The following is a 72,089-nucleotide window of genomic DNA, read 5'->3' as shown; positions in this document are numbered from 1 at the left end:
ACTGCTCAAGCCCACACCCCCAAATTCCTTAAACCTAGCCTGGAAAGTGTTAAAGGGAGACACAATCAGGTTACAGCCATGATTCATAATCAGAAGGGTCAGCTGGTTATACATCGTAGCCTACACCAATGGGTGCCATAAAGATTACAAAGGTGATTGACTACATAGGGGATTATTACATTCTTTTTGGCTATGGGAAATCTTGGTATGGAATCCGGTGTTTATCAGTCCAGGAGGGCGGTTTGGCTGTAGGTATGTTATCCTCAAGGCTACCAGGCACATAGTCCAAAGCTCACTGAAAGTGCAAGATGTTGTTTCCTTCTTTTTCCAGACGGAGTCAGCTCAGCCTGTTCCTTTCCTCCCTCTCTCCTACTCAGTCTTAATCAGTTCACTTGCAAGTAGACACAGCCAACTCCAAGTTCTGGGTCAAGAACTCAGGGAAACATCTTATTACTTAGCCTACGTGGCAGCTGGAGGATGTGCGAGCCTTCAGTAGCGCAGTGAAAACAACCTCTCTTAGTGGGGGCAGGTGAGATGGATTTGACTGACCATTTACCCATGCTTTCAAATCCACTCCATGTAGCAGGACCACATATGGAAGGAAGACAGTAGCAGGATGAGTTTGGACTGTCTACTTTGTTTATGGGACACCCTGGAAAGGTAGGAGCTGGTAATTGAAGGGCTGGATGGAATGTTACCAGATCATGGCAGAATGAGGGTAAAGCCTGGCTTCGCTGTGGGTGAAAGGTGATTTATCCTGGGAATATATGTATTTCACCAGAGATTCATCTAAAAAGAGTACATGAGGTCCTCACAGTGCAGAACAAAAGAAATAGGACAGATCCTCTTCTTCTGTGATATTTGGGATGAGTGTAAGGAAACAAAACTTTCCTCCTGGTATCTGCTTGGAGTTCACCCCTTTTAAGCAGCAGATTAAATGAGTTCGAAAAGCTTATGATTGCATCAACAAAACATGGTAACATTTCCCAAAGCAAATTCTAGTAGTACAGTTTCGTGGTTCAAACCAGCGCAAATCTACCTGAAAAAAATCTTTTCTTACTAATACAACACAGCCTGAATTAATCTCTCCTTCAACCCAACTCTGATATCCATCCTGTATATAGTACATGCCGCCACTTGGCCCTTAATACATTTACTGAAAGTGTGATTTTCCCATTTGTAAATATCTTGCCTTCCTGAATAGAGAAGGGTAGGACTCTTGAAGGTCCTGCCTCTTACTTGGGCACTTTGGTTAACACTCACAGTGCCCTCCCCTACGAGACACTTGCTATATATTGCTTGTTCAATATGAACAGCAAATTTCTCTACTCTCCCTCTTTCTCTCTCTCCTGTGGCACACGGGATCTTATTTCCCAACAGGAGATTGAACCTCTGCCCTCTGCAGTGGAGGCATGGTGTCTTAATCACTGGCCTGCCAGTGTCCCTCATTTTCATAATTGCAACTGTCCCTCATTTTTGTAACTGTCTCTCTTACATAAGAGAGCATGTCCCTATAACCCTTCTAGTTTGTTGGTGGGAATGTAAATTGGTACAACCATTGTGGAAAACAGTATGGAGGTTCCTTAAGAAACTGAAGACAGAATTACCATATGATCCAGCAATCCCTCTCTTTGGCATATATCTGGAGAAAACTCTAATCTGAAAAGATACATGCACTCCTACGTTCATTGCAGCACTATTTAGCCAAGACAGGGAAGCAACGTGAATGTCTGTTGACAGATGAATAAATAAAGACAATGTGGTAGCTATTTTATATATACAATGGAATATTACTGAGCCATAAAAAGGAATGAAATGATGCTATTTGCAGCAACATGGATGGACCTGGAGATTATCACACCGAGAAAGATAAATATTATATATGATATATACCTGGAATGAACTTACAAAACAGAAACAGAATCACAGATACAGAAAACAAAGTTATGGTTACTAGAGGGGAAAAGGATGTGGGATGCATAAATTGGAAGATTGGGGTTGACGTATACACACTACTATATATAAAACAGATAACTAATCCTTGGAAGAAAAGGTATGACCAACCTAGATAGCATATTCAAAAGCAGAGACATTACTTTGCCAACTAAGATCTGCCTAGTCAAGGCTATGGTTTTTCCAGTAGTCATGTATGGATGTGAGAGTTGGACTGTGAAGAAGGCTGAGCGCCAAAGTATTGATGCTTTTGAACTGTGGTGTTGGAGAAGACTCTTCAGAGTCCCTTGGAATGCAAGGAGATCCAACCAGTCCATTCTGAAGGAGATCAGCCCTGGGATTTCTTTGGAAGGAATGATGCTAAAGCTGAAACTCCAGTACTTTGGCCACCTCATGCGAAGAGTTGACTCATTGGAAAAGACTGATGCAGGGAGGGGTTGGGGGCAGGAGGAGAAGGGGACGACCGAGGATGAGATGGCTGGATGGCATCACTGACTCAATGGCTGTGAGTCTGAGTGAACTCCGGGAGTTGGTGATGGACAGGGAGGCCTGGCGTGCTGCGAACCATGGGGTCGCAAAGAGTCGGACCTGACTGGGCGACTGAACTGAAAGACATAGTATAATATACAGCACAGAGAACTCTATTGCATACTCTGTGATGATCTATGTGGGAAAATAATCTAAGAAAGAGTGGATATATGTATATGTGCAAGTATTCAGTTTGCTGTATACCTGAAACTAACACAACAATGTAAATAAAAAAGGAGAAAGTGTGTGTCCCTCTGACATAGACTTGGTCTGTGCAGCCTTGGCACCTGTTTCTGGTTCCTGACATGTTCTTCCCTGAGTTTTCCAGCCAGCTCTGACTCCACTGCATTCTTCACCAGTACCTTTTATATATGTTGGGGGCAGGGTGGCCAGGAAAGGAGGTGACTGTGACTAAGAAGTTTGGTAACTCATCCGAAGCTCCACAATCGTTGTGATGGTATTGAGTTTGATATCTTTTTTTTTAAGTCTGATATTCTTTAAAAATTAACTTGTAGTAAAGTGCACATAACATAAAATTTACCACCTTAACCATCTCAAAGTGTATGTTTCACTGGTATTGAGAACACTTACAGGGTTGTGCAACCATTTTTGCCACCGATCTCCAGAACTCTTTTCATTTTAGAAACTGAAGGAGCCTTTGGGCCTAGAAAAGAAAACAGTCTCAAAGGCCCCTGCTGAATCATCTAACTTCAGAGAAAATACAACCAAACTTTAGGTCCCACTCTAATGCTCCGGGCCAGTTGCCTCTACCTGGGACATATCACCCCTCGCCCCAAACCTCCCATCCCTGTCCAACTACAAATGATATCTCAACTAAAGAATACCCAAAACATCCCGCCTGACTAACGTTTCCCTTATCACTTCCACAAACCTCCCTTTAAATATGAAGCCTCCCTGATCCCTCTCGCATTCAGCCTGGTCGTTAGGCTGACTGTTGCCCCTCCTTGCATGAATAAAGGTAACCTACCTCCGTTGAGGTCGTCTCCTTCTTTTCTGCTTCAGCCTTAACTATACCTTACACAAACTAAACCCCAACTTCCCATTTATCCACTGCCGGGAGCCAGCGTGATGAACTCCGCCCACGGCAAACATCATGAGGAAGGAGGCTTCGGCATACACAAAGGCAGGATCGAGCCTCAGGAAACCCCCTGTTCCCGAGCATCTACCCCCAAAACCAGAGTCTGCCTACTTTACTGTTCTATGCTCTCACCTACACCTCTGACTTTACGGGGGGCTGACCCCCACCACCTCTTTCAGAGAAGGAGTTAACTTACAGCTCCAAGTTAATAAAAATTCCTGGGCGTGACAAGAGTGTTTCAACTTACAAACTCCTCTGAAGTTTCTCTAGCCTGCCTGAGCAGGTTCGTCCGGCCACATGTGATTGTTTACAGCCTCCCAACCATGAGAGGCATGAGATGCTTTAAAAGTTTCTAAATACAGACTCTTTTGAGAAGTTAGAAAATTATTAGTATAGTATAGTGGGTTGATTAGAAATTATATTGGTGAAGGGTTTTTCATTTTTGAGCCAATATTTGCTGCTAAATCTCCATATTCCCTGCCCTTATAATGAATATAACTAGCATATAGGAGAAATAAGCATTAACCTTTAAGATTAATCATGTTAAACCTTAGGCTAAGTAAACTCCTTTCTTGATTGTAACCCACTACACCCTCACCCTATAGGAATGCAACTTTAATTGGAGGGTGGTGCCTGGTTTAAGAAAAAATCACCCCTGGAAAAAATAAGTTTTCTGGTTGACTGACAGTTATCAGAAAGGGCCATAAAATGTCAGCAGGCCTCACGGCCAGAAGATGATGTAAAACCCCTAAGACCTTTGTATAATTTTATATGAAGCACCTGATTCTGACAAGGGTCAGGTCTGCTGACCCTGCGTGACTCTATTTATCCCTGTGTATAACAAAAAGTATATAAGCAAACCTGAAAATAAAGGAAATGGATCAGTTTCTGGAAAGACTGATTCCCCCATGTCGTTCTTTCTTTCCCTTTCTGGCTGAATTCCCCTCTGGAGCGTGGGTACTCACCAAGCCTGCTAATTTTGTCTGGGCTTCTAAGATCGGACCGGGGAGGCCTCAGTGCCTCCTTTCCTTCGGGAGAACGGAAAGATACCTGTGGCCTACGTAAGTGGTGCAAGCTTCTTGTCTCGAAGCTTTATTGGTATCCCACGTAAACCAAGTTATTCAGCCTCTTTTTCTCCACTAATTTTCCTACTACACTATCCTTTTCTAATCTCTCTTTATATCTGTAATTAAATAAGTTTTTTCCTAGGACACTGATTCTATCTCCCCTCTAAATTACCCTGGATCCACTGGGGCTGGACCCTGGCAACCCGCCCCCACCCCCAACCCATGTTGCCAGTAGTCTTCCTTTTATCACTAAGAATTTGACTATTCCAGATTCCTCATACAGGAGGAGGTATACAGTATTTTTCTTTTTGTGACTGGCTTATTTCCAAACTCTCTGCCCTTCTGGGGATTTCTGTTCTAGGTTGCTGCGAAGTCACTTCAGTCGTGTTTGACTCTGTGCGACGCCATAGACAGCAGCCCACCAGGCTCCCCTGTCCCTGGGATTCTCCAGGCAAGAACACTGGAGTGGGTTGCCATTTGCATCTCCAATGCATGAAAGTGAAAAGTGAAAATGAAGTCACTCAGTCGTATCCGACTCTTAACGACCCCATGGACTGCAGCCTACCAGGCTCCTCCATCCATAGGATTTTCCAGGCAAGAGTACTGGAGTGGGGTGCCATTGCCTTCTCCTGTTCTAGGTTAGGGGTCAGTGATCTTTTTTTGGTAAATACTTTTGGCTTCATTGGCTTTACTGTCTATTGCAACAACTCAGGGACGCTGCCAGAGTCAACTATTATGGGAACAGGCATTGGCCATGGCCCCGTAACATTCTATTTACAAACCAGGGTGGTATGCCACATTGCCCTGGCTCCCATTTGCTCACCTGATCCTGATACATGGAGTCAGTAGAGCAACAAGTCCTTTGCACTTCGGTAAGAAGCACTTGGCCCGGTGTGAGCTGTGTGTGGGGTGCCCACACCTCACTGCTTCTTCAGGACAAAGAGGTGCCAAGGAGCCTAGCCCTGCCCAGTGAGAGGATGACTTGCTTCCACATGTGCTGGACGGCTGCTTCTGTTTCTCTCTTTTCTTTTTAATAATGTAATTTTATCTTTTTAAATTGAGAAATAATGGACATATAATATTGTAACAGTCTCAGGTGTACAACATAATGATGATTTATGTATATACTGAGAAATGACTACCCCACAGTAAGTTTAGTTTTCATCCTCATCTTTTTCCTTGATGTGGCCTGTTAAACTCAATTAAATCTGGGACATCCCTGAGAGTCTATATCCCAGAAAGGAGTTGTTTGATGTGTGGTGGAGACGCTGATATAGTCACAGATTCCACTTAGATATAAATATCAGTATCCACCAAAACGTTCTGTCTAATCAAAACTATTTTTTTCCAGTAGTCATGGATGGGTGTGAGAGTTGAACTGTAAAGAAAGCTGAGCGCCAAAGAATTGATGCTTTTGAACTGTGGTGTTGGAGAAGACTCTTGAGAGTCCCTTGGACTGCAAGGAGATCCAGCCAGTCCATCCTAAGGGAAATTAATCCTGAATATTCATTGGAAGGACTGACGCTGAAGCTGAAGCTCCAATTCTTTGGGCACCTGTTGCATAAAGCTGACCCACTGGAAAAGACCCTGATGCTGGGAAAGACGGAAGGCAGGAGGAGAAGGGGACAATTTAGAGGATAAGATGGTTGGATGGCATCACCAACTCGATGGACATGAGTTTGAGCAGTCTCTGGGAATTGGTAATGGACAGGGAAGCCTGGCTTGCTGCAGTTCATGGGTCGCGAAGAGTCAGACACGACTGAGAGACTGAACTGAACTGAACTGAACTGACTCCATCAAAAACCTTGACTACAAATGTCAGACACAGATCCCAACCACGGGTAACAAATGTGTGCCATGTTGGCAGGCTCTTCGGGGCTCTGAGACATATGGGAAGGGCAGGCTGGGCCGGTGGCCAAAGCCATGACTGTGACCCTTCCCACCCCCACCCCTGACCCTGAGGCCCTTGCTCTGGAGCCAAGAGCTGGGGCAAGCTCTGGGGACAGAATGTGAGTAACATGCCACCACCTGGTAGCTGCAGAGGTGGAGACAGAACACTGGCCCTTTGTTACTCATCTGAGACAATTTTTAAAAATTGTGGCAAGGATGGAGTGTGGAGGTATCTTTAGCGAAAAGAAGGAGCTAGGGGCCAAAAGAATATACTAAAAGACTTAATTTCTGTCTCTCTGCATCAATGACTTTGTGTCTTCTCTCCAGAACAAAAGGCCTCAAAGAACACGGACTTTATTAGAGGGTAAAACTATCTAGCTTGTGGTAGATATCAAAGAGATCATACAGTGTAGCAGGCATTCAATGAGTTAGTTCCAATGTTTATTAACTCTCACACATGGGAGATGAAAGATAAACAGGTTTTGCTCCATTTTTTGGCAATCCCCTCTCTGATCAGTAAGTCAGTTGGTTTGAATAAGAGATGAGACTCGAAGGCTCAGGAGTTCTAATTCCTGCTTTCTATCACACCACACTCAGAATATCTGCTGATGGTCTTTACTCATTTGTTGTTGTTTAGTCACTCAGTCATGTCTAAGTCTTTGCCACCCCATGGACTGCAGCATACCAGGCTTCTCTGTCCTTCACTATCTCCCTGAGTTTGCTCAAACTCAAGTCCACTGAGTCAGTGATGCCATCCAACCGTCTCATCCTCTACTGCCACTTCTCCTCCTGCCCTCAATCTTTCCCAGCATGAGGGCCTTTTCTGGTGAGTCAGCTCTTCACATCAGGTGGCCAAATTATTGGAGCTTCAGCTTCAGCATCACTCCTTCCAATCAATATTCAGGGTTGATTTCTGTCAGGATTGACTGGTTTGAACTCCTTGCTGTCCAAGTCACTCTCAAGAGTTTTCTCCAGCACCATAGTTCAAAAGCATCAATTCTTTCAGCCATCTTTATGGTCCAACTCTCACATCCATACATGACTACTGGAGAAACCATAGCTTTGACTATATGGAACTTTGTCAGCAAAGTGATATCTCTGCTTTTTAATATGCTCTCTAGGTTTGTCATAGCTTTTCTTCTAAGGAGCAAGCATCTTTTAATTTCATGGCTGTAGTCACTGTCTGCAGTGACTTTGGAACTCCAGAAAATAAAGTCTGTCACTGTCTCCATTTTCTCCCCATCTATCTGTCATGACGTGATGGGACTGGATGCCATGATCTTAGTTTTTTGAATGTTGACTTTTAAGCCAGCTTTTTCATTCTTCTCTTTCACCTTCATCAAGAGGCTCTTTAGTTCCTCTTCACTTTGTGCCTTTAGCGTGGTGTCATCTGCATATCTTAGGCTATGGATATTTCTCCCGGCAGTACTGGTTCCAGTTTGTGATTCATCCAGCCTGGCATTTCACATGATGTACTTTGCATAGAAGTTAAATAAGCAGGGTGACAAAACATAGCCTTGAGGTACTATTTTTCCAATTATGAACCAGTCCATTGTCCCATGTCTGGTTCTAACTGTTGCTTCTTGACCTGCATACAGGTTTCTCAGGAGGCAAGTAAGGTGGTTTGGTATTCCCATCTCTACATGAATTTTCCACAGTTTGTTGTGATCCACACAGTCAAAGGGTTTAGCATAGTCAATGAAGCAGAAGTAGATGGTTTTCTGGGATTCTCTTGGTTTTGCTATGATCCAACAGATGTTGGCAATTTGATCTCTGGTTCCTCTGGCCTTTTCTAAACTGAGATTGTACGTCTGGGTGTTCTCAGTTCATGTACTGTTGAAGCCTAGCTTGAAGGGTTCTGAACATTACCTTGCTAACATGTGAAATGAGCACAATTGTACAGAAGTTTGAACATTCCTTGAAGCATTGCCTTCTTTGGGATTAGAGTGAAAACTGACCTTTTCTAGTCCTATAGCCACTGCTGAGCTTTCCAAATTTGCTAGTATGTTGAGTGCAGCACTTAAACAGTATCATCTTGCAGGATTTCAAATAACTCAGCTGGAATTTTCTGGTAGAGATCTCTAATTTTCTTGTAGAGATCTCTAGTCTTTCACATTCTATTGTTTTTTGTATTGCTTTGCATTGTTCACTTAAGAAGGCTTTCTTATCTCTCCTTGCTATTCTTTGAAACTCTGCCACAAATGCCAAAGAAGCTGAAGCTGAACAGTTTTATGAAGACCTAAAAGACCTTTTAGACCTGCAAGAACTAACAAACCAAAAAAAAAAAAAAAAAAAGATGTCCTTTTCATCATAGTGGATTGGAATGCAAAACAAGGAAGTCAAGAAACACCTGGAGTAACAGCCAAGTTTGGCCTTGGAGTAGAAAATGAAGCAGGGCAAAGGCTAACAGAGTTTTGTGAAGAGAACGCTCTGGTCATAGCAAACACCCTCTTGCAACAACACAAGAGAAGACTCTACATATGGACGTCACCATATGGTCAATACTGAAATCAGATTGAGAATATTCTTTGGAAAAGCTATGTACATTGTGCAAAAGCAAGATCCGGAGGTGACTGTGGCTCAGATAATGAGCTCTTTATTGCAAAATTCAGACTTAAAATGAAGAAGGCAGGCCAAACCACTAGGCTATTTATGTATGACTTAAATCAAATCCTTTATGACTATCTAGTGGAAGTGATGAATAGATTCAAAGTATTAGATCCCATAGAAAGAGTGCCAGAACTACCATGGACAGAGGTTCGTAACATTGTACAGGATGTGCGCCCAAAACCATCTCCAAAACAATCCCCAAGAGAAAGAAATGCAACAAGGGAAAATGGTTGTCTGAGGAGGCCTTACAAATAGCTGAGACAAGAAGAGAAGCAAAAGGCAAAGGAGAAAGGGAAAGATAAACCCATCTGAATGCAGAGTTTCAAAGAATAGCAAGGAGAGGTAATAAAGTCTTCTTTATTCATAATCACAAAGAAGATCATGGATGTAGTTTATTTTCCTTGGAAGAACTCAGAGAATGTGTGACAGTAAATGTCTATGTGAGCCCTGATTCCTTAAGCCTCAGAGCTGGAGGCAAAACCTCCTGCACTGACTCTGCTATGGAGAGCACCCCCAGGATAGGAGAGTGAGGGAGGAGAGGGAAGCCTGGGAAGGAAAGGGAGCCAGGTGGCTGGTGTGACACTGAATCAGACAGAGCTTCACAATGTATCAGCCTGCTGCTTGGTCACAGGGTTATAGGATGGGGTGCGGGAGCAACTGAGCAATTTAACTGCTGACTCCTTCCCTTATCCCTGGGGTATAAAGATGGCATGGTCGACTGAATTTGGGGAATGTTAAACAAAAGCAGATTTTTCAGCTTTAGGACTTGTTGACTGCATGTTGGCAGTCAATTATTTTGGAGTAATATATAGCAGTAGTAGCTAACACTTCTACTGCTATATATTACTCCAAAACAACAAAAAAAGTGCGCCCATACGTGGGGCCTAGGGTGCTGAGTAGCCAAAGGCTCTAACAAGTCCTACAGCTGAAAAATCTGCTTTTGTTTAACATTCTCCAAATTCAGACGACCATGCCGTCTTTATCTAACCCTTGGAGAAGGCAATGGCAACCCACTCCAGTACTCTTGCCTGGAAATCCCATGGATGGAGGAGCCTGGTAGGCTGCAGTCCATGGGGTCGTGAAGAGTTGGACACAACTGAGCGACTTCACCTTCACTTTTCACTTTCATGCATTGGAGAAGGAAATGGCAACCCACTCCAGTCTTCTTGCCTGGAGAATCCCAAGGACAGAGGAGCCTGGTGGACTGCTGTCTATGGCGTTGCACAGAGTCGGACACGACTGAAGCGACTTAGCAGCAGCAGCAGCAGCAGCAGCTAACACTTGGATTTTGCCTTACTCCATGCCAAGCCCCATTGAAAGTGCATAACTGTTTTGATACTTTCAATTCTAATAATGATTCTCATAGTGTAAATGCAATCACCCCATTTTACAAAAGACACAACTCAGGCAAAGAGAGGGTAAGTAGTTTGACCTAAGGTAACACAGCTACTGTATGCAGGTCAGGAAGCAACAGTTAGAACTGGACATGGAACAACAGACTGATTTCAAATAGGAAAAGGAGTACATCAAGGCTGTATATTGTAACCCTGCTTATGTAACTTATATGCAGAGTAAATCATGAGAAACGCTGTACTGGAAGAAACACAAGCTGGAATCAAGATTGCCAAGAGAAATGTCAATAACCTCAGATATGCAGATAACACCACCCTTATGGCAGAAAGTGAAGAGGAATTAAAAAGCCTCTTGATGAAAGTGAAAGTGGAGAGTGAAAAAGTTGGCTTAAAGTTCAACATTCAGAAAACGAAGATCATGGCATCCAGTCCCATCACTTCATGGGAAATAGATGGGGAAACAGTGGAAACAGTCAGACTTTATTTTTTGGGGCTCCAAAATCACTGCAGATGGTGACTGCAGCCATGAAATTAAAAGACGCTTACTCCTTGGAAGAAAAGTTATGACCAACCTAGATAGCATATTCAAAAGCAGAGACATTACTTTGCCGACTAAGGTCCATCTAGTCAAGGCTATGGTTTTTCCAGTAGTCATGTATGGATGTGAGAGTTGGACTGTGAAGAAGGCTGAGAGCCGAAGAATTGTTGCTTTTGAACTGTGGTGCTGGAGAAGACTCTTGAGAGTCCCTTGTGACTGCAAGGAGATCCAACCAGTCCATTGTGAAGGAGATCAACCCTGGGGTTTCTTTGGAAGGAATGATGTTAAAGCTGAAACTCCAGTACTTTGGCCACCTGATTGGAAGAACTGACTCACTGGAAAAGACTCTGATGCTGGGAAAGACTGAAGGCAGAAGGGGAAGACGGAGGATAAGATGGCTGGATGGCATCATCAACTCAATGGATATGAGTTTAAGTAAACTCCAGGAGATGGTGAAGGACAGAGAAGCTTGGTGTGCTGCAGTCCATGGGGTTGCAAAGAGTTGGACACAACTTAGTGACTGAACAACAAGAAGAGAAGAGTATTCATGTATTTTTTTAAATGAATGACAGTGGCTATAAAATCACTATTGTATTTAGAGTCTTGAATATGTTTAAAAGAGAGCAATGTAGCAACTTTACTTAAAAATGTTAATGACTAAAAAACATTTATAACTATACATCTCTAAAATTATTTGTAATTATTTAAATTTATAACAAAACTGTAGAAAACTTCTTAAAATGTATGAGGAGAATCACAGCTCTTTCAAGTTCTTTCAGAGGCTAACTGACATTTATAGAACATTACACTCAACAACTGCCGAAATCACTTTTTCTTTGCACGTGAACCCAACAAGATACAGCATATGGTGTATCAAGATACACCATATGCTGGTCATAAAACAAGTGTCAATCAATTTCAAAGGAGTGAAATCACATGAAGTATATTCTCTGACCATAAAATGTTTCAGGAGATAACCTGGAAAATCCCCAATGACTTGGAAATTAAATAATACACTGTTAAGCAATGCACAGGTTAAAGAAATCACAGGGGAAATTAGAAAACATTTAGAAATGAATGACAAAAAACACAACATATCAAAATCTGCAGTATGCAATTAAAGCAGTGCTGAGAGGGAAATCTATGATTTTATGTGCTTATATTAGAAAAGAAGAAAGAAGAAAAAAAATAAGAAATAAGCTTAGATCAGTGATTTAAGCTTCCTTCTTAAAAGAAGCTAGGAAAAAGAAGAAAAATTAAACAAAAACATTAAAAAAAAAGAAGTAGTAGTGAAAGTCAGTTAAATAAAAAATGGACAAACTATAGAGGAAAAAATCAATGAAAACAAAAGTTAGTTCTTCGAAAGAATTATCAAAGTCAAGAAACACTTAGCAAGACCGATAAAGATAAAAGAAAATTCAAATTTCCAATATTAGGAATGAAAGAAGAGACATCAAAACTTGTCACAGAAACACAGAAAAGTTAATAATAGGAAATTATGTAGAGTTTTTCGTCAATAACTTTGACAGCTTAGATGAAACAGAAAAATTCTTTGAAAGATACAACTTTCCAAAGCTGACATAAGCATAAATAGGAAATCTGAATAGCCCTATATCTGTTAACAACATGGAAACTGTCATTTTAATCTTCCCACAGAACTCCAGGCTCAGAGAAAATACCAAGCTCAAATGATTTCAATGGTGAATTTATCACCCATTTAAGGAAGAAACAATATGAATCTTATGCACACTCTTTGAGAAAATAGAGGAGTAGAGAGAATATTTCCTAACTCATTTTAGAAGACCAGCATTACCTTGATACTAAAACCAGTAAAAGATATTACAAGCAAAGTACAGACAAATACCTTGAACACAGACGCAAAAATCCTAAACAAAATATGATTTTGTATTTTGTATCCAGCAATAAATAATAAGGATAATTCAGTATAACTAACTAGGATTTACCCCCATGAATACAAGATTGGTTTAACATTTGAAAGTCAATATAATTCATCACAATAACAGAATAAAAGAAAAATCACATGATTATCTCAATAGATGCAGTAAAAGCACTTCACAAAATTTAACAAGCTTCTTCCACAAAAGAAAACAAGCTTCTCAAAAGAGAAGCCCATGCACTGCAATGAGAGAAACCCCACATGCAGTAACAAAGACCCAGTGGGGCAGAACATAATCTTTTTAAAAGTTAAAAAAAAAACATAAAATGTTTGGGGATAAATCTACAACAGATGTGTATGGCCTCTGCACTGAGAACGTATAAAACATTGCTGAGACAAATTAAAGAAGTTCAAAATAAATGGAGAGAGAGGTCGTGCCCATTGATTGGAAGACCTAATATTGTTAAAATTGCAGTTCTCCCCAAATTAATCTCCCTCAAGTGTTTCTATAATGTATACAGAAATTCAGAAGAACCTAGAATAGCAGACGGAAGACCCAAGTTGGAGAACTTAAACTATGTAAATTTAAGACACTGTAAAAGCTACAGAAATCAAGGCACTGTGTTGCCATAACTGACATAAGGGGAAACAAATAGATCAATGGAACAGAATAATCCCACAGGTATATGGTTAACTGAGTTTTGACAAAAGCATCAAAGCAATCCTATGGGGAAAGAAAATATTTTCATCAAATGGTGCTGGAACAACTGGATGTTCGTAAGGAAAAGAAATGAATGTTGTCTTCTATCTCATACTACACATTAAAATAAGTCAGACAAAGATAAAAATCATATGATATCACTTGCATGTGAAATCTAAAAAAATTACACAAATAAGCTTATTTACAAAACAGAAATAAACTCACAAACTTCTAAAACAAACTTCTGGTTACCAAAGAGGAAAGGTTGTTGTTGTTTAGTCACTCAGTCGCGTCTGACTCTTGTGAGCCCATGCACTGTAACCTGCCAGAAAGGAGGAGGGGATAAATTGGGAATTTGGGATTATCAGATACACACCGCTATATATAAAACAGATAAAACAACAAGGACCTACTATATAGCACAGGCAACTATTTCAATATCTTGTAATAGCTTATAATGGAAAAGAATCTGAAAAAAAATACATATGTATATAACTGGATCACTATGTTATACATCTGAAAGACTGTAAATCAACTACACTTCAATAAAATAAATAAAAATAAAGCAACTACAACTTAAAAATTCAAGATGGATCATAGATATTAACATAATCCTTGTATAAGAAAACAGAGATCTTCGAAACCATGAAGTAGGTAAAGAGCTCTTGGAACACAGAAAGCAGAAACCATGGAAAAAACCACTAGTCATACTTTATTAAAATTAAAAACTACTGTCATTGAAACACACAATTACGAAAATGAGCAGAGAAGCCACAGATCTGGAGAAAATATTTAATGACAAAGTATTTTTAAAGTTTAATTAAAATTTATATCTGACATAATAGTATGTTGAGAATATAGAAACTCTGTAATAAGAAGAGAAATCAATAAAAAATGGGCAAAAGACTTAAACAGAAACTTTACAAAGGATAGCCAATAAGAACATGAATAAGTGTTCAATATCATTAGTTATCAGGGAAATGCAAACTAAAACTACAATGTAGTAGGATTTCATTAAAGCCCATTTGACTGGCTAAATTAAAAACACTACCACCATCAGATGTTGAGAAGGTGTAGAACAACTGGAACTCTAAACAGTGCTGCTTCCTCACACTCTAGGTTTTGAGTCATAAAGGTGACATTTAAACTTCACCTCCCACTCTGCTCTAGTCTTTAATTTTTCCAGGACCCCAGTAAGAAGAAGAGGCCCCCAACAACTCTCTCATCCCTCAACTGGTGATAATTCTCACACCCCTGCCTTGGGTGATATTGAGAATTTTAAGTGTGGCAATGCAGGTCCTGGGACATAATAGACAATCAATCATACACAAGCTCCCTTCTCACTTTCCCACTGTCTATGCTTAGAAAGTTCTATCCCCACTTCTTTTATGCCACACAACAGCCCATCTCTGCATGTCTCAGTCCCCAGCGATTTCCAGAAGTATGACAGCTTTGAAGATCAGCATCCTTCTGGCCTACCTCTCTGGGGGCTGCTTTTCTCCTTGTTTTGATAAGACCAATAACCCCAGTTTGGAGTTCCTTCCCTGCTCTCTGTTGAAGGCATCTCTGTGTTCATCCTTCAAAATACCACATCTTCCTTTATATCAGGGCTTTCTTAGAAGCTTCTCTGCCTACACTGACTGCCCTCTTTTCTAGACAATTTGATCTGTACCAATGCCTTTGGTGCTCACAGTTGATTGCCATTAAAACAAAAACAAAAACAAAAACAAAACTTGCTTCTGGGGAATTCCCTGGTGGTATAGGAGTTAGGACTCTGTGCTTCAACTGCAGGAGGCATGGGTTTGATCCCTGGTTGGGAAACTAGATCCCGAAAGCTGATTTACAATATTGCATCAGTTTCAGGTGTGCAGCAAAGTGGTTCAGCTATACACATATCCACTCTTTTTCAGATTCTTTTCCCATTTAGGTTATCATAGAATATTGAGTAGAGTTACCTATGTTATACACTAGGTCCTTGCTATTTTATATACAGCAGTGTATATATGTTAGTCCCAAATTATTCCTAATTTATTCTTAATCCTAAATTATCCCTCCCCCTGACCTTTCCCCTTTGGTAACCATAAGTTTGTTTTAGAAGTCTGTTAGTCAATTTTGTAAATTATTTGTATTCATTTGCATCACCTTTTTTGGACTGTACATTATTTGAGTGCAGTACCTTATAATTATTATGTAATACTTGTTACATTACTTTGGAATTAGATTCTTGACAAATGACAGTCTACCTATAGACTCTCTTGTTAAATAACCATGTCAGATCTTCCCCAAATAGGCCATGGAATGTTAAAGGGTGCTCCATGAATAAAGATGGCATGGTCAATTAAATCTGGGGAATGCTAAACTAAAACAGACTTCCAGCTGCAGGACTCGTCAGAATCTGTAGTATACTCCTATGTTTTGTGAATATGGTGTGAAAGGTGAGGATAGAGTCTACGTGCATGTGTGCATGCTAGGTCGCTTCAGTTGTGTCTTGACTCTTTGTGACCCTATGAACTATAGCCCATCAGGCTCCTCTGTCCATGAGATTCTCTAGGCAAGAATACTGGCACGGGTAGCCATTCCCTTTTCCAGGGGATCTTCTGGACCCAGGGATTGGACCTCTATCTCTTATGTCTCCTGCATTGGCAGGTGGGTTCTTTACCACAGAGTCTACATAGGACTTCCCAAATTTATTTGACCCTGGAAGACTTTCATCTTAGAGCATCCTGTAGTACTGGGTGTCCAAACTTTGGGGCTTCTCTGGTGGTTCAGAGAATCTGCCTGCAATGTGGGAGACCCAGTTTCGATCCCTGAGTGGGAGAGATCCTCTGGAGAAGGGAGTGGTTAGAATGGTTACCCACTCTAGTATTCGTGCCTGGAGAATTCTATGAACAGAGGAACCTGGCGAGCTACAGTCCATGGGGTTGCAAAGTGTCAGACATGACTGAGGGACTAAAGCTCTGACTTTGGGAAACCTACACCCTACTTTATCCTCAGTGCTAGGCTGTCACTGGAAGTGAACAGGATGATGTTCTCTCCTTCCAACGAGACGCATTTTGGCATCTTGTAAGAGGAAGGTCAGGGATCGTGCCTGCCATTTTCCAGTCCTTTAGGTCCCCCAGGCCTGCTGTGTAGGACTTTGTCTAGCAGAGTCCTCACTCCCACACCCACAGGCTTGCCTGCAAAGCCATCCCCACAAGCTGGGCAAGATGGGGCCCTGTATGCCTGTTTTCCTTTAACACGGCTCAGCCCTGGCCCAGGTTTCCTGAGGTGACTTAGTTTCTCTGCCTTGCTGTGCTGTCCATACTGTGGAGAACTCAGAATATAAGTCATATATTCAGAGGATTCCTGGATGGCCAGCGACCCCGGCCAGCGACCCCAGCCAGCTTTGCCCACACTTCTTATCCCACAGACCTCATTTATCTACTCTTCCGTGGGCCTTGCCAATGCATCCTTTCCTTTCCATTGCCCTAGAGAGCCAATCCTGAAACCAGAAAGCAGTTCTGTATTTCATCTCCAGAGAGAGCACCTTTGTTCAGAGAAATGGACAAGTTTCCAGGCACCAGCACAGGCCCAGGTTATCAATAATACCTCTGTCCCTGCAAAGGTGTGCTAGACCTCGCCTTCCAGGCACTCCTTAGCTACCAAAGAGGCGTGATACAGCATGGCACAAAGAGCAAGCACCTGCTAATCTCCACAAAGTGCTCAGTCAGTTCAGTTGCTCAGTCATGTCTGACTCTTTGCGACCCTATGGACAGCAGCATGCCAGGCTTCCCTGTCCATCACCATCTCCCGGAGCTTGTCTATCAAACTCATGTCTATTGAGTTGGTGATGCCTTCCAACCAGAGATCCTCTGTCATCCCCTTCTCCTCCTGCCTTCAATTTTTCCCAGCATCAGGGTCTTTTCCAGTGAGTCAGTTCTTCAGGTGGCCAAAGTATTGGAGCTTTGGCTTCAGCATCAGTCCTTCCAATGAATATTCAGGACTGATCTCCTTTAAATGGACTGGCTGGATCTCCTTGCTGTCCAAGGGACTCTCAAGAGTCTTCTCCAACACCACAGTTCAAAAGCATCAATTCTTCAGTGCTTGACACACTGGAATAATCACAGGCTGGGAAGATTTTGGAGGACAGCCAGCCAGGGATTGGGGTGGCTGAAGAGAGGCTCATAGACAGAGCGGAGCTGGCTGTAGAAGCACTGCTACAGTTTTTTACTTTTTTGCCTGCAAAGGAGTCCAGAAGTTCAGAGGGGAGTCCAGAAGTTCAGTCTCTTTCCCTCTGTACATCACAGGTCATGTGGTCAGTAGTACAACCTGTCCTGGTTCCATGTTGGAGGTTAGTCTTAGGACTATGACCTGGTGAGATCAGGGTCTATGCTGGAACCTGGCCTCGGGTAGTTGGGTGCAAGTCAGGAGGTGGAGGTAAGTCTTCAGTCCCTAAAGTGGTAGTAATCGCTAAGCTGTTGTCATCATGTAGACCCAAAAACACTTGGAGGTGAGCTTCTCACCTCCAGGGGTCATCTTCAGGACAGGGGCTTCAAGTCACCCTAACTGGGAAGATTTTAAAATACCTGATGGGTCAGCTTCTGAGCAGTGAAGCTTAGGGGTGTGGTGCGCCACTAACCCAGGCAGGAAGATGCCACTCCCAAAGCCTGAAAGTGGGCAGTGGTTCAGTCTCATGGGTCAAAAGGCAAGTGGCTGCAGAGGAAGGTGGGAGCCAGTGAGTCCGGATCCGAAGGTTCAGGCTTACGTTAGGGCAGAGATGATCAGTGACACAGCGCCCTCTGGAGGTGAAGCTCCATGCTCCGCTCTAGTTGCTGCCATGGGTGGTAGAGCAAAGGTCCTTCACTGTTTCTCCGTGGAGATGAGCCCTGGGTGACTTTGTCTGGGGTCTGTCTAAGCTATGACAAGTTTCAGCAATCTTAGCGATTAGATCTTGCTGGTTCCGTGGACAAGAAGCCCAAGGGATGCTGGGTCGGGATCTGCCCAAGACCCCTCCTCACTGACCTGAAATACCCCTCCACCACCTCCTCTTCCCCCTCTCCCCCGCCCCCTCCCACAAGACCTGCCAAAGTGACTCATTTTCATAACAGTGAAGATCTACTCATTCAACATGATTGATCTTCTTCTAGAAAAATGGGGCCGAGTCACCCTTCCCTTATATCACTAACTTATTTTAAGTTAATGATGAAGTGAAGTTGCTCAGTCATGTCCAACTGTTTGCGACCCCATGGATTGTAGCCCACCAGGCTCCTTGGTCCATGGCATTTTCCAGGCATGAATACTGGAGTGGGTTGCCATTACCTTCTCCAGGGGATCTTCCTGACCCAGGGATCAAACCCGGGTCTCCCGCATTGTAGGCAGACGCTTTACTGTCTGAGCTACCAGAGAAGCCCTGGTTGAGTTAGTGATAGCAGCAAAGTAGGAGAATCTGTTATGGTGAAACAAATTACTGGTAGTGCATCTGGCTTCCTACAATGTGTGGCTTCTTCTCAACAACTATGCTATCACTATGTTCTCCCATTTCATAACATTTTCAATAGGTATATACTCTTCTCTCATATGTACACCATGATGTATGCCCTGTTGTTTTATTTAGACCGTTTCCAGATTTGCACCTCTGTAAACAGAGATACTTTAAATCTCCGTGCACATGAGTCTTTGTAGTGAGTATGAGATTTTTGGTGGGAAGCAGTGACACAGTTTATTTTCTTGGGCTCCAAAATCATTGCAGATGGTGACTACAGCCATGAAATTAAAAGATGCTTGCTCCTTGGAAAGAAAGCTATGACAAACCTAGAGAGCATATTGAAAAACAAAGACATGACTTTATTGACTAAGGTCCATATAGTCAAAGCTATGGTTTTTCCAGGACTCATGTATGGATACAAGAATTGGATCAAAAAGAAGGCTGAGAGCCAAAGGACTGATGTCTTTGAATTGTGGTTCTTGAGAAGACTCTTGAGAGTCCCTTGGACTGCAAGGAGATCAAACCAGTCAATCCTAAAGGAAATCAGTCCTGAAAATTCATTGGAAGGACTGATGCTTAAGTTGAAGCTCCCATACTTTGGCCACCTGATGTGAAGAGTTGATTCACTGGAAAAGACCCTGATGCTAGGAAAGACTGAAGACAAAAAGAGAAGAGGGCAGCAGAGGATGAGATGGTTAGAAAGCATCACTGATTCAATGGACATGAATCTGAGCAAACTCTGGGAGATAGTAAAGGTCAGGGAAGCCTGGTGTGCTACAGTCCACGCGGTCACAAAGAGCTGGACATGACTTAGCAATTGAACAACAACAACAACGATAGATAGTACTCTGGTATGCGAAACACAAGAGAGGTGGCAGGAGGACAGGTGGAAAAAAGTATAAGGTAATTTTGGAGGATTCCTGAGTAACGAGAAATTTCTGAATTCGGAGGGATATTAAATATGTTTAGCTGGCACAGGAGAGACACTGGCCAATCAGAATCAAGGCCAGCAGTGGGAACAGAGCAGGGTTCCCTCTGGGGCCAAGCATCAGCCTTTTGGATAATGGATTATAGAAAGCGGGGGTCCTGGAGAAAGCCTGGGGTACCTGAGGCAACAGAGAGTGGTAGATGGCTGAGGAAAGTGGCTACTGAAGAATTGATAAGGAAGTATTTGGATATTTTAGTAACTTGGCTTAGCCATAACAGTGTTTGCCGCTGAATATCAACTCAGATATTCATGGCAGCACTCCATGCAGCTGTAGAATACCTCATGCCCTTTCAAAGCTTTTCTCAGCTCATGTATCATGTATGCCGGTGGTGACGGCAGAAGATAAATGATTCCCAGCTTCCTTGTATGGTGTGTGGGGAAAGTAAGACACAGAGATGGATTTATAACATCCTCTATAGCCTCAGGGAAGTTACTCCTTACACTGAGAATATACCATGAGCCTAGTGACGCTGAATGCTCTGAATAGAGACACATTCTGAAGACTTAATTTCACTAAGAGACTTCTGGACACTGTTTTCAGAGTGACTGATAATATTTCTATGGCACATGAGGGAAAGCACTATAAGGAAACTCTATGACACTCTGGCTGGGGGCTTAGAGAACTGACTGCCTTTCACAGGAAAATAAGAAGGCTGAAATGTTATAGAAATGTCCTGACTCACAAAGTCCTCATTTTCCAAACTCACATGTGTCAACACAGTCAGATCCAGAGGGACTTCAAATGAGCTGAAACACCTTTTTTTCTCCCAAATGGTCACTCTCATACCCAATAAAAAGCCTTCACTTTCACATCTATGGTGTTTCCTTCTCACTGAGGGAGTAGCAGGAAAGGTGTCCATTTAAATACTCTGTGGGGCTCCTAAAGGGGCTGAGCTCTGAGATCTCTTGGTCCCAAGGATCATGAGTCCCCTTTATGGTACAATCCTTAATCCACTTTTGCCACATGGAGGTGGGGGTGCTCAGGGGCATAATCAGTCCATTGAAAACGACGTGCAATGAAAGAACATAATATAGTCTTAGTATTTGGTATAGACTTTCATATGTTCAGTTAAGGGTAACACTTACAGTTGGACCATGGCATCTAGTGACCTTATCCCCATGGACCCACTCCCTGAGGATCATTTCCACTTATATGAATGAATGATGCCTTCATTCCTTGGTGGATCAGTGACATGTAGAGTCAGTGTTCTTGTCAAAGTTAAAACTGGTACCTTCTTATAAATAGCCCATTGAAATTAGCTCAGAAATGTTTCTTTTTAAGGCCTTCACCCCAGAGTATTTTACTGATTAATGTTTATTGAGACCTTTATGAAGCATCAGTTTGGAGCCAGAGATTATCTCAGGTATGAACAAGGTAGAAACTTCTCCAGAAGACCTGACAGCACTGAAGGATATAGACAAGTAAATGAACATTTTAGCTAAAAGTGAGTTTCTCAGAAGTTAAACATGGAGCTACTCTATGATCCCCAAATTCTACACCAAGGTATCCACCCAACAGAAATGAAAACATCCCCACACAAAAATGTGCACAAGAATGTTCACAGCAGCATTACTTATAACAGCCCAAAGGGAGAAATAACTCAAATGTCCATCAACTGATGAGTGGATGAATAAAATGTGGTATATCTATACAACAGGATTAAGGATTCAGCAGTAAGAAGGAATGAAGTACTAATGCATGTTACAACCTAAATGAGCCTCGAACACAGTATTTGAAGTGAAAGAAGTCAGTCAGAAAAGGCCATGTAGGGTATGATTCCTTTTAGATGAAATATCCAGAATAGGCAAATCCATAGAGTCAGAAAGCAGATTAGTGGTTGACCTAGAGGGGATGGAGAAAATAAATGGGGATTGACTGCTCATGGGTATGGAATTTCTTTTAGAGGGTGATGAAAGTATTCTAAAATTGACTTAGAATATACTAAACCTTTATTCATAAAATTATGATTTGGGGGGAAATGGGAAGAACACTGGATTCAGCATTAGAAGACCTGGTTTGGATCCACAAATCACTGGACTTGATTAGTCCAGTGACACATTCTTCAAACTTCCCTTTTCTGTTTTCTCCATCTTACCAAATGATCTTACCATCCTTCCACCCAGTTAGTCAAACTAAAAACTCACAAGCCACCTGAAAAGCACACCTCCCAATCTGTAACTTCCTGAGCTAATCAGTCATCCAGTCTTACTGATTCTATTCCTTTGATCTCTTAAAATATCTGTCCTTTCCATTCCTGAGCCTTCTGCCACTTGCTGACATCATCTCTCACCTGGACTACTGCAATAGCCTTCTCTAAGTCCCTCCACTTTAATCCCTCTCACCCTCTGTATCATGGGTGTGATTTTCCTAAAACAAAATCCTCGTGTCCCTTCCCTGTTCAAAATCATTCAGTGGTCCATTATTGAGTCATGAGAACAGACACATATATAATGTGTGTGTGCCAGGCACTGTCCTCAGAATTGGATGCGTTATTGCCAACTCGCACATCAATCTACGTGCCAGAGGAGGGAATCAGGCACAGAGAGGTAAAATGACTTGCCCAAGGCCATGCTGGGAATGAACTAGGGGACTGGCCCTGAGACATGTGCTTACAGATGTCATGCTAGTCTCTCAAGGATGGAGGCCAGACCTCTTCCACCTTGACCTAGGCCCTGGCTGTCCCTAGCTGTTCCATGTGCTCTCACATGTTCCATGTGTTTCTCAAAAGGGTTTTACTTCTCTGGACCCTTTGTCAGTACCTTCCATCTAAGTGGGCTCTGGAAGTCTTTCAAGCCTCTTCTTAGTCATCACTGCTTTTCTAGTCTTCCTGATTCTCTCCACCCATCCCCATCCCATGATCCCTAAATATGAAGTTCTGAAGCTGCTTTCATATTGGGTAATATATGTACATATATACATGTCTTTCTGTCTGTGCCAGGTCTTCACTGAGGCGTGTGGGGGCTTCTTTAGTTGCAGTGTATGGGTTCAGTAGTTGCAGCGTGCAGGCTTAGTTGCCCCATGGTATGTGAGATATTGGTTCCCCCATCAGGTACTGAACTGGCGTCCCTTGCACTGAAAGGCAGATTCTCAACCACTGGACCACCAGGGAAGTTCTTATAAGTTTTCTAAGTTTTTTAAAGATATTAATCACATACCATGCAATTCATCCATGTAAAGTGTACAACTCAATGGGTTTTAGCATATTCATAAAATTATAGTTGCCCTAAGAACCATGCTTTTGCCTTGAGGTGCTGCTGCTGCTGCTGCTAAGTCGCTTCAGTCGTGTCCGACTCTGTGTGACGCCACAGACAGCAGCCCACCAGGCTCCCCTATCCCTGGGATTCTCCAGGCAAGAACAATGGAGTGGGTTGCCATTTCCTTCTCCAATGCATCAAAGTGAAAAGTGAAAGTGAAGTCGCTCAGTTGTGTCCGACTCTTAGCGACCCCATGGACTGCAGCCTACCAGGCTCCTCCGTCCATGGGGTTTTCCAGGCAAGAGTACTGGAGTGGGGTGCCATTGCCTCCTCCGGCCTTGAGGTGGGTGGCCTGTTACACTTCTGGGGTATGATGTCATGAGGAGGTCACCTCAGCAGCGCAGCCAGGCATGGTGAGCAACCCCAGAGGCAGGGGAGCTGAAGGTAGAAAATGAAAGAGCATGCAAGCATAGATGCCAATGGCTCTAGAGGGAGAGAAAGCTCTGGAGGAACTGAGAGATAATACTTGGAGACCAGCTGTGACTAGACCATTCCATAGAGCACAGTGGTGTAGCCGACAGAAATCTCAGGCCACCAGGCTAGGTATGTAGGAAATGTAATCTTGCTCTTCCAGAATTGGGCTTACATCTCACTCCAAGCCTTCATTCTCCATTCTGTGAATTCTAGACCTCCTGCCCTTTTCTCCCAGGCTGGTCTGAAAGGACTTCCTAGGGCTTGAGATTTCTCCCTAAGCCCTTCTGTGTGGCCAATGAATGCACAGCATCTGATCTTGGGTGGAAAGTACTTAGGACACGTAGGGCAGATTTACTAAAAGCTGGTGAGTGTGTGACTAGCACAGGTGCCTGGCTTAGAGTAGGTGTTTGGTAAATGTTCATGGTTGACATGAGCGGAACTAGAAAAGCAGCAAGAAGAACTAGGGTATCAAGGATGTCAGACGTATTTCACACACATTTTCTCACCTACAAGTCCCATCAACACTGCTGTCTTGTGGCCCTTCCCTCCTTCAAGTGACAACCATTTTACCTGACAGATAAAGATTTGCTGGTATGTTTTCATGGGCATTGCTCCTCTTGGAGTGATCATGTAGAGCCCACCTGTGCCTGGTTAAATAGGCCAGCCAGTGTTGAAGGGGAGCCCTCTGTGTGCTCCCAGCCACGGAGAAAACAATTCATTTATTTTGTTTGCTTTGTCTTGGCTATTTTTTTTGCTATTAACATTCTTTTCCTGCCAATGGTCCAAGTGGGATGTCACTACACATGTCTAATGAAATGGGAGCTTCGTGTGGGTGGGTCTAGTGATGGTCACTGTTAGGACAATTCAAACCAATATCCAAAGGTGACTCTTTGGATAGTTCAGAATAAATGACAGTGTTAAGAACAATGCTCCTAAGAGACTGGAGGCTGATGGCCTCAGAGGGCTTGGATTCCATCAGCATTCCCAGTTCTGGGAATGTACTTCCTCCCCTACACAGGGTGTGCCTTTGAGAAGTCCACCCACATTGCGCTGCCCGACTCCTCTGTGGAAGGCTGACTGCCTCTCTTCTTTGAACTCTTGACAGCGGTTTGTGCTTCTCTTAAAAGTCAGCATCAGCTGGGGACATGTTAAGCTGGGTGCCATCAGGACAGCCCACATGTCCATGTGAGCGTCACCATGAGGGGGGTCTTTCAGCCTTTATGGTCCCTCTTAGCCTGACAGCTGAATCAAGTCCCCCCACTGAGGCTCCCTCCCTCCCTCCCTCCTGCATACTTCAGCCTCCAGGACTAGTGTCCCCACCTCCTCTGAAGCAAATGCCAGGGGCCTTTGAAACTTGCCCCTTGGTCTTTGGAATTCTGACTCGGAGGCTGGGCGTTCCAGCAGCAACTCTTAGGGTACAGATCTTGGAAAGGCCACTTCAGAACTGTCCTGGCTGGGGCCCCAATGACAAGCTCTGCTTCTGTGAGGTTTGCAAGGTGCCAAAAACATCTCCAGTGCTCTGGCAGGAGCAGCCAATGGAAGCCACTGCCGGGACCCCTCCCACACCCCCTCAGTGGCATCCCTGCCTCTCTCTCTCCCTCCCTCCTGGCCTGCCTGACACAGAAGTGAGGACCCGGCAGCCTCAGGGTCTGTAGAATCCTCTCTTTGGTCCCCAGACAGAGCCTCAGCCTTTCCAAAGATGGCCTGGAGACAGCTGCTTCTGACCTGTCTCTCAGCCGTTGCACTCCTGCCCAGTGAGTATGAGGAGGTTCCAGGAGGGACCTGGTGTTAGGTGAGGCAGCTTAGGTGGCCCATGTAAAGAGGGTGCCTGTTGTTAAGAAGGCTGTATTTGTGTGTGCATGTGTAACACAATGCAGCACCGAGAAAACAGCTTGTCTGACAGTTCCCTGGGGAGACTGACTGCGGCTGGTACTTGTGTCTGGGGCTCCAGGGCAAGTCATAGGGCCTGGGAAGGACCAGCCTGGCTTGTCTCGGGGCGAGGACTTCCCTTGGGGTGCTGCAGCCTTCATGCTGTGCTCTTGTCCCACAGTGCTGCGAGAGGGGGCCGCCGTGTCAGTGGGCCTGAGGCAGGTGGCAGGACAAGAGGCACAGGAAGGTGAGTACCGGGGCCCCCCAAGGAGGCAGGGTGGATGGGCTGGCTCCTGATTGTAGCCTTGGTGAGCCTGTGCTGGGTGTGACTGGCCTCTCTCCTCGGGTTTCAGACGTGGAAGAGATTTTCATGCAGGAATCAGACGCCTTGAATTTCCTCAAGAAGCGCAGCAAGCGGTCCCCCAGATTCCAGGACGAGGTCAATGGTAAGACGCTGTGGCCTGCCTTCTGCTCTTGCTCCTTCTCTCTCCCAGTCAGCTGGGCTGCGAGGATGGCCGGGGACGGAGGGCTCAACCCAGGTCTTCGGGTGTCAAAGTAACTGTGGCTCTGAGTCAGAAGTTATACCACATTTTTTTGACTGTAGGTCAGTCTTGATTGGCTATGCTATGAGGGTAAGGAACAAAGAGGGACAGGGCCACATGACTGCACTGAAGTCGATGAACTGCCCCTCAATTTCTGAAAGTTAAAATGTTAAGAGGGAGACCTTCCTTGGTGGTTCAGTGGTTTTTAGGATTTTGCACTTTCACTGCAGAGGGCACAGGTCAATCCGCAGTTGGGGAACTAAGATTCCATATGCACGTGGAGCAGCCAAGAGAAAGTTACGGGGGAAATCTATGTTCTGGTGGAGTGCGGACCCCACAGCTCAGTGTGTCCTTTCTGGATAATTTGTGGTGTACCTTTGTAGGCAAGAGAGCAGCACTGCAGGCAGGAAGAGGCACGTGGGACAGGGAACTGGACATGTGGGCTTGGTTGAAAGCTTTGCTGCTAAGTGGCCTTGACCACTTCCTCTCACTGTGCCCAAGTTTCCTTCTTTATAAGCCCCTTATGTAAGAGCAGTGTTCAGCCAGCAGTTTTTAAGTCTTCACTTCTAATGCAGTTGGGAGACTTTGGAGCTTGGAAGAATGTCTCCTCAGCCTAAAGTAGGCCTTGGTGTCTACTTGCCTGCCTGTAACGACCTGGCAACGGCCCTCATTTCCATGACCTGCCGACCCATGAAGGCATTTGAGTTTTCTGTCCTTGAACTAGATTCTTCCAAGGACTCAGCTCTGACAGTCACTGAGTCCAAGGCTTGATTCGTCACTTCTGTGTGTGTCTGAATAAACTCTTTGTGCCTCTCAGCACACTCAGCAAGGTAACTCGCTCAGTGAAAATAACAGGACTGTTTTCAGATGACGGGTAAGAAGTGAGATGAAAATGTTCAGAGATAAAATTAGCTTTCATTTCTTAATTGGAGAAGTACAATCCACACTGGGAATATCTCCAGGCCTCACACAATTTGGGATTTAAAGATTAGCAAATGTCAAGAAACACTGAAAAGACTGTGATGGAGCTTGGGCCATTCCTGATGGAAATGAGAGAAGCAACCTTCTGGCAGACTCCCAGTGGGCATGAATGGGCATGAATTTAGGAGGCGAATAGTTTCCATCCTTTAAGGGGATTCAGAACGAGGCACATGATTAAGCCAGAGGTCTGTCACCCGGGTTGGAAGCTCAGGGTTTCAGGCATTGTTCAGAACAACCTGAACATCTAGGATGCACCTGAGTTCATCTGCTGTCACCCAGTCAGCTCTGGTGCTGGGCAGGAGAACAATGCCCACTTATGTCTCAGGTTCAGTAAAGGAAGGCGACACTTTGATAAAGGAACTTGGAAGCAGAAAACAGGCATCTCTTATCTCTAAGCTTCTGGGTAAAGATGCAGGTTACTTTATGGTGAAAGGAACTAATCAGAGGAAAGGCATGTTCCTGAGGAGGGATGTATTCTAGGTACACGGTGCATGGTATAAAAACAGTATCTAGCATCTTGTCTTATTCACTGCCGAGTCAGAGGTCCAATTTGTGGCTCTTAGTTTCAAGATACTTCTTTTGATGAGACTTTCATTGGAAAGATCCATAGGCAGGAAGGCCATGTGTGGGGAGGGAGAGCTGGCCCTCAGAACGCCTCACACAAGTATGGTGTGATTACCTCACGTCACAGTGGGGACACTGAGGTGCCGTTGAAAGAATTTCCTCCAATCACAGTTCTCACACTGAAGAGGGCAATGTAAAGATGATTACACCATCTTCAGGCCCTGTGGTTATTTCTATCACAGCAGCCACAATGTTGAGGGCAATTTATTTTCTTATCTTTTTCCTTAAGCGGACTATAGACTTCTTAGACAGAGGGATAGATAGGGTATTTCTTACTTGCTTTTTTAATCCCAGTGCTTAGCATATATTCTGGCCATGACAGATGCTCAAAGTTGCAGAATGGATATGCAAGTGTTAGTGTCAAGTTGGATTATTCCCTCAGGGAATTCATTTCTATCATCTGAGAAAGAATTCCTAGCTTCTAAGAGAACCAGCAAGCTTGGCTACACCACTCATTTTATGACTGGAGCTAAATGGCTTCTTGAGAAGGAAACGGCAACCCACTCCAGTATTCTTGCCTGGAGAATCCCATGGACAAAGGAGCGTGGCAGGCTAGTCTATGGGGTCGCAAGAGTCAGAAATGACTGAGCAACTAAGCACACACACACAAACGGCTTCACTTTTTGGGGTCAGTCCTCTTAAGACACAAAATGAGGTGGTTGGCTGGGATGCTCTCCCAGGTCCCTCAGGTTTTAAAGTCTATGTCAGGGGTGAACCACTGCGGTGAGGCCCCACATTTAGCCCCTCACAAACAGCCTCATCTGCACCTGAGTTTCTTATGCAGAATGAATGGTGTACCCCTCAATGCATGTGGCTGCCCCTATTCTTTGAGGCAACTCTCACCTTCCCCCCCTCAGTGGAGAACAGGCAGAAGCTGCGGGCAGATGAGCTGCGGAGAGAGTATCATGAAGAACGGAGGAACGAGTCTGAGAACTTTGTGGAGGAGCAAAACAAAGGTAAGAGCTCATCAGTCGGTGACTTTTGGGAATTGGAAGTTTGTGGGAAAACCATGTGATCTGTCTATACTTTTCCTTAAACTTTATTTATTTATGTCTCAAGTTTTAATTAGAGGAGGGAGATAAGAGCAGCTCTACTTTCAATTCATATCTATGGGAGTCTCAAAAAAAAAAAAAAGGGGAGAAAGTCACAAAAGTAGCTACGGAACCTGAGAAGGCATGGAAAAGGTCAGAACATGTAGGCTACCACTGGTTAGGGACTGTGGGGCTGGGGAGTTTTCAGTTGATAGTATTTTCTCCTCCTACTTGGGTGTGTTCTGTCTCAGTACCTACACTTGTGCCTTCGTTCCCAGAGTTGGGTTGGGAGGATTTCAAACTCACTTTCAAGTGGTTTGGATTTACATCAGCGTCCTGGCTCTAGAACTGCCCAGCCTGGAAAACCTAGGACTTCCATTTCCCTAGTCACTATTATCAGCATTTGGTGACTGGTGGAAGCAAACCTGACAAATGAACTCAGTTCTGTACCCTCCCCGTTCCAACTTGAACATCTACAGCCCTCAGGATAGCTCCCCTCACTCATAGCATTGGGCCCCTGCTAGTTCCTATGTGGTTTGCAAACCCATCCAGTTGCTGCAAGTGTCTTGTTTGGAAAGCCTTGGCCTTTGGCTGTGTGTCTCTCACCAAGGAGTCTGCACACCTTATCCCCACCCTCTGCTCCTGGGAAATGGCTCCAGCCTCCCCTTGGGAAAGCTGGTTTCAACAGGGCCTCTGGGTGTGGGCATGGGTGGACAGACACTCTACCTTCGAACCACAGCCTCCCACACTGAGGGGATTCGACTTTGTATTTATTGACTACTTTCACGTGTCACTCATGGCCAAAAATCCACAGAACATGTACAGGGTTCAGACCAGGCAGGCCAACATGTGTGTTTATTACTTTTTTGGTCTTTCTTGGAACTTCAAGATTGAAATGCTTCTGAGTAAGTTTCTGGATGCAGGTGAGAGTAGGCATTAAGACCCCAGTTAAGGTAACCTTTGTTAGAGAAAGTGTGATTTCATTTCTGAAGTCACCAACCTCCTCACTTGCTTGCTCTGGTGCATTTGAGAGGTGAGGTGCCCTTAGGGCATCTCTTAGTGGAAAGGACACAATCACCAGGTCCCAGAGGGCTGCAGGCCACACCCACTGTCTTGCAGGTGACACTTGCCTGAGCTTTGCGGACAGGTGTTGGGCAGGATCCTGGCAAATCGATGGTCCCAGAAAAAGCTAAGACTGTTGTTACTCAGAGGCAAATATTTCTGTTACAGATTTGTTTAACTTGGTGGACAGCTTGCGGCAGACAAGGCATTTAAAAAATGAGAGTGTGGCCTCTAAAATTCTTTCAGTGTTTTTTTAAAAACTCATAGTATTAATAACAGCATTTTATTTTGTGCATTTTTAAATGTTTCAGGTCGAAATCCCTAGCACCTGGATGGAAAATGTTCACTGTTTTCCTTCCACAATGAATCATGCTGAGGGGTGAGGCACCTGAGGGATGCCAGGTCCTCCAGCAAAGCCAGAGGAGACTGAGGCTTAGGCCTCAGGTGCTGCCCACAGATGGAAAGGCTGCAGGACACAGGCCTTCGGGGAATGTAGCAATAGCAGCTATTGTCATCGGTTGAGCACTTGTCCTGCCAGACTCTGTACTGAACTACATAATCCTTATGGCCAATTCTCAGGTCTTACAATTTCCAGTTTCAAAAAGCCAGTCTTTGAAAGAATACGTGAATGTCCAAGGTGAGACAGGTAATAAGGAATTTAAATGCAGGTGTTTGCCAGCAAAGCCCATGTTTTTGTAAACAAAGGATGACCAAATGCATCACAGAGCTTGCTATTATCTTCTATTAACTTCCTATCCTCCCAACATTTTCCCCAAATACTCAAAAAAAAAAATTGTGGTAAAATATACAGAATATTAAATTTGCCACCTTCACTTATTTTTTTAAGTGTACAATTCAGTGGCGTTTAGTACATTCACAACCACCATCATTATTTATTTCCAAAACACTTTTATGACCTCAAACTTTGCACCCATTATGCATTAATTCCCCTATCCCCACAGTCTCTGGAAGCCTCTAATATATTCTCTGTCCATACACATTTGTCTATACCATATACTTCACAAAAGACAAATCACACAATATCTATCTGTCTTTCTGTGTCTGGTGTGTTTCACCTAGCATGTTTCAAGGTTCATTCATGTTATAGCAGATATTAAAACCTCATTCCTTTTCATGGCTGAATACACACAGACATATCTAGACATTACAGTCTACCTTCTCACATTTCATCTTTTCATTTATTCCCACATGGTAGTTCTGTTTAACTTTTTGAGGATGCTTTTTAAACACTGATGGCCTTGGGATGTCTGCTCGTGGTTCAGTGGTACCTAACAGTGGCTAACAAGGACAGGGAAGTTCATGCAGTCGCAAAGAGTTGGACAAAACTTACCAACTGAACAACAGTGGCTAACAGACAGTCCTGAACTCACACCAGGAGCCTAATCCTATAGCTTCAAAAATGCGTTATTTGGATTCTTTATCAGTTGAGCCACAACGGAAGCCCTATTTAGAAACACATCTCATCAAAGACAGAAAAATTAAGATTTCTTACTCATTAAAAAACCCCTTCTGTTCTTTCTAGCTTTTTACTATGAAACATTTCAAAAATATGGAAAAATATGTATTAGAACAAACCCTCATATTACCATCACCCAGAATCAGCAATTATCAAGATTTTCCTGCACTTGCTTGGTCCAGCCCTTTCCCCAATTAGCTGTAACAATGTAACTTTATTTCTAAAGCTAAGAAACAGAGGGAAAACCTCACTCACAATCCCATCACTTGAAATTGACAGTGATTTCCTTCCATGAGTTTTTCAACAGTATGCTTTTGCCATCTATTTTTCTGCCGCTGTGATTTGGTATTGTCTTAGTTGGTGAGTCTCCGGGCCAGTTTTTGCAAGCAGCTATCTCATCTTTGCTGGCTGAGCAGGAACATGCATTGAATGGAATGTAGGATCCTGGTTTCTGCTCTCCTGGCAACTAGCTCTAGGCTAGATCTGTAAAAGGGAGGCTTTAGATTTGGCATCCTTTTAGGCCCTTCCAGCTGGGACATTCTGTCACCCATGTACACAGGCACAATGGTTCATGTCACTGGGGCAGAGTGGATACTTTGGGGGGACTTGATGGTGTGCCCAGATCCGAGCCCTCCATCCTCACATAAGGACTTCATCTCTTGTCCCCAGAACAGGAAGAGAGAAGCCGGAAGGCCATCGAGCAGTGGCGCCAATGGCATTACGACAGCCTGTACCCATCCTATCTCTACAACCGCCACCACATCTGACCTCTGTTTGAGGGACACAGAAGATGGAGCCTGAGACACCCGCTCACCCCCGGTATTCGGGCACCTCTCCCGCACACAAACAGGCCCCTTCACAGGGCCTCAGTCGCCTAGGGCCTTCTGTTCTCATGGATGGAAACACCCAGGCTTGTGCTTCTTGGCAGATGATTTTCTGAGGTGAGCAAAGGCCTGTGGGGCCTCCTGGTATCTCTCCTAGAGGTTCCCTGTTGCTTTACCATCGCTCCCACACTGAGACTCCTGGTCCACAGAAAGATGAGAAATCACAGTAGAGAGAAGATTGTGTATCTGCTTACAGCTTATGAATAAAAACTCTGAGTCAACACTGTACTGTCTTCTTGAAACTCATGCTGAGCGGCGCCAACTTGTCCCTCCCAAATGACAGTGGGGCTCACACAGACTTAGGTGTCAGGAAGCTTGGACTCGGGAGCATGTCTCACTATTTCATCAGCCTGTCTCAATAGTTATGTGACTGAAAGGGACCTGTAAATGCAACTGTTTGGGTAAAAACCATTCTCTGAGCCCAGGTGCTTCTCATGTCTCTAAAGTCTTAAGGTTCAATGGTGGTTTCTTAATGGTATCAATCAAAAGCCAGGGTTACAGTGAGGCCAGCTATAACCAAAAGTAGCCAGCAGATAAGGTTCAGTTTTAGTATCATCTTTTTTTTCTTCATAGTATTAGTTTACTAGAGCTTCCGTAACAACGTGCCAGAAACTGGGAGACTTAAAAACAATGAACATTTATTCTCTCGCAGTTCTGGAAGCTGGGAGTCTGAAATCAAGGTGCTGGCAGGGCCACACTCCCTCCAAAGGCTCCAGGGGAGGTCCTCCCTGGCCTCTTCTGATTTCTGGGGGCTCAGTTGTTCCCTGGCTTGCGGCAGTACTGCTCCAGTCACTCCTTGCACCATCATGTGGCCTTTACTCCTCATGTCTCCACACACTCCTCCCCATGTCTCTCTCCTCTTGTTGTAAGGACACCAGTCATTAAGGGCCCACTCTGCTACCTCAATAACTTAATTACATCTGTAGAGACCCTATTTCAAAATAAGGTCAATATTCACAGGTCTCAGGGGTTAGGTTTCCGTATATATTTTCCTGGGAAACAACTCAGCCCGTAACAGGGCCCTCTCTTGTTCCAAGGGCTCTGCCTTCCTGCCAGACTAAGCACTAGGTTACTTCCAGCCTTGCTCCCAAATGTCTTCAGGGATTCCATACTAAGAATGCAGAAAACTCAAGAACAATGTTAAGTGGGCACCTCTGTGGGATCAGAGGATCATCTTTCTTCTCAAAGATGAAGAAAAAGCACCCACTCAGGCCTTCTCCCAGTCCCCTCCCCTGGGTCTTCTGCTTCCCCCTTGCCTTGGGTCCCTGGCTGGTTAGTTCAGCCTACTTTCGAAGCAGGTTTCCAGGAAAACTCAGCAGTGGCCACAGGACTGGAAAAGGTCAGTTTTCATTCCAATTCCAAAGAAAGGCAATGCCAAACAATGCTTAAACTACTGCACAATTGCACTCATCTCACATGCTAGTAAAGTAATGCTCAAAATTCTCCAAGCCAGGCTTCAGCAATACATGAACCGTGAACTCCCTGATGTTCAAGCTGGTTTTAGAAAAGGCAGAGGAACCGGAGATCAAATTGCCAACATCCGCTAGATCATGGAAAAAGCAGAATTCCAGAAAAACATCTATTTCTGCTTTATTGACTATGCAGATCACAATCAACTGTGGAAAATTCTGAAAGAGATGGGAATACCAGACCACCTGACCTGCCTCTTGAGAAATCTGTATGCAGGTCAGGAAGCAACAGTTGGAACTGGACATGGAACAGACTGGTTCCAAATAGGAAAAGGAGTACGTCAAGGCTGTATATTGTCACCCTGCTTATTTAACTTATATGCAGAGTACATCATGAGAAACGCTGGACTGGAAGAAACACAAGCTGGAATCAAGACTGCCATCAATAACCTCACATATGCAGATGACACCACCCGTATGGCAGAAAGAGAAGCTAAAAAGCCTCTTGATGAAAGTGAAAAAGGAGAGTGAAAAAGTTGGCTTAAAGCTCAACATTCAGAAAACGAGTATCATGGCATCTGGTCCCATCACTTCATGGGAAATAGATGGGGAAACAGTAGCAGTGTCAGACTTCATTTTTTTGGGCTCCAAAATCACTGCAGATGGTGACTGCACCCATGAAATTAAAAGACGCTTACTCCTTGGAAGAAAAGTTATGGCCAACCTAAATAGCATATTCAAAAGCAGAGACATTACTTTGCCGACCAAGGTCCATCTAGTCAAGGCTATAGTTTTTCCTGTGGTCATGTATGGATGTGAGAGTTGGACTGTGAAGAAGGCTGAGCACTGAAGAATTGATGCTTTCGAACTATGGTGTTGGAGAAGACTCTTGAGAGTCCCGTGGACTGCAAGGAGATCCAACCAGTCCATTCTAAAGGAGATCAGTCCTGGGATTTCTTTGGAAGGAATGATGCTAAAGCTGAAGCTCCAGTACTTTGGCCACCTCATACGAAGAGTTGACTCACTGGAAAAGACTGTGATGCTGGGAGGGATTGGGGGCAGGAGGAGAAGGGGACGACAGAGGATGAGATGGCTGGATGGCATCACGGACTCGATGGACGTAAGTCTGAGTGAATTCAGTGAGATGGTGATGGACAGGGAGGCCTGGCGTGCTGTGATTCATGGGGTTGCAAAGAGTCGGACACAACTGAACGACTGAACTGAACTGAAGAGAAACAAAAATATATCCACAGAAAGACTTGTATCTGAATATTGTTATTTATTCATAACAGCCCCAAATTAGAAACAATTCAACCCAAATTATCAATAGGTGAATAATGACATACAGTAACATAATAAATGACATGTGACATATCCCTACTATGAAACATTAAACAATAAATAAATGAACCATGGACACAAGCAACATGGCTTTATTTCAAAATATGCAAAGTATAAAAGTATGTTCTGTTTTGACTCCATTTATATGAAACTCTAGGAAACACAGATCTAAATAGCTCAGTGATGGATGTGACCAGGGCATGTGGCCTGACTGGGAAGTGGCAAAGGCAACATTTTGGGGTAATGGCAATGCCCTCTATCTTGCCTTTGGTGGTGGTTATGTGGGTGAATAAATTCGCCAACATTTACCAAACGATATACTTAATATGTGTGCTCTTTGCTGTGTGAAATTTAGCCCTTAATAAAGTTGACTTAAAAAAATACCAATAGTGAAGTCTCTGCTCACTATTGTCTGCTCAAGCAACATTATCACAGACTTAGTTGCAATCTGTTTCAAATCACTTAATTTTCTAATCTGCAAAATGAGAACAATTCTGGTCTGTCCCTGTTTTGGGAAATATTATACAGTTGTTTCTCATTATTTGTGGATTCTGTTTTTCCAAAATCACCTAATAACTAAATTTTACTTCTAATTCCAAAAACAGTACCTGTGATGTTTTTTTGTGGTCACTACGGACACACACATGTGCAGACTAACAAGAAACTTGAGTTGCTCCTAGCTGAGGTCAAAGCAACATTTTTGCTAATTTCAGCTCTGATACTGTAAAAAGATGTCCTTTTCGTGCCATGTTTGTCACATTGTTGTGCTTTTTTGAGGTGCTTTTGATGTTGAAAATGGCTCCCAAGCAGAGTGCTGAAGTGTGATCTAGTGTTCCTGAAGGTAAGAAGGATGGGATGCATGGATCATCCAGAGAAAATGCATGTGCTGAGATCAGCTTCATTTGGTCAGGAGTCACAGGGCTGTCGACTGTGAGTTCCAAGTTAATGAACAGACAATATATATATTAAATAAGGTTTCTTTAAACAAACGTATATAATATAAAGTTATTTATTGAGCCAGTGAAGAAAATGTGATTAGAGGCTCACGGAAACCTAACCTGTATTTCCTCTAGGAGCACTGACTGTTTATCTGCTAGCTCAGTTGGTAACTTTATGAAACAATTACTATGAATAACAAAAACCCACTGTATATATATTTCTAGTCTTTCTTTCCTTTCTCGGTGAAATGGCTTTGAGATTTCACCACCTCAATTACCGCTGTCTGGCTTTTCTCCAAAACGCAAGTCAATTTTATTGGCTATGTGGTCTGACTGTGTAGGACATGGCAGGTCTCTTCTCCATTTGATTTGGAGAGTTCAGCTGTGGTAATATTCTTGGCTCTCTTTAATTTTCAAAACTTCCACAGCTTTTTCACAAACTACTGTCAAGCTATGCCCACTGATTTCTTCCACCTTTTGTACCTGTTATTTTCTTTAGATACTTGGTTCTTTCTTTCCTTAATACTGACAAATACAGAATTTCATTTTTGGAGCCCATCATCCTTCTTGTGAGTGGTGCTGTTTCCAAATCTCTCCCTGAGGCATCCGAAGTGCCTGCTTTACCTGTAAGAGCAGAGGCTGAGACGGGCTGCTATCAGTGACAACTTGGGCAAACAGATTTACACTCCTGAATTTAAAGAAAATTAATGTTGTCAGACACATTTAGTCTCTTATAAACATCTAGCTTTACTTCTATCATCAACTTTTACACAAAAACTCAACTCATGCAATCACTCTCTGTCAACTTTCCTATACATCAATTTGTAATGTTTTTAAAAGTTGAAAACTGGAAAATTTAAAAAGCTGAAATCCAATGTTTTCAGTTCTCTTTGGAGACAATTCCATAATCCTCATTCAGAAGCTTCTTATTTGCTATTCTGGATCATTGTTACCTAAATTAGTTCAGTTTTCCTTCTGTTGTTCGGAAAGGGAAAGTAGTTTAACAAAACTCAAGAGAAAGATAGTTTTCTTTAAAAAGCCACTTATTTCCTCTAAACAAAAAAAGGCACAGGGAGTTCTCTGTGGCCTACTGTTGGAGGATTCTGGGCTTTCATTGTTGTGGCGTGGATTCAATCCCTGATCAGAGCACTAAGACCTTGCAAACTGTGCAGCATGCCCAAAACAAACAAAATAAACCCTCCTCCCCAGAAAAGGCATTAAAAAAAAAATCTATTGTGAAGATCAGAATATTGTGATCAACCATGGAGGACATGACCATTTCTGTGTGCTTAGACCACCATGTGCGTACTCTCTTCTGATTATACAATAAGCCCTACACTGCTATTAATACACACTGGTAAAGAGGGTAGGAGGATTGAAGACTGGCCTTGTGATGAACCATACTTTTAATATAAATGAGTATGTGCCCCCCCGGCCCACCTACCCCTCTCATCCCTGAATATTCTAACAAAACACACACAAACAGCATCCCCTGGTGGAAGCACCCCCAAATCTATAGTAAGTGAGAAGTAACTCAATTATATTTTTAATTATTCAAAATTTAAAAGTCAAATTTAAAAACAGGGGCATCTACATTCAGCTCATCCATCCATCTTTATAAGAATGCTACTGCACAACATATACAGAATTGAATCTGAACTCTCACAACACCCTTGGTTCAAACAAGAACATGTTTCTTATACAGGGAGCGGTCTTCAAAGAGCAACCTGCAGCTCAGTGTCCAGGTGGCTGCTCAGGTGTGACCTACTTCAGACCCATAGCTGTTTTAAGTTTATGGGACAAACACAACTACTTGAAATGAGCCATCAAAAATATAAGATTTTCACGTGCTTTTGGTTATTTTTGAGATTTAAACATTTTTTCTGCTTAGAAAACAAAACAAAAAAATACATTCCTCCTGGAAAGTGAAATACTCCTAAAAGTGTGTGACCGTAAGTGGAACACAAGCCTCAGACACAGAAACTTCTACACACAGAGCAGACTTTGATGGAATCTAAGGCATGTGAAATTTATTCCTGGCTCTTGAAAACCTGAACCAACTATCTCCCACAACCATGTCCTTCTAAGAGTTATGTTCCTACTATAATACCATCCTGGGAGAAATATGTATTATTTCTAGCTAGAGTTTAAGTCTCAAAATAATAATCCTACCAACTGACTCAATTGTTAGGTGGCATTCACTTGGGTCAAATGGTGTTTGCAAACTCAGGTTGCCCAAGCAGAGAACTCTTCTAAATGAAGTAGCCTGCATGTCTGACCTATCGGTTCAGTTCAGTGGCTCAGTAGAGTCTGACCCTTTGTGGCCCCATGGACCGCAGCATGCCAGGATTCCCTGTCCATCACCAACTTCCAGAGCCTACTCAAACTCATGTCCATCGCGTCAGTGATGCCACCCAACCATCTCATCCTCTGTCATCCCCTTCTCCTCCCGCCTTCAATCTTTCCCAGCATCAGGGTCTTTTCAAATGAGTTGGTTCTTCGCATCAGGTGGCCAAAATATTGGAGTTTCAGCTTCAGCATCAGTCCTTCCAATGAATACTCAGGACTGATTTCCTTTAGGATAGACTGGTTGGATCTCTTTGTTGTCCAAGGGACTCTCAAGAGTCTTCTCCAACACCATAGTTCAAAAGCATCAATTCTTTGGCACTCAGCTTTCTTTATAGTCCAACTCTCACATCCGTACGTGACTACTGGAAAAACCATAGCCTTGACTAGATGGACCTTTGTAATGTCTCTACTTTTTAATACACTGTCTAGGTTGGTCATAGCTTTTCTTCCAAGGAGCAAGCATCTTTTAATTTCATGGGTGCAGTCACCATCTGCAGTGATTTTGGAGCCCAAAAAAATAAAGTCTGACACTGTTTCCCCATCTATTTCCCATGAAGTGATGGGACTGGATGCCATGATCTTAGTTTTCTGAATGTTGAGTTTTAAGCCAATTTTTTCACTCTCCCCTTTCACTTTCATCAGGAGGCTCTTTAGTTCTTCTTCACATTCTGCCACAAGGGCGGTATCATATGTGTATCTGAGGTTATTGATATTTCTCTCGGCAATCTTGATTCCAGCTTGTGCTTCATCCAGCCCAGCATTTTGCATGATGTACTCCGCATGTAAGTTAAATAAGCAGGGTAACAATATACAGCCTTGACTTACTCCTTTCCCTATTTGGAACCAGTCTGTTGTTCCATATCCTGTTCTGACTGTTGCTTCTTAACCTGCTTACAGATTTCTCAGGAGGCAGGTCAGGTGGCCTGGTATTCCCATCTCTTTAATTTCCCACAGTTTCCTGTGATCCACACAGTCAAAGGGTTTGGCATAGTCAATAAAGCAAATGTAGATATTTTTCTGGAACTCTCTTTCTTTTTCAATGATCCAGCGGATGTCGGCAATTTGATTTCTGGTTCCTCTGCCTTTTCTAAATCCAGCTTGAACATCTGGAAGTTCATGGTTCATGTACTGCTGAAGCCTGGCCTCAGAATTTTGAGCATTACTTTGCTAGCATGTGAGATGAGTGCAATTGTGTGGTAGTTTGAGCATTACTTTGGAACTGCCTATCTTTGGGAATGGAACAAAAACTGACCTTTTCTAGTTCTGTGGCCACTGCTGAGTTTTCCAGATTTGTTGGCATATTGAGTGCAGCACTTTTACAGCACTGAACAATTCAGAAAACATTTATTAAGTTCCTTGTATTCACAATTTTTAAACTCTCCATCCACCCAACATTCACTGAACACCAGTAGTATAGCACTGGGCTTGGCACCTGGAAATTGAACCACACTAAAATATTGTGGATAAATATATGATATTTATGTCATATATTGTGGATAAACAAACCCACTACAATAAGTTTTCTGCAATAGCAACGCTCAAAATACAGCAACAGACTGGAGAAAGGAGCAGTAACTGCCCCCAGGGATAATGGGTGGGTCTCACAGAGAAGAAAAACGAGTTGTTTTTACCTTTCATCATGATATCTTACAACATATATGACAATACAGACACAAGCACCAGTCTCCATGTACCCATGACCTGGCTTAAATAATTAGGAACTCGGCCCCTTTCGGTTCACTGAAACCCCCACGTGCTGCCACCCCACCCTTTGTTTTGCTCTGAAAGCCAATCCTCAACATTTTTATCTGTGTTTGAAGACTGACCTGGAAAGGATCTTCGATGAGTAACACCTCCTCATCTATTTTTCTGCTTGCGACCCTGCCAGAGTCATACACCCTAATTCTTGCTGGTGACACCAAAACCTGGGCTGGTTCAGAAAAAGACCTAAGACGTTATGGGCACCTCTGAGTTGGGTGCAGGACAAGATGGAGCTGATTCAATGAGAACCCATCCTGCCTTATCTGGAATGCTGACCGCATTTTTCTAGCCCTTGGTGCTCTTAAAACTGCTATTTCTTTAGAAGCTTACTGAGCACCTAATGTTTGTATACAATGTGGTTACAGTCCACACTGGACTTCCCTCAGAGCTCAGTTGGTAAAGAATCCAGTTTGATTCCTGGGTCGCGAAGATCTGCTGGAGAAGGGATAGGCTACCCACTCCAGCATTCTTGGGCTTCCCTTGTGGCTCAGCTGGTAAAGAATCTGCCTGCAACATGGGAGACCTGGGTTTGATCCTTAAGTTGGTAAGATCCCCTGGAGAAGGGAAACGCTACCCACTCCAGTATTCTGGTCTGGAGAATTCCATGGACTGTATAGTCCATGGGGTCACAAAGAGTCAGACATGACTGAGTGACTTTCACTTCACTTCACAGTCCACATTCCCATGAGCCCACTGCAACCTCAGACTGTATGGGTGTTGTCCTGGCGGCTGAGCTGCCCCAAAGTTGGGTCCTGTCACCACCTTGATCTTCCCTGGGTGGAGAGCCTGGTGCATCTGAATGTCTGGGCTATCTACCTCCCATCCCTTCAGAGTTTTCTCTCAACATCCATGCAGTTAGTTACCTAACCCAGAGCATGACCCTGGACTCCCTCTCCAGCACAATATGTCTGTTCCTTTGAGGTCATCCACCACTGTCCACCTCCACCATCATCCTTCTGTCCAGGCGCCCACAACATCTCAGGCCTCTGTGCTCTTACCTGGGAAGCTCCATTTCTCTCACTGATGACAAAAGTCACACCTACTGTGCTCCTGCACACATACACCATCTCCTAAGAGTCCATGCCACAAAGACATCATTACCTTCATTTTGCTGATGGGGAAACTGAGGACGGGCACCTCAGCCACAGTCCCAGAACCAGTGAGCAGAAGGGCCCAACTTGAGCGTAACCACACATCCCAGTGATCCCGGATCTAAAATTATTAGTGTGTCTAATAAACAACATCTGTAAATCGGAAACTCCACAGGATTCTCCTTGTGAGATGTTTCTGTTTTACAATTGGGTTTCATGGTTTCTCTAGTTTTACAGTTGTTTTGGTTAGAGGTTTCAGTTTCTTTAAGCCATATGTAAACAGAACCATATTTTAAAGTGATGAAATTTTAGGTATTTCTATTACAGAGCTCCACAATAATGTAAGGTCACAAAGAACCATATAGATATGAACTGAAATGCCACATGGGTCAGTGACTTGATTTCCAAGAACAAAAAATGGAGGTAACAGCAGAATCAACAGAAGGAAGTTGGGTTTTAATATTAATATAGTGAGACTATATCAAGGGTGATGGTCATAATTTTCTAAATGGCAAGATGTTATATTAACTTTTGAGTTTTGAGTGCACATTTCAAGATCATTTAGTCCAACCTTCCTCATTTTACTGATGAGGAAACTGAACCACAGAAGTTAGGCAGGTTACCTGAGCTAAATTCATTCTTTTGTCTCTGGCTGTCCACATAACAGAACCTTACTGTGATTAAGAAGCGATATCATATAGTCTATAACCCAAGAGACAGAGAAACACAACTCTTTATCTACCTTTTGATATCTCGATTTTCCACTTAAAGGTCATGTTAAATTTGATGTTAAACCAATGCAAAGTTGTAGGCTTAACAGTATTCGACTGTGTCAATCAGGAACATGGGCAATTCAGAGCCAAAACTTTGCTTTTCCAGAACCACAAGGGGAAATGTACACTGTGGGTACCTGTTTGAAGTCAGGGCTATTTAAGGCTATTCATAAATTTGGCATGTTCTTCTCCTCTTGGTAACAAGGTTTCTCCTCCTATCTTCGGACCTGTCTTTTCCTAGAAAAACAGAAACAGTTTAATAAGAAATGGGTTAACAGTATTTGTATGGATCACTAAACTCTATCACCTTACAGATGACATACCTTTAACATTCCGTCCCGTTCCCATTTGAAGAGGCCACAATTACTGAAATAGAAAAGATGGGATTGACTCAGTGATGAGGTTACAGGTCCACATACATGAAGATAATAGTGCTCCCTGCACTTTGGGGGAGATCCGCCTCATTTAAGCAGAAGCTCACTAAGGTGAGATTCATATTCCAGTGTACATTCTACTGCTACTGAAAATACACACGTCAGTGATCTGAGCAACTGTTTTGAAGTGTGTCAAAAGCCAGGTACTTCAGAAAAGGAATTTCAAATGGTAGGGCTGCATAGGGCTATGCACTCTACAGGCGAGGAGAGTGAGCTTGGTTTCCAGGGAAGGTCACTGGGATGACCCTCACATTGAAAAAGCCAGCCTACAGTGACAAGAAGCCCATGGCTTGTTCCGTTCTCCTTTTTTGGAACTCAACGGTTGTGGTAAGAGAGGATTACTTTTCCTTCAGGTTTAAACAATGCTTCCCCGTTTTCAGTAGTGAGAACAGGGAAGACAGTAACTTTTCCATTGAAAGGTCACTGTTAAGTTTGAGGCCAAAGCAACAACAACAGGAAGAAAATCTTTTCCTGGTCCAGAGATTTTTCACTCTCTTTAGTCAAAGGGCCTAGAGACTCATTCTCATTGTTTAACATGGTAGTTGCGTCCAACCCTGAGAAGGCAGGGGGATACTATGGGGAAAGCTTATTTTCTAGCAATGTTACACTGGGGAGAGAGAAACAAATGAAATACAGTAAAGTCATGGGACTGTGGCTCCCAGGAGCCTTGGATCTGAGAGGGTCTTGGGCATAGGGCCAACCCATCAGGCTCATCCTTTCTCCCCATCTTCCTTAGACCCTACTCTGAGCATAAGCTGCAAAGGACTTAGCCCGGAGCCTCTCCATCACCTTCCCCAGCTACAGACCTGTTTAATATCTATTGAGAGAACTTTCACAGCCTACTACCAGATCAATGATGATATTACACACAACTCACTGTCAGACAATTATAACACATGGGCCAACTCCAGCCTGCCATAAAACACAGTCATGTCTATTTGAGTATCACCTATGACTGGCACAGCATGTTTGAGTAGTGGTGAAACAGGGCTGGCAAAGCCTAATATATTTACCATTTGGCCTTTTACAGAAAAAGTTTGCCCATTTCTGCTCTAGATTAAGAATTGACAAGAAAGAGACCAGAGAAAGCACAAGTTCTTAACAAAGTAACAGTGCCACCTGGGGGCTGAAAAGCATCATATTCTTTCATTTGAGTTGCACTTACTGCTTATCCTTAATGATCACATTTCTCTGATACTCTGTTTTACACAAGCTCTTGCTGTTACAATATTTTGGAGAGAAGTCAAGTATCAATATATGAATAGGTACTTTAAACAATTCTAATCTCAATTGTTAAAAAAAAATGCACAAACCAGCTCTGACAAGGGGATGAACCAGCACGGGGTTTGGGTTCCTCCACCCCCACCCTCATTCCAAATCAGCCGTGGAGAAACTTGACATGAGAGCGAAGTCTGGGCTCCAGGAAATAAACAACAACCCAAATGAAATAAGTGAACAACAACAAAAAGTAGTGAGGAAATGATGGTGAAACATTCTCGGGAAGACTAAAAGCGATAGCAAAATCGCCTCAAGTTCCAAAGACTCAACATCATACAACCTACCACCCAAGCTCCATTTAGTCAACAAACATTTCTGATGACCTGGTGTCAGGCACTATATTTAGTACTGGGGGTACAGTCGTGAAAGGGGGAGGATCCCTTCCCTCCAGGAGCAGTTGGGGATACCCAGGAGCTGTAAGGAGGCACAGAACAAGGCTGACCCTCTCGGGGTCAAGAACCGTCTGAAGTTTCTAGGAAACAGCATCACCCAGGAATTGCAAAAAGGTTCAGGAGGCCTATGGGACCAAGAACCCCAGGAATTCTCATACCTGCAGTGCTTCTGGGGGAGTCTGTCAAGGGAGATAGTTCTGTTTCCACAGGGACACTTGAAAAACCTCTTTACACCATCATGCCAGTGGTAGTCATGCTGCTCGCTGACGCAGGTCTCCAGAGGCTTGAAGTGGGTGTAGGCACACTGCACAGAACCAGAGCAAAGATCTGGTCAAGAGCTCTGAAGGAGAGAGGAGCCAGCTGCCATGCGGCCTGTTCCTCAGAATTTCTGTTCTCTTGTCACTACCAGGCAGTGACTAGTGGAGTTACCGTCTTTCAGGTGCAGTGTTCCCTGTGATTTCTTGACTTTCCCCCTATTAATACCATTTTTTCTCATGTTTGCCCCAACTTCAGGTGTAAAGTTCACAGTAATCTTCTGTGACATCAAGACAATAGCTAAGGAGAAGGAAGGACTGGAAATTTTTAAGTAGCTTCAGTTGGTCTACCTTATATTCACTCTAGTCCCTGATTATAAGACAACAGGTTATAGGCATGGGGCCTATTTAGGAAGGATGATGAGCTGCTTTTTCACTTTCTCTTACAAGGCCTCTGAAAAGGATTATAAGCTTATTACTACTCCTATTTCATAAGCAGTAAAACCAAGAAAGATCTTAAGTAATTTTGATCCTAAAAAGGACTGGACAGAACAAGAAATGGTAGGAGAGGGTTGAAACAGTCAGGACAGTGCTATGTAATTTCTGGTAATCACACTGAGTCTAGATGAACAACTTTTGGCCTTGGCAGCCTCAAAGAGGGCAGAGTACAGTGGTATGCCAATTGTGTTACGCAAAATAATCCTCTCATGATATGTACACCCTATTCCCTGGAACTCACAAGTATGTTATGTTATTGGCAAAGGGGAACTCAGGTTGCAGATGGAATGAAGGTTGCTAATCAATTGATTTTAAGATTGGGAAATTATTCTGGATTGTCCAGGTGGGCCCAAAGGATTCACAAGAATCCTCAAGAGTGGGAGAGGAAAGGAGGTTGGAGCCATGCACTGAGAGGACCCCACCTCCCACTGTTGATTCTGATGATGGAGGAAGGGGCTAGGAGTCAAAGTATGAAGGCAAGCTCTAGAAGCTGGAAAAGGCTAGGACACGGATTCTCCCCTAGAGTTCTAGAAAGGAACGTACCCTACTGACACCTGGATTTCACCCCAGCAAAACCCACATAAAATTCTGACCTATAGAACTGTGAGATAATATATCTGTGCTGTTCTGAGCCCCCAGTTGGTGGTCACTTGTTAAGCAGCAACAGGAAAGGAATACACCAGCTCTGTCCTAATATGGCCATCTTGTCAGAGGAAAAGCTGTCCTCTAAGGTAAAGGCTTTACTGACTGCACTTTTTCAAAGGAGTAATTGGTTCACTGCTGTCCCCCGCCCCAAATATAAAGGAGAATCTAAGGTTTTAAAAATAAAGTCAGAGAAAGTTGTACTTGTAAGCTAAGCCTCTTCTTCCTCTTACACACGCCCACAATGCTGATTAGTCATGCAGGTGTATTCAAAAGGAATGGTAATGCCAGGAAACATGTACAGAAAGAACTTTTCCGGGGGACATATACGTTAGGCCCTGAGCAGAAGGGAATAAAAGTAGTTGATCACATCTGATGCCAAGTCAAATTTTTCAATTAAGGCCCCAGGGACTGGAAACTAAGGATTGAGGACATGTTAAAAATTGAGAAGGGTGGCTTCCCTGGTGGCTCAGTGTAAAGAATCTACCTGCAAGGGCTGGGTACAATCCCTGGGCCAGGAAGGTCCCACATGCCACAGAGACACTGAGTCCATGCGCCACAACGCCTGAGCCCGTGCTCTGGAGCCCACAAGCCGCAATGACTGGGTCCCATGCTCCCTAGAGCCTGTGTTCCACAACAAAAGAAGCCACTGTAATGAGAAGCCGAACTGTAACTAGACAGCAGTGCTCCCAATGGCTGCAACTACAGAAGAGCCCACGCAGCAACGAAGACCCAGCACAGCCAAAAACAAACCAAAAAAACTTGAGGAGCAGAGAACACTGGGGTCCTGCCTAATTAAACGACCCTAAACCCAGGCAGGACTCCGGTCACAAAACATGGCCCCACACCCCGCCGAGTCTCCACACCCTGCAAGGTCACCGAGCCCACAGATAGGCCACAGGGAGAGCCATCTCCCGCACTCACCGTCTTGCATGTCACGACTCGACATTTTACTTCCCGGGTGTTTCTCATCTTTTCTTCCATTTGTTCTTTTTTCACCAGAGGCTCAAAATAGCGTTCCTGCAGCTCAGCCTCAGCCTGGAGTGACATGACACCCAGGAGACCTTGAACCAAATCTGATACAGACTCAGGCAGTTGTTTAATAATAATCAAAGCAGACCTGAAGAAACAAGCTAACTGTATGAACGCATGGTTCAGTGAACTGCAACCCAAAAGATGGTAAGTAGAAATAGGCCCTTAATGGACAAATAGAAGGCATGAAAGCATCTGGTGATGTGTAAGACACTAAACACAAACTTAAACTACTGACGTGATTAGCAGGGTCATGAGCTCAAGTGTGACCCAGAAGGGTAATGTTTCCGTTACCAATGTTCCAACACAGACTAGTTTATGGGAGGTACTGGATGCCTCCTCAGTGATGGTACCCCATCTGTTTGATTCTATTCCCCAGACCAAGCACTTGGAAGGAGCAATTCCTGCTTGTCTGGAACAATGTGCAGGTATGAGGGCAGAGAGCTATTCATGACAGAATGTGGTCACAGTTCAAGTCAGCACAGCTGAACAAGGCATAAAGTGCCAGGGAACTTGGCTCTATAGTCTTTCAGGGTCTGCTTGAGCTTCTCTCCTAAGTCTCGAGTCCAGTAGAAAAATATTTAATTGTCTCCTTAGTCCTTTATTAACCAAAAGAAAGGTAGATCATTTGGCATGCTGGCACTAAATAAGGGACATTTAAAAAATCTGCTGTAACACTTTTTCTGTTATCTCAGTGACCACTACCCCTGCTACTGACAGGGACCACAAACACTACACCTTTTGCAGTGCATGGAACAGTATACATAAAAGGATTGTTCTGAATGTTCTACAGGGCATCCATGTTGATGGAAAACCTATTACAACTTTTGAACCTAATAGCTTTATTTATATACAACCCTATGACACTTGGAGAAGGCAATGACATCCCACTCCAGTACTCTTGCCTGGAAAATCCCATGGATGGAGGAGCCTGGTAGGCTGCAGTCCATGGGGTCGCTAAGAGTCAGATACAACTGAGCGACTTCACTTTCACTTTTCACTTTCATGCACTGGAGAAGGAAATGGCAACCCACTCCAGTGTTCTTGCCTGGAGAATCCCAGGGACGGGGGGGCCTGGTGGGCTGCCGTCTATGGGGTCGCACAGAGTCAGACACGACTGAAGTGACTTAGCAGTAGCAGCTACGACACTCGTGCATGGTTTTAATATACACTGACTGTTCCTAAAGTGCAACCGGACAAGTCCTATGGTTATGGAGGGACAACTGTGCTTTGATATCTTGTACAACACAGTAACTTGATATTTTTATACAATATTACGTTATTATAAAATATGGACTGAAACACTTTAATACCAAAGTCAATTTAAATAATGTTGAATGATACTCTTCAAAGTAGCAAAGGCAAAGCTAAAATCTATTAGCAATATTCCTGTTCTTCAAAATAAATTCAAACAAACCAACACACAACTAATGTTTCAGCTGAGGTTATAGGAACAAATTCTGAGTCCCATAACAGAGCACCCGAGTCAGAGGATAGCTCTGTTACCTGTGACCTTCTGGGCTCTTTCTTACCTCTTTTAAGATTCCCGTGTGCCTCGATTTTGCTTTTAGAATTGTCTGAAATTCCTCAGATTCCAGGTAGGCAAGTTGCTCTCTTCTTTTTTTCTTGGCAGGCTCCAATTCATCCTCAGCTAGAGCAGAATGAAAAAGTGTGAGCTGTCACAGAGGAACTGCAGAGAGTCAGTGTGTCTCACCAACTCAGCTTCCCCCAGCTCTGTGTTTCCCGCCATAAGGCCCTTCAAACTGAATTTACCTCCCCTGGTACCAACAAAGGGAGGCTCTTAGAAGAAATGAACTGAGAAGTACAAACTAGAATGGAGGGAGGGGATGGCAGGTTTGATCACTAAATTAAAATCTCTTTTTCACCTTAAAATAAGGGCCAATTATGAAAAGAGGTAACAATAACAAAATTCCTATCTACAAATTGAGGTTAAAGTGACAATTGTCAGCTTCAGTTTTAAAAATTAAAATAGGGCAATTTAAAACAAGTTCTGCTCCTTTAAAGCAAAGTAAATCTTTATACTAATATATAGGTACAAAGATACAATGAGTAATCTCAAGATTTTAAACTGTACATAATTTCATTTTAATTCAACGTGATTATAAAAAACAATCAGTTCCAGCTGCAGAAATTCTATTTAGGTCCTCTCCATAGAGGAAAAGTGGAAAAAAAATAATGACTTTTGATGTCGAGGGCTTCCCTGATAGCTCAGTTGGTAAAGAATCTGCCTGCAAGGCGGGAGACCCCGATTCAATTCCTGGGTTGGAAGATCTGCTGCAGAAGGGATAGGCTACCCACTCCAGTATTGGGCTTCCCTTGTGGCTCAGCTGGTAAAGAATCTGCCTGCAATGCGAGAGACCTGGGTTCAATCCCTGGATTGGGAAGATATCCTAAAGAAGGGAAAGGCTACCCACTCCAGTATTTTGGCCTTGAGAATTCCATGGCCTGTATAGTCCATGGGGGCGCAAAGAGTCAGACATGACTGAGCGACTTTCACTTTCAGTCTTTCAGCCTTCAGGCTGATTATGTTTTGGAACGTTTCCTCTGTAAGTAGTGTCTTTCCCCACTGGACAGCTTCCCATTTGGAGTACCTTGAGGAGAAAATGTGCTGTTCTTTTCTACACGTTCCTTCACTTCCAGGACATCCTGGGGTTCCTTTAGCTTCTTAATGCTATTTGGGTCTGTTTTTGTAAGAATCTGGCCTTTTGACTTTAATTTGGTTATAGCAGCTAACTAGGAAAACAGAAAAGAGAGGGAGATAAAAATCTAAATAAGATAGGCATCTGTAGCTCTGTATCCCTTTCCAATGAATTAACCAGTGAATTCGTGCAGTTCTCAAACATACATTAGCAAAATAGATCTTCATTTTACTTGGCATTATTAACACAATCATTAAAACTTCAAAGAAGGGAAAACAGGTCTGTAAGTTAGCAAACCAAATCTCAGTTTGTTTCGAACAGAAAAAAGAATTCCAAGCCTGCCACTTACTAGTTTATAACCTGACTTAATTGTTCAGCTTCAGTTTCTGCATTTGTAAAATGAAGATGACAACCATATCTTTTAGGGTTGTAGTTGTAAGAATAAAATAATGCAAGCCAAGCATGTACTTATACACAGTAAATAGCACGTATGCACAAATATCAGACACAGAATAATAGTAACACAGGTGTATAATTGCTATTATTATTACTGAAGGTGTGGCTTTGCCTTGCAGCTAGCCTTTGCTCTTCATGTGATTCTAGCTGCTAACTAGGACAGAGAAGACAGGTTCAAGTTGGGGGCTCCGTGACTCAGGAAAAGGAGAGGTTCTGACCACCCCCAACTGCCACTTCAATCAGAGCAATTTAGCTTCTAGCTGTCTACAGACGGGGCTTCTACATAAGATTTCTTCCATGTTATCTCCTGCAGCCTGACAAGAAATAATGTAGAGACAGTGGCTAGTTTTCTTGGATTAAATTAATGGCACTGTTGATACCAATTATCATTTAAAATTCCTTTGACTCTAATTATCATGATCAATAAATAGGTATGAGGTAACTGTCTTTCTGGTTGCGGGTATATTAAGTTTGAAGCACCAAGCTATGTCTCACAGAATACAAGTCCAAGTGGTGAAGAAAACAGATGCCAGTTACCTTTTTGGCTTCTGCTAAGGCACTCAGTTTTGGTCTTGGTGGTGGTGACTCATCAAAAAAGAGGACATCATCTCCTTCTGAGATGCCTCTTCCAAGTTTGGGCATCTGCGTGGCTGGGGTTCCTTTCATCTTGGGGAATTCAGCCCCCATTGGTGGAGATTGACAAGGGGGCTGCTGAGAAGAGGATGGCACAGCTGGGCTCTTGATTTCACTGGAGCTTTGCAGAAAGCTTTATAAAGAAAAAGGCAGTCACAAACTACGCACACAAGCACAAAACACACAGACTGGGAGACCACAGACAGGCCACCAGCTGATAAGTAGTCGTCAGTAAAATAATTTTCCATCCTTGGTTATTCAGATTAGCGCATAGTAAAAACAAAACTAACCTCACTAATTCTTCAGTTAACTGACTTTTCACTGAATAAATGCTAATTGTTTCACCAATTTAGAACTGATTATCAATTGGCTTTCTAGTGGGGTCGGTATATGGAGCATCTTCAGCCCTGAAGGTGAGCTGTGCCCTCTGGTTAGCTGAGATGCTTCAGGAACTCACTGAATCTGTGTATTTTGTTTATTCTACTAGGATGAGGTAACACGCACGATACATTTGGAAATCATAAAAGAAGGGTGCTATTAATATAATTCACACTGATTATATATGGGCTTTTAAAAAATTTTTATGATATTTTATTTTTCTAGTATAGTAGTTTTACAATGTTGTGTTAATTTTTGTTGTATAAGATATCTCCTCTTTCTTGAATCTCCCCATCCCTTCATATGTGGCTTCAAGGGCCATGTAAAAATAACAAAGGTCAGAAATCATTTGTCCAAACCTCTCATTGTAGAGATGAAGAAACTGAGGCCCAAGACCCCACTGCCCATTAAGTGACAGGCTGAGGACTAGTACCAGGTAATCCTGAGCCAGTCTTCTTTTCACGACCATATTATCCTCACTCCTGTAAGTTCCAGGCTGAGTCTGAAAACTGCCTACCAGATGCTGTCCAAAGATAAGTTATGTTTGGCCAGGAAAACTTTGAAAAACTTTAAACTGTAATGCCATTAAACTGACAGGTACTTTCCACTCCCCACAAGGTCCACATATGTCCATGTATATACATATACACTCATGTCATCTGTAGGCCCCTGATGAATACTTCTATAGATAGCCTACCAGGACCTCAAACTAATCCACCTGAGGCCAAATCTATTCCCCTATTTTTCCAAAGCATCTGTTCTTGACTCGTAATAGCCTTTTACCCTCTATGGAACCACATACCCTGCAAGAGCCCAGGTCTGGGACAGCAATGGTTCAACACTGGAGTAGAATAGGTAGGTGTGAGTTTAAACTTGGCTCCAACATCTACTAGCTTTCTGGTCTTCAGTTACATTAGTCACAAAACAAGGATAACACTTCACAGATTATGATAAGGACCAATGTGACACGTGTACAGTGTAAAGCATGGTGGTCAGTGTACACTGGGTACCTGCAGACCGTAGCTTTTACTACCATTCGAATAACTTGAGTTCAAGAATCTTTGATTCATTTACTTTCCATACCCATTTCCACTTGATTTTGCTTCTCAAATGACTATTCTCAGTGTCTCAATTTTATCACTGACCTGAACAAATGCAGAAGCCATGCACTGGCTCAGACTGTAATTAAAAAACCTAACTGACAAAACTGAGAAACAGGTGGCAAACTGGCCACAGTCTACTTTCCTTTTTCACAAAACTGTCTTTGCATGTCATTACTTTCTCTTTTCTACAGTGACATTCATTACTACAGCCTGTAGTACCTGGTCTCAGGATTCACTAGCATCAGTCAGAAATACTTACCTTTAAATGCTTTATAACTTTAAAAGTTATGCTAAAATTATTTTTTAAAAACTTTCAAAGCTGAAAAGGTGGCCAATCACCTCAAATCCAAAGTTACATTTCTGAAATCTATTAGGACAGCCCCAGAATTCATGAGATGAGCAATCTAAACGGGGAATATTAAACCTGTGACTCCTACCGTTTCTGTATTTCTTCTGACTTCTTTTTCCGCATCTCTAACATATGCTGCTTCTGTTGCTTCAAGAGCGCTGATGCTGAGATAGACTTGAAAGCAGGTTTCGGGCTCCCCACGATCCCTAAAACATAAGCCACAGGCTGAGGAAGTTCTGAGAGGGGCAGGGTCTCAGGTGTGGACGCTAGAGCAGGTGCAGGCTGACTCTACCTGATGACTTGGCTTTGGCTAAATGATGTTTCAAGTTTCTGGCTCCAGATGTAGGCAAGTCCATTAATTCCCTGAATTCCTCAGAACAAGACAAGCTCTTCTGGGGTATTCCTGAAATATATATCAGGTTCAGAGGATTCAAAATTCAGTCTATTTTCTGTCATGTATCTTCTTCCTTTTTAAACTCTGCTTTCATAATTTTTTCATTTGTAAAATGAAGTAGATGGAATATCAAGAGAAAAGAGAATCCTTAACCTCTAATATCAGACCAGTAGGACTGCAAAGGTAAGACAAATGTCTTACTTTGAAAAATGATTAAAATACCATTATCTGAGGGGTCATTTTACACACTACTTCTGGATTGTACACTACGGGGAAGGGTCCATGCTAGACTTTGACCGCTGTTATAAACAGAGCCCCAAGGACAGAGCGGAGGTGGCATTCTCTGACCTGTACCTGTTTTAGTGAAAGACAGAAGTTGACAATACTGATTCTAGTGCCAGACACTAAGAGTTAGACCCAGATACATTAAGACGTTTTAAAAACCTAAGACACCGCTAATATGTTATTGCTTAAGATGCTGCCAACGAAGCTTGGTTCTTTTACTTTAGGTGATGTCACTCAGTATAATTTAGAGTTAGGAACTAACTGTTTTCAATCCTGAAGCCTACAAATTTAAGATGAAGAAAGAAACAAAGTTACCTAGTTTTTGTTGAGTTTCCTGAAGAATCAAGTCTGTGCCCTTAACCACCAGGTTAGTTAGAGTGGTTTGAATCTTCTTTTTAGGAGCAACAGCAGCTGCACTGAAAAGGAAAATGAAAACCACTGAAAGTCAATGCTCTGAGGTAAAGAAGGCAGAAAAGTAGTCGTTACACAATGTCAATGTTTCTCAAAGCTCCTTTTAAGTAGACTGTAGTTAATATCATGGTCCTACCCCTAACTGGTGTGTGCATTATGTCACAGACCTAAGACAGGCAACCTACAAACTTGCTTGAAGGCCATTCTGGAAAAGTAAATTGGCAATAGAAATAAAAATATGCCAACACTTTGATCAAGAGTAGGACTTATCAAGAAGTCTAGGATTTACATTAAGACCTATGCAAAAATTTAGGATATTAATGGAAGCTTTGTATTGTTCAGAGTTAGAAATACTATAAATGTTTATCCATAGGGAATTATTTAAATTATCAGAGCCATGTGAAAGAATACTGTAGCCACTAAAAATAATGCCGTTAAGTGAATATTCCACAAAGAAAAATTCATTATTTTTATGGGAAAGAAGAACATTGTAAATTATAGGCATACTATGACCTCATTTTATACTCTTAAAAATTTATACTTATGGGAAATGTCCCCCCCAAACCATATATACCAAAACTAACAGTTATCTAGATGGTGGGATTATAGATGGTTTTTATTGTCTTCTTTTGGCTAAACTGTACATGTTTAAAAAAATAATGTTATGTGCATTGCCTTTTGCAATTTGCTAAAATACAGACATTATTTTAAACCTTAAAAATGTTCTTGATATTACAAAATAGAGGTGAGAGTCCTCTAGCCCAATGTCTCTTGGATTGAGGACAAAATCTGTTTTATTCTTCGACCAACTATAGCTCCCTTGAGCCAAATCCCTGCCTTAAATGTATTTTATAGAGTCAGGTGACAGGCCATCAGTCACCTACTCAGGGACTCTAGGGAGAGGCTGAGATCCCCAGGAGTCCCAGCTTCAGCAGTATCCCCCTTCCCTGTGAGGTTTCTCTGCATATTCATTCACTAAATTCATTGTGGGTTCCTTAAGATCTACAACCTCACACTCACAATGGAAATGATTTCAAGGATGTCAACACTATGATGAACACTTTCAGTGGCCAATCAGTCCTGAAAAGTTGGACTATTCACATTAGAAGCCAAAGAGGAAGTGTGGGCTCCCTGTTAAAGATCAGGAGAGCCCGACTCAGTTTCTCCTCCTTTTAAGTGTGTTTTCTTCTCTCCCCAGGAATGAAGTAACCTTGTTTTGGGTCTCTTCTCCTCTGCTCCATTGTTTTAGGCAGCTTGTTATAAAAGATAAAACCTGTACAAACCTTCTAGGACTGGGACAAAAATGTACAACCACTGGGCTTACTTTTTGTTTTTTCCTTTTTGGCCACACAGCACAGCATGCAGAACTTCCCAATCAGGGATGCAACTCACACCCTCTGCAATGGAAGCATGGGGTCCTAACCACTGAACCACCAGAGAAGTCCTGGGTTTACTCTTAAATGAAGACCCCAGCCCTCAAAGAAGCTCGGAGAATGTCTTACATTGAGGCTGCATATGAGGCTGAAGAAACGCCTCCGTAGTAAAAACCATCCTGACACAGCCGTTCTTTCAGGCTGATGCCTTTGCGAGCAAATTTCTTTGGAATGCGGCCTCCAGAGAAGGTGGACTGCAAGTCAGCTCGCCTGGCGCTAAGCCTCTTGTACTGGGCCTGGATGTGATACTGACAGTACTCACAGTCATTCTGTGAAGAGAAAGAGCAGCTGTATCAACATTAGGACAATAGGCCGGGGACAATGTTAATGGACGCAATTCCTTTACAACTCCTTTCTCCCAGCCTCACAGAGAGCTATTCTGTGGGCAAAACCCTCCCGCCTAACTTCTGAGATCATTCTCTATCCACAGCTAAGAAGCAACTTAGAAGTTCATCCTCTAGGTAAGGGGGTGGAGTGGGGGGTGATAAATTGGAAGATTGGGATTCATACACACACACTATTATATATAAAATACATAACTAATAAGGACCTACTCTATAGTACAGGGAACTCTATTCAGTACTCTGTAATGGCCTATATGGGAAAGGAATCTAAGAAAGAACAGGTGTAAGTATATGCATAACTAATTCACTTTGTTGTATACCAGAAACTAACACATCACTATAAATCAACTATACTCAATAGAAATTAAGAGAAAAAATTTAAGGGGACTAAATTCTGAACACACTATTTGGGTACAAGAAAAAGTGGCACTTTTCAAACTGCCGTTGTCCTCTTTCTACAACAGAAATAGTCAGTTTCTAGGATGAAGCTTCAAAATGTTATGCCAAATGAAAGAAGTTAGACACAAAGGTCCCATGTTGTATGATTCCTTTTATGGCATATATCCACAGAGACAGAAAACAGATTATAGGTCATCAGGGAAATGGTTACTTAATTGCTAGGGGGTGTCTTTTAATGGGGTGATGAAAAGATTTTGAAACCTGGAGCTGGTGGTTGGACAATAAAGTGAATACACTAAATATTACTGACGTAAATGGTTAACTATACACAATGTGAATTTTACCTCAACAGAAGTTAAAAAACAAAATCAATTTCCTTTCTGTTTCTCTGGTTGACTCTCAGACAAATGCTACCCTTATAGTGAAAGGCGCAAAGAGAAACTATTAAGTACTGTTGAACTAGGTGAAACTTAGAGAGATGCTGACAATGGAGGTTTAATGGTCCAGCTCTTGTGACCTGACAGGTATACTTCCCCTGAGACCTCTTTCCAACTGTCTCCTTCTTCCCTGTTTCCTGCTCACTAGTTCATCTGTTAGACAGCAATGAGTGAAATAAAAAGAGATGAAACCAGAACCTATTATCCAATCTTTTCAAAGAGCTCTAAGAAGTACCACTTCACATCTACTTGGATGGTTGTAATCAAAGACAGACAGTAACAAAGTGTCAGAGAAACTAGAACCCTCACATACTGCTAGGGAGATTGTAAAAGCCACCTGGGGGAACCAGTTTGGTGGTTCCTCAAAAACCTAAATATAGATCCAGCAATTCCACTCCAGGTATATAGTTGAGGCAACTGAAATGGACATCTACATAAAAACCTGTATATGCTTGCTGACAGCAGCATTATCCATAACAGTCAGATATGAAAACCACCTAAGTATCTATCAACCAATGGATAAACTGAGTGTAGTCTATCCATACAATCATTCAAATACCAAAAGGAATCAAGTGCTGATAAAAGGCTTTGTAGCATGAGCATAGCACAGATGAATTTTAAAAACATTATTCTAAGTCCAAAGAAGCTAGATACAAAAGGCTGTACATTATACAATTCCACTGTATGAAATGTCTAGAATAGGCAAATCTATAGCCAGAAAGTAGATGAGTAGTTGCCAGGACTAGAGGAGAAGGGGGATAGAGAATTACTGTTAGTGGGTTTGGGTTTTTAGAAGGGGACTGAAAATGTTCTGAAATTACCTGGTGGAGATGATTGCACAACCCTGTGAATACATTAAAATCACTAGATTGTGCACTTCACAACTGAATGGTCTGGTATGTGCATTCTATCTCAGTACAATGTTACTTTTCAAAAAAGAGAGTTCTACTAAAAGGTAGAATACAGTTATGTACTGGCTAAAATAAGGTTGAAGTGTATTTCATCATTAGTGTTTGATCTTCAACACTAGAAAGAATTGAGGGCAAATTAAAATTCCGTCTTTCTTAAAGTTCCCGATCAGCTGGTAATAAAAGATCAGTTTCCTAAGAAGTTAAATCCTTCCCCTGCCCTCAGCTTTTTAAACTGGCCATTATTAACCACACATTTTACTTTCTCTCTTTGATTCTTCCTATTATGTAGGAAACTCAGTTCCAAATAGGTCATTACAGGTCAAGTGCCTAAAATTTATTCTTATTAATTTCTTTCTTTAGCAAAAACCACCCCAACAAAGCTTAAACCTACCAAATTCACAATCTGTGTACATGGTTCTCCATTCTTTTTCTTTGCTTTACAGGTTCCCAGGTCAAGAGCTTCCCCCATAATTAAGATCTTTTGAGGATGATCAATAGATAAGCATATCTGTAGAAAAAGAGGTAGTGGGAATTAAAAGCAAACAAAGGTATGGCCCCTCACCAGCAAGAATGGATATAATAACGGTTGGCATGAGTTAGGCTTTTTGTCCTTCTCATCAGTGCCCTGGGATTTGAAGCCAGTGCTCTGTAAAACAGCTGTAGAAATGGGAAAGAAGACATTTAGTTCTCTGTTCCCTCCTGCGTCTTTACTATCAGAATCCTAACGCTCAGCCTTAAGTGATGGAGCAGCTTCCCAGTTTTCCTAGCACTCTTTGCAGCTAGTGATTGTCATGTGACTCCACTCTGGCCAATGAGACCGAAGTAGTAGTCTGCAGGGAAGGTAGCCAGGAAAGCTTCTGCTTTTCTATAAAAGCAGGGAAGAGGCTGGCTGACTTCCTGGCTTCAGTGGAGATATGATGCTAGAGTTTCAAGCCATCTTGTGACCAAGAGGGAAATATGAGAGACTCATGGACACCAGCCCTGGTGTTAGGGCATTATTACACTGCCTATGCCTGGATTTTTTATTATCCAAGAAAAACAAAAACCTCAGTGTCTAGCATTACAAAGAACTGTCGTGAAGCTTTTGTTACTTGTGGCCAAACACCTTCCAAACCAATAAATGAAGATTTGTTGGTATTCTCTCCTGAAAGCAATGAATGCAACAACTTTGTCTCTTACTCCTCCTGATACAATGTGTCTATAACAGAAGCAATAGCCTCTTGTTGACATCTGTGGAGAAACTGTTACGTGTTCACACTGTACCTCGGTTTGCAGTTTACTAGAGAATCAGTAGGTAGTAACCCAAATTCTAATGCTGCTTAAGACTGTGAAAAGTCACTTTAAAAACGAAAATTCGTAAAGTTGCAGGTATGATTGTACTAACAAATGGAACAAACCCTCCTCAACTATAAACCCTTCCTTCCTGATGCTATGAAGGATATTCATAGGAGATGGAAGGGAGCCCAAGAACTGAAAAATAAATTCCAGGAAGCTTGGAACGAATTTGAAAAAATATAATGAAATAAGCTGTCATAAAATACTCTAGCGTAGTCTGAAATTCAGAATACTGACAGGTAAGAAATGAATGACAAACAAAAAGCCAGTAAAATGGAATCAAAATAATACAAAAGCTTGACTTATTACCTGGAGGTAGACCAGCATAAAGGTTTTTGATAGAACTCAGCTAAGTTGTAAAGACCACACACACACACACAAAAAACAATGGAAACAGAGTCTTACCTCCTCTGAACCATCCTTGGGCTTCATGGGGTTTGCATTGAGCAGCCCTATGACAGAACCCTGCTCAGTCTTCCAGAGTTCTTTGTGAACCTCTCCAAACAAGAATAGTGATACACATCGCGTCAAGTCACGAAGATCATTTAGTCGCCAGATGCTAAATGTTTTCCCCTGGAGCAAATCATTTATGCTTATCTTTAATAAATCTTGAACAATGGGTTACAATGTCTTCATTTACAGTCCAAGTGTTCTACTGTGGAAGATATCTAAGCATGACCTAGTCTGAATAGGTTATCATCAGAATGTCTGTTAATTTTAAGTTAATCCTTTCTCAAGGCTTTGGTATGCCTCTTCTCATTTTAGAAATGAAGGTAAAGAAAGGCAAGCCTCAGAAAGAAATGGCTTTCTTGTTAACTGTTTCTTCAAACTTGTTATTAGCAGACACAAACTAGTATATAAAATATTTAGACAATAAAGACTAGTACTGTAAAGCACAGGGAACTATATTCAATATCCTGTAATAAACCATAGTGGAAAAGAACATGAGACAAATCTACATATGTATAACCATCACTTTGCTGTACACCTAAAACACAACATCATAAATCAACTATATTCCAATAAAAAATTTACTGATATATATTTAAAAATATTATTTATCAGTTATTTTAATATTAATAAGGAAGTTTCAGTTCAATGCTTCTAAATCTTTCCTTAGTTTAGAAGAAAAACAGCATCATTTAAAGAAAACTGGTTGTATTTAATTCTAAAACTTTGGAAATACTATGACATATCAAGAAACTCAAAATGCTAGCCACACATAATATGAACAACTTCCATGTTTATAGATTTTTTAAAAAAGCAATTCACACAATACTGAATCAAGTTATTTCACTGAGGCAGCCCAGAGTGGGTATGGCTACAGGTTATAGTGAATTATTGCCTAAACTCCAGTATTATAATTATTCTTCCAAGGATTTATACAATGCCATTCTTAGAGAAGTTCAAATAAATTTCACACCTATTATTTCAATGTCATTATAGCCAGTGGTGATGCAATTACGAACTTCATCAAATGAAAACCAGACTTGTTCACATTTACTGAGACAGACCAGATATAGAGCAGGACTCAGAATCTGAAACTCAACCCCTGGTGTCAGATTCATAAAAAAATTTAAGGTTGGCCAAGATCAAAACTGGAGAATGAAATTAGTTTTGAACAAGATAATATGCAGTATTTTAGAGACAGCCTTTCAGGTAATCAAAAGACAATTCCTTCATTTTACAGATAAGGAAATGGAGGTCCTTAAAGAGAGTAAGGGCCACCTAATGCCACAAGGCTCCTGATAAATGGAGAATGAGGCTTAGAATCTAGCTTTTCTGACTTGGCCACATAATAAGTTTTGTTATTCCTCAGTCAACTGTGATTTTAAAACTTATCAGACCTCTTGTAATATTTGTCAAATGAAATGTACCATCCTGTACTGGCCCAGGTCAGCAATATCAGGACTTCGGTGACTGACATCTTACATCTAGTAAGGCTCTTCAAATGGTCTTTGAGGACGTGCTCCCCTTCCACAAGGGGGATGTAGGGCATCCACAGGCATCACCAAACAACAAGTAAAATGAATAAGAATGATGTGGACAATAAAAAGCGTAAGAAACTTGTCTAATCAGACCTTCTTTAAGTAGGGCCTTCCTTACAGATCTCCCCCTCTGGTACCAACCAGGTGATGGTGTGGCAATTTGAGAACTTACTAGCAATGACTACAAAATGAAACACTGATGGGCTCTGCGTAACAAATCAAGAACATGAGTCTCCACTGTCAATCTGTGATGAAACAGCTGATTAATAAAATAGCTTACACTGTTAGAACTCTGTGGAGTGATTTTCTTCAATATAACTCCAAACGTCACCCAGTCTATTTCTTCCAGCTTCTCATTTGCCATCTTTTCCTTGAGCTGAGACAGTCTGATAAGTTTTCGGCCGATCATTTTCTTGTTCATTTCTGTGGAGGATACTCGAGGCTTTCTGGGTCAAGACACCAGCAATTGGTAGATTATTACTCTAAGAGATAACCTGGCACTGTAGCAAATTAGTTAGAAGAGACATTATGGACAGAAATCTCTAAAGCACCTATTCTCAGGGAGGCTTAGTACAAGGCACATATTTTTTCAGCAGGTAAAACTTCCCCCGTTGTTCAGCGGTTAAGACTTTGTGCTTCCACTGCAGCAGGCACAAGTTCTGCCCTTTTGGGGAACTAACATCCCCATGCTATACAGCATGGCCTCCTCCCCAAAAGGAGACAATTTTAAAGACCAGGTTCGCTTTTCCACGGATATAGAACTGGGACTTATGTACGAAGTAAAGACCACAAATTACTTAAGTTCTTATGAATTCTAATATAATATTCTTTTAAAAATAATCTCTTGCTTTTAATACAAAATCATGAATTGCTTAGGTAAATTAAGATATTTCAATTGCATCCATTCTGTGAGAATGTCATAAGCTCTACTATTTCTAATTAGATTTTTTAAAAGCCAACCTTTTCACATAATAAAAAAAACTGACTCGAGCTTCAATTAATATATTCTTGTTTCTAATGACTGGTTAAAACTCATAAAATTTGCAAATTGTTTTTCTCTAGTTGAATATTAAAATTTGTTCCATGTTGGATCATAAGACGAGAGAAAGCAGTCAGGGGAAAACAAGCTTTTTGACTCTTTCACAAGTTTTCTAGACTAGAAACTCCAAGGGCTAACTCAACAATAAAGAATATTCAGGAGGGAAACACTGACATAAATGGAGAAATCCTTTCCTTATTTGATTTCTGAGTTAACAGGTTACTACGAAGCTACGATCCTACAGAGCATCTTCAGGTTCTGAGGTTCAGTAGAACAATCATGAGAAAGATTCAAACAACTCTGCAACCCCCTAAATTTGTAGGCCCTATAGAAGCTTTGGCTGACTAGTTTCAACTTCGTCTACTTCCATTCAGTTCAAATGTATAGCAAGACTCTATTGAGCAACATCTTTATTATCTCTAGGGTGTTTCCACTGGGAAAGGCAGTATTATCTCAGGAGGGTCACATTTACCTTGAAAAAGAAGCCTGAAGTTCCCTCAGTGAGTTTTTACTATATTCCATTCCTCGGACTCTGTTTCAAATGTAATTAAAATATTGATCCCCCACCCCCAATTTTGAAAAGTATGCAGTTATTACAATTAAGTTCTATTGCATGTCAACAGTCACTTGTTCTCCCCAATAACATATAATTTAAAAGCTTAGCAGTTTTAGTTTAGGTTGACAAGGTTCAGGTGTTCTACAGGGGCTGCCCCTTGGCTGCTCAGTACTAAAGGCAATCTGGTTTCAGAGTAAGGATGTCACCTCTGCCCAGGGCTTCAAGAGCAGTAATAACAGAGGTGCAAAGCAGTAGACACAGAAGTCTTGGAAGTCCAGGTTTTTCCCTGAACTGATCCTGGGATGCATTTCTATTTTTTTCAAATTGGAGGACAATTGTTTTTTCACAATGTTGTGTTAGTTTCTGCTGTACAATGTGAATCAGCTGTACGTGTATATACATCTTCTCTCCCTTGAGCCTCTCTCCCACTCCCCATTTGTATTTTGCCTGAATATCTTAATTTCTCCACATAACAAAAGAGCACAGTTATTTCTATTAACATTAATTATAAGAAGATACTACTATCCTAGTTAAACTGTATATTCCTTTAGGTATCTAAGAATAGTCTCCACCACTGTTCCTACTAGTTTCTGGTTAAATACAGTACTTATTATTTATTGATTTCATTTTTAAGAACACATATCTTTTACTCTCTACACAAACAAGAGAAAGCTTTCCTTATCCATATGTAAATACACTGAGTCAAACTCAGTGCCAAAGGCTTAGTATGGTAAAGTACAAGAGCTATACGTCTCATGTGACTCAGCGGTACAGACACACTAATTCTGGAAGGCTCAGTCCCTAGGATCGAGGAAGAGGCATCTTGTGGGGCCTACGAGCAAAGTGAAAGAGAGGGCTGTCACAATTACTGACCTGAGCCTCAGCCCGGAGAAGGCTTCCACGGAGACTGCCTGAGCCATCTCCCCAGAGCTCCTGGGTGTCCCTGTACTCTGATCCCTAGTCATCCCACCAGGCTTGTTCCCAGGAGTTGTTCGCAGTGGTTGGAAGGGTACACTTGTCATCTTCAAAGGTGAGCATTGGGGCTCTAGAAAATATAAAAACCACACTGATAATTAAACATTTTTTTATTAGAACTGTTTCTTTTTTAATCAACACCTGTCAAATCTTGAGAGAATAACAGTAACCCACAGGATCATTTCTGTACTACCCCCAAACCTCTGCAGTGTAGTCCAGAATTTCCTGTGTATGGAAATGTTTTATACCACTGCTGTCCATGTGGTGGCCACCAGCCACAAGTGGACACTGACCACGTGAAACTGACCAGTGTGTCTAAGGAAATTAATGCCTAAATTTGTAATCTAATTAGTCACAAGTGGCTAGTGGCTGCATCAGTTCTACCCTAAAACACTGTTTCTCTGTGCAATGCCATTTCTTGAACAGTCACCATATACAGAGCACTGTGGTAGAAGGCGTAAAAGCCCTCCTTCTGAAATCAGTAATTAGTGGAGATTTGTGCACAGGTCAAATTCTACCTGAAAGACATTCAAATTTAGCTTCCCTTTCTTGTTTCATTTCAATTCATTTAATTTTACTTGTGTGTATGTGCAGGAGTGGGGATGGGGGGTGGTCGTGGGAGTGTTAGGGGACCCAGGATATTCTGATATGGTTCTTTTCATATATTACAAGCATTTGATAATGTTCCTGAGGGTTGGAAAGCTTGGGTATTCTCCTTAATAAGTATAACTCTCTCTCAAATAAGATTGGTATTTACTTTCAAAGTGACTTTGGATCACTGCTCCCAAGGCAGGGGCTCGGGTAACCCTAGAACTTTTTAGAATCGCCAGAAACCATGCCCTTATCTCAACATCTCAAAACCCAACTTTGGACACTGTCTAATAAAATACTTTAGTAATACCAGAGCTCCTAAGGGAATAAACACCATTAATAAGTGGATGCATGGAATATATCATCTGTTGTCAAATAAATATGAACACACAGAGGCTACAGCCATTCTGTATTGTTGTGTCATATGCCAATGGTAGTCAAAAGGGCCTTTCTGAACATGCGTGATCAATAAAATGCTGCTTACTCTAAGCCAAGTTATCTCCAGGTCATTTTCTCTCAGATCTTCCAAAGAGGAATTGCTTTGGGCAAAAAGACAGTACAACAAAACCAATGCACAGAGCTTACAAATCCTTTACATTTTATTTTGTGTGAATATACGTATGTGCTGAAATAGGATTTGAGTACCACTATATCCTCCTGGCAAAGATGACTTTTCATAAGAATGAACCCTCTGGCTTCAAATAAAACTTGACCATTTTATTAAAGAGATCACTGTGCCTCAGTCTCACAGCCTGAACATTAAATCTCTAGCTTTCTAGCGTAAGAACTTAACCCAGTGTTTATACTTCATTATAATTCAACTACAGGACTATAGAACCAAAAAAAATTGAATCCATTATGCATTTAAATATTTATTCTCTACCCAAGTATTTTTTAAGCACTTTGTGATGTACACAAAGATTATGAAATATAGAACGTGGTTCCCATTTCCAGGAAACTTACTTTTCTCAATGGGCAGGTAAGATAGACCAAGACACACACCCATACATAACAGTACCAAAATATATTGTAAACAGAGCCCAGGCAGTGAGAAACTAGGGGTCGTGAGTACTCACCTGCAGGTGAGACCTTTGGTGTCCGAGCCACTCGCTTGGGTTTTGGTAGAGTAGGGACGTCAAGCTCCGCAGAAAAGCACAATGACTCCTGAATTTTCTGAACTTTCTTCTCCTTAAGAGGGGGACGTGGAGACTTATCTACTTGGTTAAAAGAAATTAGTAAAGAAAATTTAGAAAGGGGTTAAAAAACTGTTTCATCAGGAGTTGGATGCAGAAGTAACGTTATGATTTCTTTATAACAGAAATGCATACTATCCCTAGAATTAGTTTCATTACCTGGGGTTTTACATGAAAGGGCTGGACTTGCAGGCTGTTTAATTGTCGCTAGTTTCAGCTGTTCTTGTAAGGACTTCATTTGCTCTTGCAACTTCCTTAATTCATCTACGGGAAAAAATATATTGATTTAAAAACCAGACCAGATGAAATACCATACATGATGAGAGCGCTGAAATAATTTTTGATATCTACCCATCACCTCCAAAACTTGAGACCCACAACAGAATCACATACTGAGAACTCATAATTAACTTTTGCACTTTAAATAGTTCCCCTTAGAGAAGTAAACATGATATTTCCAGCAAACAAATCTCTAATACCAAAGCTGATTATGAATTTGTACTACTGACAGATACATGTCCACGGCTGACAAGTTCTTAAGAGTCAAGAAATGATTATGGCCCCTAAGCAAGAATGACATGCAAATTTGTGAAGCTTTCCATATTTAAAACACAGAACAGATAAGATACAGGGATATACTGTATAGCACAGAGAATAAACCAATATTCAGTAATAACTTTAAATGGAGTATAATCTATAAAAATGTCAAATCATTATGCAATACACCTCAAACTAATAACACTATAAATGAACTATATTTCAATTAAAAATATATATGTAAATTAAAAAAATACATATCAGAGATGTGAGGAATAAGAAAATGGCACTCCTCCCTGGAGAAGAAAATGGCAACCTACTCCAGTATTCCTGCCTGGGAAATCCCATGGACATAGGAGCCTGGGTGGGCTATAGCCCACGGGGTCTCAAAAGAGTTGGACACTATAGTGACTAAACAACAACTTCATAAAACTAACTAATATAAATAAACCTTTTCTAGTTGATGTTTATAAGAATTTGAATCTCCTGTTGGGATTAAAATAGAAATTCTGTAGCCAAAATCCACCTAGAATCCTAATCATACAGACTAGGATAAGTGACCTGGGACAAGTCACTTACATGCTCCAATGTTCCTGAAACAATGAACTAAAAACCTTGTCATACTGCTTTTTTGTGAGATGATAAAAACAGGAAAAAAAATCTGTAACACTAAAAAAAAGAAAGAAAGAAAAGAAAAAGCCACTCCTAGATGGATCTGTTCAGAAAAGGTCTTCTGCTCAAACAGAATATGTGGTGGCTGTGTAGTCTTGTCTCTGGCTCCCTTTGCTAATTCCCAAAGTATTATTTTTCTGTAATAATTGTGAGAAATGTTAGAGCCATTTTGCAAAGGCTCAATTATAGCTGGCTGACCCTGGTATCAGGGACTGCTGCGCCCTCAAATGCTAGCTTTAAATGCTTGCTCCACTAACTTCTACAATTTTTTTTGCAAAGTCATGTATCTCTACCCCTAACTCAGCAGCTATTTTGAAGAAAGCTGTCAGTTGAGTAGTCTTCATCTGGTCTATCATAAAGAAGTTGGAGAAAGCAAGTGGTTAGGGCACCTTGTAACTCCTGATTAGTTTTCCCTTGACTGGGAGCAGGAGCAGGGACGACCCTCTCTTTAGTTGATTGCGATGTAGGAGCTTCTTCCTCATCTGTTAAGTCTCCCATGTCTCCAAAGAGAGTGGCCAAATTCTCCTTTTGGTTTTCAGCCTTTTCCATTTCTCCCTCATCAGTCTCCTCCGTGTAAGATTCACCATCACCATCAGCGTCAAAGAGCTCATCAAATGAGTCAGGTTCACCATCTTCCTGGGTCAAGGGCTCACTCTCTTCTGAATTACAATCCAAGGCCGACTCATTCTCCTCCAGCAATGCAGTCAGCAGAGACAAATCATCTTCCTCCCCTATGGGAAAAGAAGGAAAAAAAGGAAGCCTATCTGTGAAAAACAGCCACTGACAGCAGAGTCAAAACATTCAACATTCATAACGCAGTTAAAATGACTGCAGATTCACCTTTTTGCCTGGTACATGTAACTATCGTTCTTGTTTCTACCTTTCTTCTCCCCAGGTGCTTCTCGGCGGGCACTAGGCTAAGAAAGTAGGGGCCAGTATCTGCTTAGTTATCTCAGTGGGCCAGCCACTGTACTAGAACTCTTTATTTACATTACTTAAGCTAATCAGATGACTTCCTGCATATGAAATTCAATCTACAATGGAATAATTGAAAATCATAATAAGTATACATTTAGTTCCTAGATGTATACATTCCCCTACTTTTTAATTGTTTGAGTAATTTTTAAAAACTACAGAAAGTTACAAAGCATTACATTAAATGTACTCATATCCCATCAACCAGAATTAGCCATAATTAACTTTTTATTAGAGAAGGAAAGGGCAACCATGCCAGTATTCTTGCCTGGAGAATCCCATGGACAGAGAAGCCTGGTAGACTATAGTCCATAGGGTCGCAGAGTCAGACATGGCTGAAGCAACTTAACACACACACAACCTTTTATCATGTTTGCTTTTGGCTTTTACGTTAGAAGTTTATTATGTCAAATCTTATCCCAACTCCTTACCATAGCCACCAGGTTCCAGTATAATCACTGTCATAATTTTGATGTATCACTCAAGGCCATTCTCCATACTTTCAACATAAATACATATTCATTAACGTATCTGGCAACTATTTACATAGCATTTACATTGCACTGGGTATTATAAATCATCTAGAGATTATTTAAAGTGTACAGGATATGTGTAGCTTGTATGCAAAAAAATATGCCATTTTATTAACATATCATGGATCTGAGCATCTGGATTTTGGTATCCATGCAGGGTCCTGGAATACATGCCCTGTGGATACCAGGGATGACTGTATTAACTGATTTTTTTCCTCAGAGCAAAACAGACAAGAAGACAAATGTTTGGTGACTTGCCAGAGGTGAAACTGTCAAGAGCAGGAATTTGAACCCAGGCAGCCTCACTTCAGAGTTCACCTTTGATACTGAAATCTGTTGAAGTGGTTTTAGTCTAGCTCTGACAAATTCTTATACTACTTCTAAATTTTGTTCATTTTGCAGGGATATGTGCAAAATATTTATTAGTACATAGTGAGAGAGAGATCAGCCCTGGTTTTCTCATGAAAAGATGGATTCAAGGCCAAGAGTGTGGAGCCACTAGGCAGCCTTTCTCACCCAAGGTTCCCAGTGGTGTTGGGCACAGGCCTCTTCCAGGGCGTGCTCTCTGTAACAGCTTGGAATGGGAGAGAGAGGAGGGCCTCTTGGCTCCGTTTTGGGGATGCGGTTATCTCACTTGGAACCTGGGTAGCCAAGTAGCCTCTTCTCTCTTGCTACACCCTGCAGTGTTGGAATCATTGCTGACTAAGCAACTCAGATTAATCATTATGCAATCTCTGACTTTAAGCTTTAGGTTCTTTCATCAGATTCTAGACCCTGAGTTGACCACTGGCTCATTTCCTTCTGAGGTCAAGGAGCGTAGAGGGGTAGAAAGCGTATTGGTTTGCTGATCTAGAGGTCTCTATCCTAACCCAGGCTCCTGTGCTGACCTGTTTCATCATTTGATCCTGAACAGGCCCTTAACTTCTCTAGATTTCAGCCCCCATCTTTTCAGTGAGGGAGAGTATAATGTATCCTTAATGCCTGTGCTTTAAATGCCTGATTTTATAAAGGAATCATGCCCAAATTGTGGGGAGGTAGGAATGAGCAAATAAAACAGGTAAATCAAGAATGAAGAAATCTAACTGGCCAATAAATAAATTAACAGTTCTCTACCTCACTAGTAATCCTGGAAGTGCAATTAAAATAGTGAGCTACCTTTTAAAATCATCCATCAGATTAGTTAAAAAATCTTGGATGATGTCTCAGATGCTGGTGAGGTGGTAGGGAGAAATGCTCACACATGTGCCAAACAAAAGAAAACAACATAATTGCAGCATAGTTTATAGTGGTAGAAGATTGGAACCCAAATGCCTTTTACTGGAAAATGGATTACTAAAATGTGATTCAATCTTACCATGGACTGTAATTAAAAGAAATACAGCAATTGAAAGAAATAAAATGAAACCATATTTTGATTTGCATCAATGTTACATGCAATGTTGAATGAAACCAGGAGAGGAGTAATACGTAGTGTGAAATAATTTATATAAATATTTTAAAGTAACATGGATACCAAAATCCACAGATGCTCAAATCCCTAATATATTACTTATAACACCCAGTGCAATGTAAATGCTATGTAAATAGTTGCCAGAGCTTAGCAGACTCAAGTTAAGCTTTTTGGAACTTTCTGGAATTTTTTTTCCCCTCAAATATTCTCTATATGCAAGCAGTTGGTTGAATCTGCAGATGGGCAACCGTCAGATATGGAAGGCCAACTGTATGCATAGGATCTTAGAGCAGTGCCTGGCCAACCATCATTATTATGAAAGACAATGTTAGGAACAGAAAGTGTACCTGGTTAAAACAAATAACATTCACTGACTGAAGTGAGATTTCTACTGAACTACTCAGACATTGCTTGAGGGTAAGGTAGATATTTTCACTATTTTATAAGTGATTTAAGTAACAACTAAAGAAAGAAATGGCAACCCACTCCAGTATTCTTTCCTCAGAAATCCCATGGAAAGAGGAGCTTGGCAGGCTACAGTCCATGCGGCAGCAAAAAGAGCTGAACACGACTTAGTGACTAAGAGACAAAGAGAGATAAGTAACAACAAGCCCATGGACAAAAGATTGATTTTTCACGAAACAAAAGGAAACTGAGAAAACTGCCAGGACTCACCATCCATGCTGTCAAGTGAATGGTGGCAATGGAATACTGAAGGAGTATCAGGTGCCCAGGAGATGGCAGCAATGCAGAACCTTGGCTGTGTGGAATCAACGTAGGAAAAAATCACTCTCAACTGTTCTCTCACATTACATATCCAACAAATCCAGCATCCTACAAATTGTAGGAGCTTAAGCTCAAAATTAATCCAGGCTCTGGCCATTTCTCACCCCACCACCAATGTTCTCTCCCTCCTTGTATGGATGCAGTCCCTTGTATGATGTGTCTTGTCTGCAAGCTACTGTTATGCAAACTTCATTGAGGTACAGTGTTGTTTTGTGTGATACTAGATTACACGGATGAGACAAACTGTGAACAGGTATTATGACACTCAGAGGAATAGCTGGCATAGCTAAGTAGGATAACTTTATATTATCCTGTGCACTTTCCTCTTTCATTTAAAATGATTTTTAAAACTACAAGAAAAAAGTGTCAATTTTCTAGGCTATTGTTTAACTTATAAGCGCTCTATAATATATATGATCTTGGTAAGTTCGATGTCAAGGATTAAGACATTCCTACAATCCATCATGTGTCTGGCACTGTGCTGTCAACTGGGGAATCTGCAAGACTGTAAGGTTCCTAAGGGTTGGAAAGGGGCAAACTGTCTTGGTCATTTCTATAACCAACCCCCCTCCCATCCTACCCCCACCCCCATCATCTAGGACCATCTGACAAATGCTAAGGGTTCTTTCTTCAATATATTGCTAAAATCTCCTGTGCTGTGCTCAGTTGCTCAGTCATGGCTGACTTCTTGGGACCCCATGGACTGTAGCCCACCAGGCCTCTATCCATGGGATTCTCCAGGCAAGAATACTGGAATGGGTTGCCATGACCTTCTCCAGGGGATCTTCCCCACCCAGGGATCAAACCCACGTCTCCAGCACGGGCAGGCGGATTCTGTTACCAATGAGCCATCTGGAAAGACTCTGACCTAAGGAGTCAGGTGGGAAAATCATGAGAGTACTGATGTCTTAAGGAGAGCATCTGGGTGCTGGTCCTGGGGGAAGAAAGAATGGAGGGAGTGAAGGTTGAAAGGAGTGTGAGAACTTGGGAGAAATCTCAGAGGCATAGGATCACATCTCCTGGGAGCCTTGTTCAGTATCTGGAACTCAGTGTATACCTCAGAGCCCCCTACTGGGGAAAGATTAATTACAACACTGTTCCCTGATTGCCAGTACAGACCTCCTGCTCAGTCACTCGGTCCTTTTCAACTCTTTCAGTTGAAAATCTTCTACTTCTCCCCAATTTCATCCAAAAACCTAGTCCAAGTCACCATCAATCTTTTGCCTGGAAAACTCTATTAGACTTTCTGTCCCTCTGAAATTTATCCTCTGTGTAAACACTACAATAATCTTTTCTTTCCTCAGCAATATCTGCAATCTTTTAAGAACATAAGTCAGATCGCAGTATTCCCTTAATAAAATTCTAATTAGTTTTCCATTGCTCTTAGAACAAAATTTACAAAGCCTACTCGCTCTCCTACCTACTTTCACTTCCTCATTTTTTCTACAACCACTCTATCCAACCCCAATCCCGCAATAATGCTTCATCCGGACTAGCCTGCTTTGAACTTCTTGAACACGCAAGTGCTTTCAGGCCTCTTTTGATAGCTCTCCTCTATCTCCTTCTCATTCCTCAGTCTCTGCTTAACTACCAGTTTTTCTAAGCCTTTCCAGACCACTCTATCTGACCAGGCCCCTGGAACCCTCTCACCTCACTGCTTTCACGACTTTATCGCACATTCCACTACGGTGTACCTGTTATCTGTTCCCTGTTGGCTCAGACGGTAAAGCGCCCGCCTACAATGCGGAAGACCAGGGTTCAATCCCTGGGGTCGGGATGATCTCCTTAAGAAGGAAATGGCAACCCACTCCAGTATTCTTGCCTGTAAAATTCCATGGACGAAAGAGCCTGGTAGGCTACAGTCCACGGGGTAGCAAAGAATCGGACACGACGGAGCGACTTTATTTCATTTTTTCACCCACTTTAAACTGGATAACACGAAAGTAAATGTGATGGGAGCCTTGCACCCCTATCAGCAAATCATAAACTTAAGCATAAATTTATAAAAGAGAAAGTCCAAACGGCATGTATTTAGAAAAGGTTTTAAACGGTTATCTTTAAAGAGAAAAAAAATGGACCCTTACACAGCTTGGACGGCCGAACGCCTGGCACCTCTCGGCGCCTTTCGGAACTATCCGCCTTTCCTAGCTCCGGAACCGTCCATGGCTCCGCACACAAGGCCCTCCCGGCCGCCCAGCCCCGCGTCAGCCCAGCGCTCGGCCCAAGGCACCTCAGCGTTCGCCTAGTTCCAGTCTCACCCACCTGCGCGCCCCCGAGCTCCGCGCCTCTCGCCCTAGGAGCTCGTTAATCTCTCACACAGACGCCTTCGGCGGTCCCTCAACCACCGCTCAACACTCGCAGAACCGCTTCCTTACCCGGCTCCTCACCTCTTTACTCTGCACAGCCGGACCCGCCAAAATTCCAACTCCTCTCTGCCCCTACTTCTGACGTCAGACGCACGCCTTCTCAGGCCTGTACTGATTGGCTACTTCAGAGCTCTGGGCGGAAACGACCTCAAGGGGGCGGGGAGAACGTGAACGTCGCGTTTAGCAATCAGATTGGCTCACGTGACCGGCGCCCTCTTTGTTGGGGGGCAGGGGAACTTCCGGTCGGTGAAGTCCTAGGCTTCTCCGGTTAAGTGTTATAGCGTCGGGAAGTAGCTGTGTCTTTTTGTGGTCAGTTCCTGACATTTTCCGGGACTTACTGTGTTATCCGATTCTGAGCTTCGTTTTCTCTTCCTGTGAGGTGGAGGGTAACTCTTGATGCCGACAAGCCTAGACAGAAACTCAGACCGCGGAACCCATTGCAAACTTTCCCCCTGCCCTCACCGATTACCGGCGGCTGCGTTG

At 42.3% G+C, this 72,089-nt stretch overlaps 2 protein-coding genes across 3 annotated transcripts; one reads left to right on the top strand and one right to left on the bottom strand.

Moving 5' to 3' along the window:
• UCMA (upper zone of growth plate and cartilage matrix associated) lies at positions 25,398-32,446 on the top strand. The gene is made up of 5 exons (XM_005687951.3): positions 25,398-25,509; positions 25,806-25,871; positions 25,978-26,070; positions 28,629-28,727; positions 32,011-32,446. Exons 1-5 carry the CDS (start codon positions 25,455-25,457, stop codon positions 32,106-32,108), a joined length of 411 nt encoding a protein of 136 aa, XP_005688008.1. The 5' UTR covers positions 25,398-25,454; the 3' UTR covers positions 32,109-32,446.
• MCM10 (minichromosome maintenance 10 replication initiation factor) lies at positions 41,550-71,716 on the bottom strand. Of its 2 annotated transcripts, none has more exons than XM_018057119.1 (20): positions 71,628-71,716; positions 69,130-69,214; positions 65,886-66,227; positions 64,447-64,551; positions 64,171-64,308; positions 62,402-62,573; positions 60,214-60,379; positions 58,351-58,518; positions 57,002-57,118; positions 54,589-54,788; positions 52,991-53,091; positions 52,289-52,399; positions 52,085-52,202; positions 50,071-50,299; positions 49,030-49,171; positions 47,950-48,068; positions 46,310-46,423; positions 44,150-44,295; positions 42,211-42,253; positions 41,550-42,124 (listed from the first exon to the last, which is right to left on the bottom strand). In XM_018057119.1, the coding sequence occupies exons 2-20, from the start codon at positions 69,134-69,136 to the stop codon at positions 42,041-42,043; spliced, it is 2,622 nt and encodes an 873-aa protein (XP_017912608.1). In that variant the 5' UTR covers positions 69,137-69,214; positions 71,628-71,716; the 3' UTR covers positions 41,550-42,040. The 2 variants fall into 2 exon arrangements, with proteins under 2 accessions (XP_017912608.1, XP_013823967.2); XM_013968513.2 differs by lacking the exon at positions 71,628-71,716 and adding an exon at positions 71,503-71,621.

Source organism: Capra hircus, chromosome 13, assembly GCF_001704415.2.
Source record: "Capra hircus breed San Clemente chromosome 13, ASM170441v1, whole genome shotgun sequence".
In the NCBI taxonomy this organism is placed as follows: domain Eukaryota; kingdom Metazoa; phylum Chordata; class Mammalia; order Artiodactyla; family Bovidae; genus Capra; species Capra hircus.
The sequence above is the reverse complement of the archived record's forward strand: the minus strand, read 5'-3'. Positions and strand labels throughout refer to the sequence as shown.

Excerpts from the sequence above, each read along its gene's own strand:
- UCMA (XM_005687951.3), top strand. The coding sequence starts at position 25,455 with ATGGCCTGGAGACAGCTGCTTCTGACCTGTCTCTCAGCCGTTGCACTC. Across the intron at positions 25,510-25,805 it reads AGCCGTTGCACTCCTGCCCA|TGCTGCGAGAGGGGGCCGCC; the intron begins GTGAGTATGAGG and ends CTTGTCCCACAG. Across the intron at positions 26,071-28,628 it reads ATTCCAGGACGAGGTCAATG|TGGAGAACAGGCAGAAGCTG; the intron begins GTAAGACGCTGT and ends TCCCCCCCTCAG.
- MCM10 (XM_018057119.1), bottom strand. Across the intron at positions 54,789-57,001 it reads GTACACAGATTGTGAATTTG|AATGACTGTGAGTACTGTCA; the intron begins GTAGGTTTAAGC and ends TTCTCTTCACAG. Across the intron at positions 52,203-52,288 it reads AGCCAAAGCCAAGTCATCAG|GGATCGTGGGGAGCCCGAAA; the intron begins GTAGAGTCAGCC and ends CTTATGTTTTAG.